General features: G+C 40.8%; 1 protein-coding gene and 1 pseudogene across 1 annotated transcript; one reads left to right on the top strand and one right to left on the bottom strand.

Annotated features, from left to right (window-relative positions):
* Nucleotides 1–5,825: 5,825 nt before the first annotated feature.
* LOC127160801 (uncharacterized) lies at nt 5,826–9,703 on the bottom strand. The gene is made up of 4 exons (XM_051103464.1): nt 9,614–9,703; nt 6,939–8,901; nt 6,029–6,095; nt 5,826–5,911 (listed from the first exon to the last, which is right to left on the bottom strand). The coding sequence occupies exon 2, from the start codon at nt 8,888–8,890 to the stop codon at nt 7,292–7,294; it is 1,599 nt and encodes a 532-aa protein (XP_050959421.1). The 5' UTR covers nt 8,891–8,901; nt 9,614–9,703; the 3' UTR covers nt 5,826–5,911; nt 6,029–6,095; nt 6,939–7,291.
* A 23,132-nt stretch (nt 9,704–32,835) lies between these two features.
* On the top strand, nt 32,836–44,292 carry LOC127160807 (GTPase IMAP family member 8-like; annotated as a pseudogene).
* Nucleotides 44,293–64,213: the final 19,921 nt, after the last annotated feature.

The raw sequence follows: 64,213 nt of genomic DNA, 5'->3' as shown, positions 1-64,213 counted from the left end.
GTGCGTATTGACCCAAGGATCGCAGCGATGTAAAGTTTTTGAGTCTACGACAAAAAATGTACGAGCTAGGGCCAAAAATGTAAAAAAAGTTAGTTTTTTGCGCTGTAGCGCCACCTTTAGGCCGATTGGGGCGGTTCTTTGCGCCTGAGTAGCGAGGAGGACTACTACCTTCTGACCAAGTTTCAGCTCTCTAGGCCTTACGGTTTGGGCTGCACAATCAGTTTTAGCGCGGAATAATAATAATAATAATAATAAAAAAAATCCTAACAATTACAATAGGGTTTCAGCGCTACGCGCTCGAACCCCTAAAAATCCTAACAATTACAATAGGGTTTCAGTGCTACGCACTCGAACCCCTAAAAATGTCTCTATATACACAATATGCAACGTGAGCAATAGTAAAAGCGGGCTTCTTTTATCGGAAGTGTATGATCAGGTGTTTTTGATGACGTCAGGGGATTCCCTGGCGTAGCGTGGCAGAACTCTCGCGAGACGAGAAAAGGGAAAACAACATTTTGCAGGGCAATACAAACAAGGGGATAAAATTAAAACAGCTGAGAGAACTAAATAAGCAAATTAGCAGTTTATCAACAGCTTATAAATATCCCTCTTATGTGGCTTTGCTACATAGATTCCCTCCCCCCAGCCAACGGCGTCTGAGGTGAGCGTCCATTTTAGGTGGGTTGCCCCAGCACACAGTGTAATTTATTGGCCCTGTTTTACTTTTTATTTCAGCTGGACCCTCCCACTTGGGCGCTAGCTTGGCGGAGAATTTGTTAGAGGTACTGGAAAGAGGATGGGTTTTTAACCAGACTAGGTCACCCGGTTGAAACTGCGCATTTTTTCTACGGTAATTATAATACCTAGCTTGTTTGGCTTGGCTCATCCTCATCCTGTTTTTTACCTCCTCTGCCATAACGTTCTGTCGTTCTACCAGGGTGTATGCAGCTTGATCAGGTGAAGGTGGTCGGTGGATTAGACGTTCCAGCGGTCCCAGCAGTTGCCTGCCCAACATGAGCTCCGCAGGTGTCTTTCCGGTGCTTTCCTGCTGGGCGGTGTTGATGGCATATCGGAATTCTGGTAGCCATTGGTCCCAGGTTTGGTGTAATTTTCCAACATAGGCAGCAATCATTGTTTTTTTACAGTCCTGTTTATTCTTTCAGTTAAGTTTGCTTGTGGGTGGTAGCTTGTGGTTAGTTTTTGGACACAACCCCATGCCTTACACAGATCACCCAAAAGGCTGGAAGTGAACTGGGGCCTCTGTCGGACACTAGGTGTTTTGGGACCCCCCAACGAGTAAAAATCTCCTCCCGGAGAATTTTCACTATTTTCTGAGTCTTAGCATCCCGAAGTGGAAACATCTCCACCCACTTTGTGAAATAGTCCACAATGACAAGAAGGTAGGTGTTCCGTTTTTTACTGGTGGGGAAGGGACCCATTAGATCCACTCCTAGGGTGTGTCCAGGCTCCGTTATTTGTGAACTTTGGAGAAGTCCAGATGGTTTTGTGTTACTGGGTTTGTATTTCTGGCATACCTCACAGCTCTTTACGTATTCCCAGACATCTTTCCTGACAGAAGGCCACCATGCTACCTCCAAGATTTTCAGCAGGGTTTTTAACTGCCCCAGATGGCCTCCTAGAGGATTGTCGTGGTAGTAATACAGGAAATCTGTTTTTAGGGCTTGAGGTACTACCAGCTGATATTTTTCTCTGTTTTTTTTCAAAGGTACTTTACGGTAATACACCCCTTGATGTTCTTCAAAGGTGATGGAGTGTTCTTTCACCGCACGGGGTTGGATGCTTGACTGAAAGTGAGTGCTGACATTCTCTGACCGTTGAGCTTTAGCTATTTCTTCCAAAGAGTGAGGTAAGGTCCTCATATGATGAGACGAAATTGAGAGGCAAGGGACAGCCTTATTAGAAGGTGGCTCATATACCCTGGATAACGCATCTGGACCTGTATTGAGGCAGCCTTTCCTGTGATGCACTTGAAAGCTGAATTGTTGCAGCCGGAGAGTCCAGCGTGTGAGACGTGAGGAGGTTTTGGGGCAATTGAAGGCCCAGGCGAGTGCAGCATGATCTGTAAAGACATCAAATGGCCTCCCCTCCAGGTAATACCTCCACTTTTCCACCGCCCACACCACAGCCAGACATTCTTTTTCAGATGTGCTATAATTTTTTTCCGCCCCTGTTAGGGTCCTTGAGGCATACGCCACCACTTTTTCTCCTTACTCAGATTGTTGAGTGAGGATAGCCCTTAGTCCTAGATCGCTTGCGTCTGTGTGAACTTGGAAGGCTTTGTTGAGGTCCGGTTGAATAAGTACAGGTGAGTTTTGTAATGCTTGTTTAAGTGTCTGCATGCTATGTTGACATTCCTGTGTCCAGTCCCACTTAACTCCTTTCTTTTTAAGATGGTTCAGTGGAGCAGTGATGTCAGCAAAGTGTGGTATGAACTTATGATACCAGCCTGCCAAGCCCAGAAATCTTTGCAGAGCTTTGAGATCTTGTGGAGGAGGGAACTCTGCGACAGCCTTAGTCTTCTCCGGGTCGATCTCCACCCCCCTACCAGAGACAATATGGCTGAGAAACTTGAGCTGGCGTTTGAAGAAGTGGCATTTCTTCATATTAAGAGTTAGGTTAGCTTGGGTGAGTTTCTGAAAGACAGTATTGAGATGTTGAATGTGCTGCTCTAAGGTTTTCGAATAGATGATAATATCGTCAATGTAGACTAAACAAATCTTCCCCCTTAAGTCAGTCAAAACTCTCTCCATCAAACGTTGAAAGGTAGCTGCAGAGTTCCTGAGTCCATAAGGCATAGACTTGAATTGAAATAGCCCTTTGGTGGTGATAAAAGCAGTCTTCGCTTTACTCGTTTCCTCCATCTCCACCTGACAGTACCCCGACTGCAGATCCAGTGCACTGAACCAGGAGGCGCCTTCCATGGATTCTAGGATGTCATGAATAAAAGGCATTGGGTAAGCATCGGGTACGGTCTTGCTGTTCAACCTCCTGTAATCCACACAGAACCTGTATGAGCCATCAGGTTTGGGGACCAGGACCACAGGTGATGACCAAGGCGAGAAGGATGGCTCAATGATGTCGTCTTGAAGCATTTGGTCAACTTGTTCCTCAATTATCTGTTTCTTGATGGGAGAAACTCTGTAGGCCCGGGATTTAAAAGGTATGTCATCTGTCAAAGTGATCTTGTGCTGTACGACTGATGTTCTACCCAGGATGTTCGAAGTGGTTCGCGGCCAGGTGGTGATCAACTTCAACAGTTCTTCCTGATTGTCAGAGTCCCATTGTGAGATCTCTGGGGTGAAGGACATAAGTTCAGGAACTCTGCCAGTTGGTGGTAAGGCGTAGTATAAATTCAATTTAGCAGCTGTAATGAAATGAACTTGGCTAGACTGGGTCGTCGGACCTGCAGGAATCTGCGATGGCAAGAAAGGGTAATATGTGTATCCTTTATTAGATCTCACGCCATACCTGCCCTGTCCCACTTCCAAAACTGCTCCAGTAGCAGTAAGGAAGTCCAGCCCTGCAATTAAAGGAAAGGCAAGGTGAGTGTTCTTCAGGATATAGGTATCCAATGTGCAGTCTTGATCATGCCATTGGTAGTGTAACTTCTGCAGGTCTCGAGACTGGTGAATGGTTCCATCTGCCATAATGAATCTCTGAGGGGTAGAGGGAATGACTGATGGAGTCTCCATCTTCAGCTGCTTCCACAAGTTCTCCTGCATCAAGGTGTAAGAGCTTCCTGTGTCTATCACTGCTTTTACCTCCTGTCCATTCACCCTTACAGGAACGATGAGGAGAGATGTGACCGAATGGGGCTGAGCCAGGGTCACGCCTGCCAGGTTTTTGGTGTTGGTACGCTCCGCAGACTTTTTGGTCTTTTCTTTGCTACCCTGTGTACTGACTTTTTGCCAGTAATCTTTCGCTCCCATGCAGTTCTTTTCTACCAAGGACCCCACCTTCACCAGCTGCTCCACGGTGTTCACTGTCCCCCTTAGACATCCTGCAACTCTGGGGTTGATGTTATTTAGGATGCGGTTCACCAACTCCTCCTCGGAGATCTCAGGTTTCCACTTCAAACAGAGGGCCCGGTAGTCATAAGCAAAGTCCCTCAGGCGTTGTCGCGGCTGCTGGACCAACGTTCTCAGCTTCTCCTCCACTTCTGAGAGGTAATCGTCTGAAAGAAAAGCCGCCATAAATGCCTTTTTGAAGGATTGCCAGTCTGTTACCTTAGCCTTCTCTGCCTTCCACCAGCTCTGAGTGGGTCCCTTCATGACGGTACTCAATTTTCCGATGAGCTCAAGGCTGGGGAGTGGCCTGATCTCCAGGAAATTTTCACACTGCTCGATGAAGTTGAGCACTTCTGCCATCTCGCAGGAGTCACCGAAAGTGGGGAACTCTAGGCGAATGGGAGGCCGAGCACAGAATGAGGATGAACCAGCCAAAACTGAGGAGGGAAGCACACTAGGTGGATGAGTATGCACAGGAAAATTAACGTCATAAGTAATATTTGAAGCTTTATGAGTTGAACCTTTATCTTTAGCAACTGGCATTGGGGTCTGTGGACAATGGACAGGAGAAATGTGGGAGGGAGGTGGTGAGTAGGCCTGCAATCTGGAGAGTGTGGGAGTACTGGTAAGTCTTAATTTTTTCATTTGACTTTCCAATTTTGCATCTCTCCGCAGAAAACAATCAATTACAGCCCTTTCTAATTTTTCCAGTGACTTTTGGAAATAATCCTCTAACCCTGCCAAGCTAGCATCCACGGCCTGCCTGAAACTGGCCTCCCGATTTAATGTACTGTCCACTGATTGTTTGAAATCATGCTCTAGAGTTTCTATTTTTTGATTGAGAGCCAATAAATCCACTTTTACCTGTGCTACATCTGCTTGTATAGTTTGTACCATACCAACATTAAAAAGACAGCTCCCTTCATCATCATCGTTATCAGATTGTTCAGTATCAGATATATACAATGAGCTAAGCATAGATGTTATCTCGGCAGTAGGATTACGCCTTGTAACAAAGGGGCCTGCAGTGAAATCCACATCAAGCTGTTCCACATTTTCTTGGTCATTTACAGGGGTAGTAGGGTTATTTGTATTTACAACAGTATCAACTGCTACATCATCAACATTTGGTACCTCCATCCTGATAAATCAAAAAAAAAAAAAAAACAACAACCAAGAGATCCCTGTACGGGCCACCAATATGTAACACTCAGCCGAATACGGCAGGCTACGCTAATAAAGATCGTTCGTTAATCTCTCCTTTTTGAATGGATGTAGGCAAAATAAACAGTGTCAAGATTGGATACCACCCAAAGTGTATTTACAAAACCAACACAAATACAAATATAGAAAAATGTCTCTATATACACAATATGCAACGTGAGCAATAGTAATGTCCAGAATAGTCCAGTGTTTGTGTATGTGTGTGCGTATGGATGATTTGCATCGGCCTCACCGGTGGGCATTTGAGTCCGTGAGCACGATGAAGAACAGCGCTGTCCTGTAACGGAATCGCCAAGAAACAAAGTCCCACAAGTGTGTAATCCCAAACGAGATTTTTGTATGGAAGTGTATGATCAGGTGTTTTTGATGACGTCAGGGGATTCCCTGGCGTAGCGTGGCAGAACTCTCGCGAGATGAGAACAGGGAAAACGACATTTTGCAGGGCAATACAAACAAGGGGATAAAATTAAAACAGCTGAGAGAACTAAATAAGCAAATTAGCAGTTTATCAACAGCTTATAAATATCCCTCTTATGTGGATGTGCTACAATTTGAAAAAGTAAAAGTAGGCAACTTACGTTTTTTGTATGGCAGAGGACTCTGACTGAGCTGTGTAATGTCAATATCAGTCATTTCACTGTTATTTTCAAGGTCCAAGTCTATATAGAATAAAGCAGATTTAAGTTAGTGACAGTTTGAGGTTGACATTTGAACAATGGTGCATGACTGCAGTAACATGATAATCTGACGCTGCTTTGAAGCACATAACAATGTACCGTTAACAAAGTCACGGAAGACTTTCCTCTTTCTGGTCCTTTTTGCTTCTCCCCTATTGTCCATTACCTAATAATTAAAACAAGAGGACAGAGTTTCAGTTTCAGGATAGCACATTCTCTCCTTCATTACAAAACTTGTAAAGCAACTTGACACCATGCATGTTAGTAGTTGTATATACAAAATTATAATTATTGTATGAACTTTTTTTTTTGGATGAATTAGTCCCAAGTCATAGCATGCTGACCACTGTCAACCACAAAATTAAAAGCACGAGGCTGATTTTTTTTTATATAAATACTGTTACATGTGTAGGATTACAAATTTAAGAATCTGTTGAAAATATGCTGATCCTATGTTCTGACATAGCATCACAATAAAACTAAGGTAAAGTACATTGTATTTAACATTTAAGGTAAATATGAGGTTATCAGACAAATGATTCTCTCAAGCAAAGTTTGTAGCAAGATGTCCCTGCCAGTTCCTGTTCTTTTATTGTAAGTCAAATGAGCCAGATTACTGAGATGTTCACCTTTTGTTTGTAATGGCTCTCAGTGCCTCTGCCCAGTCTTTGAGTAGTTATGATGATTGGATTAGGACTGGTGTAAATGGGGCACTTGGCTACACTTGAGTACTTCATTTGCATGCTTTGTTTAGGATCGTCACCCAGGTGCTTTGTCTACATTTTAGGGGACTGCCCCCTAAATGTATATAAACTACAATGTATCATTGCCTTAGTCAGACTTTTGAGGACTGCAGAGCTACGCAGCGCATTCTCAATAAAGAATTCTGCTGAAGATACCCAAGAGTCTCCTGGTCTTCACTTCTGAGTTTCCAACACATGCCTTTCCAATCCCAACAGAAACACCAGTGTAAATATTATAATAAACAATTCAATAGTTAATAGATTACCAAATCAAGTCATTCTGGTTTGTGCAGCTGAGGGAATATAGCGTAACCCTGTTTGTACGAGACACACAGCCTTTTTGTAGACACTTCCTTTGTTTACCAACATTCGCTTTGCCATTGTCGAGTCACTGCTAACAAACATGATGTTTAAGAGCTTTGAGTTGCATGGCTTTTCAAAGACACTGTCACAGTCAGTTTCCCTGAAGACATCTATGCTTAGTGTTCCATTATTTCTTTTCTCTCGAATAAATCCCACTGCATTGTCCATCAAGAGTACACAGTTGTCAGGCATCTTTGCTGTTATCTTGGTTGGCCTTTCAGATTGACTTGTGGCATGTGTTTCAGTACACTGTCTTTCAGCAAGTCTTTTCGTGACTTGCACTAGAGGTTGTTTGCCACTTCTCACCAGTTTTTTTGATGACCTGTAAGTGGTTCTCGAATGGAAAACATGAAATATGGTTCAAAGAGCTGCAGAAGTTTGTAGCATCATCTGACAAGTGTTTGATGGAATGAATGTTATATGTTGGAAAGGTGGGCCCATAAAAACCCACAGAGTTATCCACAAAGTGCTCCAGAATGTTGTGTGCGTAACCTAGATAGGACTCTCTCTTCCCATCCGCTTCCTCCAAAAGAATGTTCATACCAACACTAAGACAAAGAAAGTGATGATACTGGTCTTCAGGAAGCACATCCTTTAAGACTACTGGTCCTGTGTAGAGCATGAACTGACGAAGCTCTGTAGCTTTCCACCTGTCTAATTCTTCCATACTTCTTGGCTGCCTTGTAAACTCTGCAGGCAAAGCTCCCTTCAGTTGACTTATGTTCCTTTCTACTTGCTCTCTCTGAGCCTTACTCAATCTGCATGTGACTGGCCCACGCCACAAGTAGATCAGCATCCTTTTCATGGCTCCAAGACATAACAGATGCATGTAGTCTAGGGGGAACTGCTTAACACACAAAATACCAGCTTTAGTAAGAGGTGATATCTGTTTTTGATGGTCAGGGTATCCAGCATGGCTGAACACATCATCTCTTCTTTCTTCAGAAGGCCCCTTTGTCAAGTAAACTACCCTTCCCTCGATCTTTTGTGCTACTGCAACACATCGCTCACATCCATGCAGACTATTGTGACTTTTAATACATTTGAGAAATGACCTGGCTTGTGCATCACAGATGATGGCCTTCAGTGTAACTGTGTGAATCAAATTCTGGCAGGAAACACCATTTTGGATAAGTTGTTGCAACTCCTCCAAGAAATCGTGTAAGAAGTCTTCAACAGAGCTAAGCTTGCTGGATCCATAATACAGTGCTACAATGAATGGCTGTCTGTTTTGAATTTGGCCAGGAATGGGCCAAAAGCACATTTTACTACTTTTAAATAATGGAACGCCATCTACATTAAAGGAAAGTGCAACTTGTCCTGGTAGTGTCTCTTTCGCTAAATGTTCAAGAAGGTAACGTTTAATGCCATAGTAAATGTATTGCCTATTGCATTTATTTTCAATTGGCACTCCTTGTGGAGTATCTAGAAGGGTTCTAGCAACTTTGGGAAGGGTATGGCCATGACATCTGAGCACATGAAGAAGATCATTTATTGCCTTGTGTGTCTGATTTGTTGCAGTAGCCCAACTAGCCAAGTCATTGTGAAGAGATGGTGTTTCAACAATGGGCTGTGAAGTCTCATCCAACTGTTCACACTCCGTATCTGAAGAACTGATGTCATAATGGTATTCTTCATCAACACTGCTCATGTTCTCTGCGGCTGTGACAATGGAAGAACTACAGCCCGCCACAGCATGTAATTCGTCAAGTGTTGGGTCCTCCATGACGGGGTTCTCCTCCCCCACCAAGGCAGGCTCCACTGTCCCCTCGGATTCTGAGCTGCTGTCCTTTTCCGCTAAGGCATCAACTCTTGCCCTTCGACGTCTCCACTTTCTTTGATAGTCAGAGGACATGTTTAGCAAATCTAAAATGACAAAATACTTTTAAAGCACTTATTGAAGTCAGCCATGTTCTAATTAATTAACAGATTTCAGTGAATTATTCTTGAGCTCCTCCTACAGTTTTAACATTATTGTGCCTTTCATTTCATTTATTTTCAGAAATAAACTGTCAGAATGCTACATCTGAGTAGCACGTTTTATTTTAAGCTTTAAACATGTTTAATTAACCAATGTGCTCTTATGTGCTGCATTTTATTGATATCAAAGTACATATCCATTTAACTACTGTTTTTTTTCCTTTTATGCAAATTTTTGCTTTTACTGAATCAATTTACCACCAAGAGGTTTGCTTAAGCAAAGTAATCCCACATTTTTCTCAAGAAGTTTTCCTAATAATAAAGAAAAAAAAAAAAAAAAAAAAATATATATATATATATATATATATATATATATATATATATATATACGTGTGTGTGTGTGTGTGTGCAGTATACTGAATATATAATTTTTTATGTATCTCATAACACAAACACACTTTAACATTCTGTTAAAATATTCGAAAGGTGGTTACTTCAATTTTTAAGTTCCATAAATGTTTTATTTTGCCACAGATGAGTTTGTTTTTAGGGTTAAAAAAGGCCCTAGCATTAAACATTACCTAAACATTACATTTTTGCTCCGAGTAAAACAAGTAAGAATAAAATGCATTAATAAAATACCTCAAAATGTACTTACCCACCAGTGAATTTTTAATGATTCGTAAACGCAAAAAACTCTCCTCGTGTTGTAGAAATACGTTACCGCTCACTCCTCTTCTTCTGGTGTTTTTGGCGGTTTTGCCAAACCAGCATAAAAAGATGCATTACCGCCACCTACTGATCTGGAATGTTGAGTATACAAACTGTCATATCGCAAGATTATCTGCTATAGCAATATCATATCGCGAGATTTGTTACAACATCTTGGCAGCAGTTTTTGCATCCAGCTCAGACTTTAAATTGTGACTTTATGAATAACGTATGAATAACTTATGTATATAGCCTATATATATTTAATAATTATATAAACAAAATAATGAAATCATATTGTAATGTATGGGAAACTGGTGGAATAATGAGTAAATGCAGTGATTTCACAATTACTTAACTACAGGGGCACTTTGTGAATAGAATTTGACATAAAGCACAATGGCTTTTGCATATTTCATAAGGATTTTAAAGAGGTTGACGATGGACTATAAATGCACGTGTAGAAGACGTCACCTGCTGGACGTCCTTTCACAACTGAATCACAACAGGGTATATTTTGAACTACACGCAGCTAAAAGTCAAAGTAACAACTTTACATGCAACCACAGAGAATTGTAGACATGTACAAACGTATCTGAATGCATTTTTAAGAAATATTTTGTTACAATTTTTTGCATATTTTGTCGTCCTACCGCGACTATTTTTGGCCAGGGACAGGACGTCGCCGTCGGACCAATGTTTGCTGGGATATAATCATGAATTTACGGTTGAAATTCGGCCTGAAAAAGACGTCTTTTTAACTTTCACTTTACAACCACATTTAGACGTAATTTGGACGTGTTTTTATAGACGTCTTTTCGACGACTTGAAAAACACGTCTTTTCGTCTTTCACTTTTCGACCAAATTTTCACGTTGTTTAGACGTCTGGCATTGTCGTCTTTTCGACGAGTTTTTGCTGGGTGGGATGGCTTTCTCAAGCCAGATTAAAATTTGTCTACAAACTTTTCTATCACATTCTACATTAACACTTCAACTAACACTATAAACTACTAAGGAAACAAGATTAACTAACCATAAATTAGCATTCCATTTAGCATTTAACTAGTTTCTTAGGTAATTAATAATTAATACATAAGGTTTCATAAATTGGCAAGTACTTGGTATCACAACTTAAACATTTCACAACCTCAACAAGAGACAAGTGTGCATTACATTTTTTACTGTGAATCTGGCCACATATAGCACCTGCTACTTACTTAGGCCTATTTAAGTCAGTCTGCATGGATCTAGTATTGGTCTACTAGCAGTAAACATTGTTTTTCAAATCATTAGTAGCTCCTTAAAAGTTACTAAGTAACATCTGAGTATCTACCAATTCATTTTATGGCTTTGGAAAGAGTTAAAAAGAGAACTGCTCACAACTCAGACACATTATTGTTGTAAGTAAGTACATAATAATTTAGTAGTTCTTTATTATTTGTTATTGTTAATTTGTAGTTCTTAAGACTAATTTCATTCTGTAATTATTGGTTACCTAATAAGCAGTCCTACATAGACTTTTACTTTCATATTTGTTGTTTCCATATTTGTTAATTATGGTAGCTGAAATGTTAATGTAGGACTACTAATTTTTCCTGCACTACATTCTGTACGTTTATGTATTAACAATGGACCATTATTTTATAGAACATCCATATATGTATAATTTTTAGCTACAGGTTTATAGTTCTGAAAAGTAACTTGAGGTTATATAACTACATTTTAACTAGAAAGAAATGTATGCTGTACCTCGCCAGTTAGCCACTGGTGTGGCCAAAGTGTACGCAGCTCACTGTGACGAATGACAATTGTTTTTCCTTTGGTTTGTGTAGGGATCACAGAAACCACAACCTCTGTGTCTCCTCTTTTCCACAAAGAGGTGAGCTACAAATTTCAACCAAACATGACAGATAGTTGAACAGAAATGTAATGTGTTTCAGTTTCTTCTTTCATTTTAACTACTGTATTCATTCTTTACACTGTTAAAACAAACAAGAACCTTTAATAGGTACTACTATAAGTTTGAACATTTGATAAAAGAAAGCATTCTTACTTGATTATGTGAGGTTGCTGTTGTCTGTACTTTTTTCTGAGGTTTGTTTGAGATCTCCCTATGTTTAGTCTTTTCATCCAACAAGTTTTTACGGTCCCCCTCCAGGGATGACCTTGGCTGTGGTGGCGACCTTTGTTTTTTAACGGGACCCTCAGGCACTGAGGACTGAACCTATCAGCAGTGTGTTTAAAAACAGATCAAATTGTTAAGGAGCCACATGTAACATTGCTTCTGTTTGTCTTTTAATTCAATTTTGTTTATTTTTTTCACTACATCATTCCTCTTTTTTTTCAAGACTCCAGTTGTTTGCAGATGTTTTAGTTGTAATTTATATATTTGTTTCTAACAAAAAAGTTGGAATCAAGATGGAAAAGGGATTTTAGTGTTTCATATGTTAGAGCACTACCAATTTTTGGACTGTCTGCAATTTCAGTGGGTGAATTAGAATTAAGATTGTAGATGATGACTGTAATATACTTCTGTAGAACGGAAGACAGCATTACACTGACACTATACCTTCTTGTTTGGTGTTTTAAAAAAGAAAGGCCTGCCGATTGGTGTGACATATCTTCCTTTTTTGCTTTTCTTTCCATCTTTCTTGTTCTACTCTGTAAGTCTGCATAAAGTAAAGGATTTGTAAATATGGTTTACATAAAAAAGCATAGAATGGAATGAGAAACAACATGTAATTCTCCTAATATATTGTTTTCCTTAAAAAAAAACTAGTACCCATCACATCTTCAATGACACATAACTTAAAATATTCTAACCTTCCTTCGGAAAAGTCTTTCAGAGTCCTCATACTCCTTCAAGAGACCAGTGTGGCTAATTTGGTAACAAAATCATCAAGTCTGGTGAGCCAGAAGTAAAACGAATATGTTTCAGGTCCCACTGGCTCTTCTCCATAATTCCTTGAGTTTATTGTCCTGTGTAATGTTTTGAGAAAGGAAACAGACACATGTGAATTCCTAAAATAATTTAGCAGTACAACACATTAACAGTTCTGACACAAAGTTACTGTTAAAACTATATAATTACATGTCTCATCAGCTTGCTCAGGGCATTGTATTTTCTAGAGCACTGTTTATACAGTGGTCCCATCCCATGTCGTCCAAGGTCACCTTTGTATTTAAAGAAAATTACACTGTCAGAAAACACACAGTATGATTTTTCTGTCCAAAAAGGGAAATGTTTTTTGTAGTTAAGACAAACCTAGCATTATCCCGGTCCATAGTCCAGCAAATGGTAAGACATGTTTGCTTAGGTGATTGATAAGCCCTTTGCATTGGTACACGTTGGGCTCTCCATGCTTGTCCAGTGGTGCATTTAAAATGACTGCATTGCAACGTTTTGCAAATCTGTTGCTTCCTGTAATGTCCTAAAAATAATACAACAATGTGTTATTAGAGGTGTGTTTTACAGTTTTTCTCAGGTGCTTTGGAGCATTTTTCAGATCAAAAATGAAATTATCAAAACTACTTGTTCAACCCCCACATCATGTAGCATCTTGTGCACATCATAAAAGCAGTCTCTCACTGGTTTAAAAAATACTTTGGTACAATCATTTCATTGACTGTGTACAATTGTGTGCTGTTTCCTACATTATTTTTTGTGTAATGCTGATCAAAATATATTATACTGGTTCTCAATTACTTATAAAAATAAAAAATGAAAATGGATGAACAAACATGGTCAAGAGCCAGGAACAAGAATAATAATATGTGTTGAAAGTGTAGGGATGCAAAATAGAGGAAGAGGAAGAAGATGCCAGAGACACAGACACATTTCAGATGAAATTAGAGTCTCACAGTGGCCGAGGCAAGATGGAGAGTACAGCCAAATATTGGGGTTTATAGACAGATTGCACTGTATAGTTCTGCATGCACAGTTCTGGATGCACAAGTGGTTTTTCAGCCTTGTGCATTTATAATGTAATCAAAACCATAGAAATACTGAAAACATGCACTGACAGACTGACAACAGGACTTAAACATTTTGACTGTATTGTTTGTGAACAATGACAAAAGGATTTGTAATTCTCATGGGAATGATCTGTATCTTGACAAAAATACTTTTGAGAGATGTACTATGGATTTTTAGCAAAGTACAGAATTTTCCAAGTAATCCATTGAGTAATGCTGTTTGTACAAATTGTTTTGAGAAATTAACTTACAATATTAGTTCCAATATTAAGAATGATTTGAGAAATGCTCCAAACCAACTGAGAATAACTGTAAATTGTAGGACTTATGCCACATTTCAAGAGAAGACAATGGTCTTTGTGGTTACCAGTATGTCCGTCTTTAATACAATGACAAAAAAATGCACTTCAGTATCACATAGATAGACAGATATACGGACGGACAGACAGACAGACAGACAGACAGATAGATAGATAGAAATTGCCAGATGATACATTTGACATTTACCTTCATGTCTTCTGCATCACTTTTGGACTCAGTAGTCATATCCAACGCAGTCCCTTTTTCTGTAGCCACGATTGCAGATTTTTGAAGTGCCTCTCAACATTTGCATCACAGGATGGACTGCTGAAGACAACTGCAGCATGAACCATGTCATCCAGTTCTTTCAAAGTGCTTGCAGTTGTGAGGGCCCCAAACACATGCATTGCCAAGTGGTAGTGGTTAGTTGCACTGTGGAAAGTTGAATTGAAATGAATTGAATTCAAATGTGAAATGATGTACTGCAAGTTAATTTATAAGACTAATATGACAGCATTAATGGAAATTACTTAACTTGTTTGTACTAAAAAACAATTTTGTCCTGCATCTAAGACTTGCTGCTATATTAGAAATGTACTTAATGCATCATCATCATTCTATACATTTTGCAGGGAGAACTGAAGGAGTGGAATCCTAATGGTACAATGCTAATAGTCTTTTAAAACTTACTTTTTTTTTTACTTTTGAAAATTACAGTTTACACTTTTAAAAACAGTAGACTGATGTGCTTTACAGACATCTGTTATTATTTTTGGGTATGAGGAAAAGACATGTTGCTGTTTTGTTCTTGCGTTTTAATAAAACTATTCGTCAGATAGAATCGTAGTGAAGTTCGGAACTTAGCAACTGTCAGTAAAACACAAATATCATTTGTCATATCGTTTTTTTAAATGTATGCTACAGGGATTTTGCAGTAGTAATAGGTTTTGCTTACTACTTTTTGCACATTTCCTTGGCATTCTTCATCACATGGCTGAGGCATCTATGAAGAATCGGCACCTCAAAGTCTTCCCATTTTCCTTTTCCACTTGCAATTTTCTAATAGTGCTTAATGGTGTCAGTGAGGTTTTTTTTGGCAAATGACAGGCATATAGCCTGCATTAATACAATTGACCCATCACAAAGGAACATGATAGGTGACCGCATACCCTTCTTTCCAAAGTACCTAGCCACATCTGTTTGAAATGCCTCAAGAAAATATGTGACTGAGGCTGTGGTGTGGTCACAGGTAAGTGGCAACAGGTAATGGAGATTTTTGTTGTGGTAATGGAGGTTTTGTGTGGATTTCTAACCACCAGCTCATAGACATAAAAAGGAAGAGAGCCTGTCTCTTTCCGCATGATGCTGCCAGTCACATCGAGATAAATGATGTCCTCCTGGCATCGTTCCTGATATATCTGTATACTCCTTTGTGACCAAAGTAGCAGCCCTTTTGGGTGTAACATCACTTTCTGGAGCACCTCATCAGGACTGTTTGTTTTGTTTTGCAGCATTATTTGAAGGCTGATTATTTCATTGTTGTGTTGGCGGCTTGCCTTACGTGCTTCCCAAGAAATGTTTTTCAAGACATTGGGGTTTGGAGCAACATCCCTGCAGCCAGACTCCATTACATCCTCAGATGTTCCTTCTATTTTTTCTAGAAACATTGCTCGTGGGAGCTGTTTTTGTAATTCCTGCCCTAATGTTTCTCTGTCATGTGCTCTGACAGGTCGTCTTTTCAATTCAGTGTGATTATGTATGCACTGTCCTCCCTGAAATTCTACTGTCGCTTTAAGGTCCTTGTCACTATGCACAGTCACTGTAACGGTGACTGGACAATCTTCAAATCGGCAGTAGGCAAGGCATGAGAATTCTGGGCTGCCTTGTTTCAAACCCAATCCCTTCAGTCTATGCCTTTTAAAAGCAAATGAACAGTAAGGGTGTATGGTCATCAGCCCTTTGGAAATTACATTTGTCCACTGAAGTCCTGCAAAGCCTCTTTTTTTTCCCTGTTTTTTCAGGTTATCCCACTCATTCTTCTCAATGAAAAAGAAGGAGGGGTTCTTCGGTAAACAGATTCTGACAAACCCATCTTCACCTGATTCATTGCTCATGGAGCCCTAATGAAAAAGTACAATGTTAATGCTTTGCCATGAAGAAAAATTTGTTTTTAAAAACTATCATCTACATCTACATGTGAAAGTTTAATCTGTAGATTTTAATTAAAAATTTCAATTACAGATTTCTAATTTACGAATTTGTATTTGGGGGACAATTTACAGTACCAATCTATATTCCATACAAAACTGTGTAAAGTAATTCTAAAACTGTTTTTGTGTTGGTTTAAAACACAATATAACAACTATCACTGTTGACTGTCTTCAACCAGAGAAATTTATATGTACATACACATTTGCACACATAAGTGTGTGTGTTGTAATCATATTTTAATTGTTATTTTTATAATAATTTGTGTTAGGATTCTGGTTTTGAAAGCCTGTTACTGAAACAAAGATGTTCTCACCTTACGAAATGCTCTTAGCAGTCAATAGCGATTGTTTTTGGTTAATGGAATAACAAGTGCATTGCACACCTTTCCCCAAAAGCTGTCTTTAAGTGTGATATTATCATCACAGTTGATGCCATTTTTGTCACAAAAGCAACGACTAGGATCCAAATGCAAGTGAAGATATAGTTTATTTGCCACAGTGAAACAAACAGATGATCAGCGATCCTAAATAGTCCGTGCTCGTCAAAGGTCCGAAAGACCGTAATCCGGACAGCCGGGGAACACGAGTCCGAACAGGGCCAAAGCACAGCACAGCATAAATCACTAGGAGTCAAGGAGAGGACAGGCAGAGGTGAGCGAGAACAAAACGAACTGACAAAGGAACGTGAACGAGCAACCCAGATATAGGCAACGTAATGAGCAACAGGTGAACACCTGATTAGGAAGCGGGTTGCCAGACGCAGCAGACAAGCCTGCAAAAACACACACATGCACATACACAGACACAGGAATAAGCACCCGGACCCATGAACCGTGACAGTACCCCTCCTCCTAAGAGCGCCTCTCGGCGCTCCCAGGAGAACTTACCTAAGGATTGTAAACATCGATAAGAGTGATCTAATATGTCTCTTGCACCCAACTTCTCTCCTCCGGTCCGTAACCTTCCCAGTCCACCAAGTACTGAAACCCTCGTCCCCTCCGTCTCGAGTCCAAAAAACGCTTTACCGAATAAACAGGTTCCCCATCTACGAGGTGCGGCGGTGGGGGAACCGGGACAGGCGGATTAATAGCAGAATGAAAAACGGGCTTTAATTTAGAAACATGAAAGACGGGATGAATTCTCCTGTACGCTGGAGGAAGTTTGAGGCGGACTGCCACCGGACTAATGATCTTGGTGACAGTAAACGGGCCAGTGAATTTGGGAGCAAGTTTACTACAAACAGTGCGGAGAGGAATGTTCTTAGAAGAAAGCCACACTTTTTGACCAATGACGTAGACGGGAGGCTTTGACCAGTGGCGATCGGCCTGAGCCTTGGTGCGCGCCCCCACCTGGAGGAGAGTCTGTCTGGCTCTGTTCCAGGTGCGACGGCACCTCTGGACAAAAGCGTGAGCGGAGGGAACCGCAACTTCGGATTCCGTACTGGGAAAAACAGGTGGCTGGTACCCTAAACTACATTCAAACAGAGACAAGCCCGTAGCCGATACTGGTAAAGAGTTATGTGCGTACTCAACCCATGACAGCTGCTGGCTCCATGAGGACGGATTCTGTGAAACCAAACATCGTTACATACGTTCTAAATCCTGGTTGGCTCTCTCTGTCTGACCATTACTCTGGGGATGGAATCCAGAAGAAAGACTAACAGTCGCCCCTAATAGGTGACAAAATTCCTTCCAGAATTTGGAAACAAACTGAGGCCCCCTGTCAGAGACTACGTCCGTCGGGAGCAGAGTATGTGAGCGGAGTGGAGTGGGAGCGGAGCGCGGAGTGGAGCGGTGTGATTTTTAATAGAGTGAGGAGCGGAAATTTTAAAAGTCGGAGCGTTGTGGTTTTTACTCGATCCAAGAGCGCTCCACTACCGCTCCATCACGAGTACAATTCATGACAACAACCCAAAATATAACTGAATATATAGCAAGAATTCATGTGTTAAACATAGCCTATTTAGCTAGCTTGATAGAGATGGATAACTCAAATCAGAAAGAATGTGAAAACTAGGATGACGTCAATGGACGAGCATAAAGTTATAGTTTTCAATGAATTAGTTTGTTCTTTCAAGATATTTAATATTTTCAAGTGAAAGCGTGATTTAAACAAGTACAACACTTATTCACGCAATTGCTCTCTCAATAATGCATTCAAACAAATGTAAACTTACTGTGGTACTTCATCTGTATATCCGATTTTGAATGAGAAGAAATCTATAAGAAATGCAGCGATCTGTACATAAAATAACTGACGAAACGTATTGTTATTATTATTATTATTTTTTTTTTTTATCACAAACATTTGCACTGCAAAAAGCAGCAATTATACCTTTTAATGCTGACTGACAACAATGTTAGCTTGGCATGAGGAAAAAAGTTTGCGCACTAGTGTTCCAATAAGCCACTTTAAAACTACACTTTCGTTTTATTTCTGTTATTTTCTTCTTTTAATATACGTTATGAACAGAACTGTGGTATTTCAAACATACTGATATAGTTTAGACGCGGAGCGAAGGCGGAGCGGTGTTTCTGGTATCAGTGAGCGAGGAGTGGAGCGGGAGCGGGAAACGGTGAACCCGGAGCGGAGCTGGAGCGGAGCGGTTATAAAATGCACGGAGCGCGGAGGGGAAATTGTTGTCGCTCCACTCCGCTCACATACTCTGGTCGGGAGGCCATGAATGCGAAAAATGTGGTCAATGACAGCAACCGCCTTTTCTCTAGCAGATGGTAATTTGGGCAGATGAATGAAATGAGTCACCTTCGAGAACCGGTCCACCACGGTCAAAACCACCGTGTTGCCCTGAGAGGGCGGAAGCCCTGTAACAAAATGTAGCGAGATATGGGACCAGGGTCTCGAAGGAACTAACAGCGGCTGGAGGAGTCCAGCAGGGGGTCGATTGGCAGTCTTAGAAACAGCGCAGACAGAGCAAGCCAAAACAAAAAGCTGTATGTCACAAGCCATAGACGGCCACTAGAATCGCTGTCTTATGAGAAAAGTAGAGCAACTCACGCCAGGATGACAAGCCAGCTTGGAAGAATGACCCCATCGAGTGATGTCGTGCTGAACATGTTCCTGGAGAAAGTGAGAAAAAATATGTCATCCAGGTAGACATGAATGAACTGATCAAGCATATCTCTCAACACGTCATTAATGAGGGCCTGAAAGACCGCGGGGGCGTTGGAGAGGCCGAACGGAAGGACAAGATATTCAAAGTGCCCCCGGGGGGTATTAAAAGCGGTCTTCCATTCATCCCCCTCTCTTATGCGGACCAAATGATAAGCGTTACGGAGATCCAATTTCGTGAAAAACGACGCCCCCTGCAGACGCTCGAAGGCAGAAGACATCAGCAGCAAAGGATAGGTATTCTTAACCGTGATGCTGTTCAGCCCCCGATAGTCGATGCAAGGACGCAGGGAACCGTCTTTCTTTTTCACGAAAAAAAACCCCGCACCCGCCAGGAAGGAAGAGGGGCGGATGATCTTGGCAGCTAGAGAATCAGAAATGTATTTCTCCATGGCCTCCCTCTCCGGGGTGGAAAGCAAGTATAACCTGCCCTTAGGCGGAGACGTACCTGGCAAAAAATCTATAGCACAGTCGTAGGGGCGATGCGGAGGAAGAGAAGCAGCTCAAAACTTACTAAACACTCCTTTCAGGTCGAGGTACTCAACGGGCACGTTTGACACGTCCAAATGCTTATCCTGAAAAACAGAATAAGAGACGGAAGAACAGGCAGATAATAGACAAGAAGCGTGACACTCATCACTCCAGGCAAGGACTGAATCATGACTCCAGCTAATGTGAGGCTTGTGTAGGGTCAGCCAAGGATGACCGAGAACTACAGGAACAGAAGGAGAGTTAGTCAGAAGAAACGTAACATTCTCCGTGTGATTGCCCGAGGTGACCAGTCTTATCGATCCTGTGGTGTGAGTGACAGGAGATAATGACTGACCGCCGAGAGCAATGACTGAAATAGAATTCTTAAGGACAAATACAGGCACCTTAAGTTTACGAGCCAGATTATTAACCAAAAAATTACTCTCAGCTCCCGAGTCGATGAGGGCTTCGCAGCTGTATGTGTCCGAGTCCCACAGAATTTTAATCGGGAGGTGGGTAGCATCGCGGGAGGTTTTCTCCATAGCGAACCCACCCGCCAGTAAGCTCCTACTTACCGGCGGGCTCCGGGTTTTACTGAACACTGGGCCACCATATGTCCAGCCTCCCTGCAATACAGACACAATCCACGGCTTCTGCGTCTCTCCCTCTCTCTCAGAGAGAGACTGGATCGGCCCATCTGCATAGGCTCCGAATCCGAAATCTCAACAGGCGCTTCAGTGGGGTTAAAAGTAGAATGGTCCAGGTGATCCGTAGCCGAAAGAAAAGGTGTGTGCCGACTCCTCCGCCATAACCTAGCATCCACGCGGACAGCCAAATCGATAAGCTCATCCAAAGAGGTGGGTAAATCTAGGGCGTAGATTTCGTTCTGTATGTGGGGCACCAGTCCGTGCAAGAACATGTCCCACTGCGCCTCAGTGTTCCATTTGCACTCCGCTGCCAGAGTGCGGAACTCAATAGAATAGTCAGTAACTGTCCGGTGAGCCTGGCGTAACTCTGCCAAAATACGTGCCGCCTCTGTCCCCGAGGCCGCTCGATCAAAAACTTCTCAGTTCATCTGAAAAAGCCTGGAATGACGAAACACATTGGTGCTTGTTGTCCCAGACCGTAGTGCCCCAGAGGGCGGCCCGTCCAGAAAGTAACGTGATAGCGAAGGCTATTTTAGATTCCTTGGTGGGAAATGAAGAGGGCTGAAGAGAAAAGTACAGAGAGCATTTAGTCAAAAAGGCACAGCACAATTGAGGCTCACCGGGGAAAACAGTGGGAGAGGGCAACCGAGGCTCCGCGGAGTGGATGGTAGATGTCTCTGGAACAACAGGTGGACTGGGCGCAGTGGGCTGTTAAGTAGGCTCCATCTGGAGGCGCTGAAGCTGGGAGGTCAAATCAGAGACCTGCGACACTAGTGCTTGAACGGTGCGGCCCGTGCCGACTATCTGTTCCTCTTGTTGAGTCAATCTTGCGTTACTATTTTCTAAAAATTCTCTTAACTCAGCGGCACTCGCTGGATCCATCCTTTGGTCAGTTCGTTCTGTCACAAAAGCAATGACTAGGATCCAAATGCAAGTGAAGATATAGTTTATTTGCCACAGTGAAACAAACAGATGATCAGCGATCCTAAATAGTCCGTGCTCGTCAAAGGTCCGAAAGACCGTAATCCGGACAGCTGGGGAACACGAGTCCGAACAGGGCCGAAGCACAGCACAGCATAAATCACTAGGAGTCAAGGAGAGGACAGGCAGAGGTAAGCGAGAACAAAACGAACTGATATAGGCAACCCAGATATAGGCAACGCAATGAGCAACAGGTGAACACCTGATTAGGAAGCGGGTTGCCAGACGCAGCAGACAACCCTGCAAAAACACACACATGCACATACACAGACATAGGAATGAGCACCTGGACCCATGAACCCATGACAATTTTGTTCCAGAATTTGGACTGACTCCACAATTTCCTCGACTAATATATGTTTGGTTTTGTTCTATTAAGAAAAAAAATCATTAATACAAATTAATAACGTAGTTGTTAGACATAGTTATAGCACTGAATTTTCATGGATGGATGGTATGCTAAAATTACCCCAAATACCTTGAACGACCGCACTCTGGGGAAAAAAATCCAAAAGGTAAGTCATTACGATTAAAACATACATGTTCTTGCTTTAGGTCTATAAATTGCTTTACATTAAATAATCAATAAATCAGTTTTCAAAGTTATCGTCACTGTTATTAGTTTTACATAATGGCGTCAACGAGCATCATGACTTTCAGTTCTGAATACAATTGGTTGATCTGATGGCTTAAAACAGTATATAATTATATATAAATGGTTGAATAACTACTTAGTTGTTCATACATTTAGCTAATGCTATGTAGCAAACACTCATCATTGTCGCCATAAGTAATGCTGGTAAAATGCCCAACCAAAATATAGCTATTTTATACAGAGTTGCTATAAAATGTTATAAAAGTTGCGATCACCCTTGCTCTTTTTTCGACATCTTTCCATTCCTCATACAAACCTACAATTTTTAGGTGTTTAACCTGATGCAACAATTTTGACGTGAAATTTTAATCGTACTGCAGTGGGCGTTGATCCCCTCCTAATGGATGGCTGTTTAGGTCTCACAAGTGCCTGACAGGACTTATTGACGCAACATTTTTGGACACTTGGCACTATGTTTCACACTATAGTCAGCATGAATATTTCATAATATTGTTTATTTTCAAACACTTAGTAATTAATAACCATCAATTTGAAATACAACGTTAGCTGCAAGATCCGGTTTCGCTTCAAGAAAACAATGCACCATGGGCACATGTATATATATTTATAGACTACTGCTCAAAGATTTGTAATTAGTAAGACTTGTAATGCTTTTTTTTTAAGACTCTTATGCTTATCAAGACTGCATTTATTTGATCATGTAACAGGACTTGTGGGAAGCGTGTAAGATCCAGATGCGAGCTTTATTAAACAGATGATCGTAGTCAAGACAGGCAGGGTCAATCTCCAAACAAACAGTGATACGTAGGAAAGGCAAAAGCGTAATCCAGTAAAAACAGGCAATGGGTCAAAATACAAGTGAGCAATCCAAAAGTAACAAATAAACAAGGCTAAGAAACTAGGCAAAAACTATGGCAATGAACGAGGCAAAACTATGGTGAAAAACGAGACAAAAACTATGACTATAAAACAAAACCGTGGAAATAACAAAACAGTGGCAATGAAACAGGGAAAACGCTTAGTAGAGTCCGCACAGGCAAAACAATACTTTGCGAGGCCTGTTTGGTGTAGGCCTCCTTAAATGGCCACCAAACAGGAAGTTACCCATGAAGCAGCAGAGGGAGCGGTAACAGAGTCAGTGGGTGAGGGCTCCCTCTGCTGGCGTGGCGTGGCGTGGCGTTACAGAATTCCCCCCCCTAGGAGCGACTCCTGGTGCTCAAAACAACAACAGTCCAGAAGGGTGGGGGAACAGAGGCAAAACAGGGGGTGGGACGGGGGGCCAGGTCCGTGCAGAGGAGGTGGGCCTGGATCGTGGAGCAGGGACAGACAGTGAAGCACTGGAGGACCTGGGCCATGGAGCAGTGGCAGACAGTGAAGCACTGGAGGACCTGGACCATGGAGCTGTGGCAGACAGTGGAACCCTGGAGGACCTGGGCCATGGGACAGTGGTAGACAGTGAAACCTTGAAGGACCTGGGCCGTGGAGCAATGGCAGACAGTGTAACACTAAAGGGCCTGGGCCGTGGAACAGAAGCAGACAGTGGAAACTTGGAGGACCTGGGCCGTGGAGAAATGGCAGACAGTGTAACACTGGAGTAGAAGCCCACCATGTTTGATTCAGAGGAGCCTGGAGCCATGGTGGAGCAGGCAGAGCAGGAAGCAATTGCGGGGCAGGCAGAGCAGGAAGCCATGGCGGGGCAGGCAGAGCAGGTAGAGCACGGAGCCATGGCGGGGCAGGCAGAGCAGACAGGATGACAGATATCCACAGTGGAACAAATGATATCCATACCAGAGCAGTGAGTTCATGATTAGCCTTCTTGGCCGTGACATGGCAGGCAGAGTGTTCATGATAGGCCTTCTTCGCTGTGACATGATGGGCAGAGAATTCATAGGAGGACGCCGACCCCATAGGAGGTTCTGCAGCCGGAGCCACCACCTCCGGGGGCATTGGCGCAGACTCGTGGTCAGATGTGGCAGTGAGTTCATGAGTGGTCGCTGCCTCCTTTGGAGAATCTACAGCATAAGCTGACACCTCTGGAGGCATAGGCGTGGATTCATGGTCAGACGTGGCAGTGAGTTAATTAATGGACGCCGCCTTCTTAGGAGGTTCTACAGTGCATACTGACACCTTGGGAGGTACTGGCATAAATTCTTGGACAGACGAGGCCTCTGGAGCAGATTCGTGGACAGACGAGGCCTCTAGAGCGCAGTGTGTGGCCCACACACTCAAAATGGCAACAGCCATTACAGGCAGCACAGTAGATAGTGGGATGCCTGCTGGTCTTGAGGGTGTGGATACTGCGGACATGTGGCTTGGGATCACAGGCTTTGCGTGGCTTGGGATGTCAGCTGATATGTGACTAAGCTCTAGGATGTCAGCTGAGACGTGACGAGGCTCTAGGAGGTCGGCTGAGACACGACGAGGCTCTGGAAGATCAGCTGAGACACAACGAGGCTCTGGATGATCAACTGAGACATGACGAGACTCTAGAGGATCAGCTGAGATGTGACATGGCTTTGGAAGGTCAGAGGGGACTTGGTAAGGTTCTGGCAGGATGGCCGTGGCTTGGCGAGGCCCTGTACTAATAGCCATGTCGTGAAAAGACTCTGTTAGGAGCTCAGCAGTTACTTGACTTGATTCAGGGAGGTCTGCCGTGACTTGACTAGACTCAGGGAGGTCTGCCGTGACTTGACTCGACTCAGGGAGGTCTGCCGTGACTTGACTTGACTTGACTCAGGGAGGTCTGCCGTGACTTGACTAGACTCATGAAGAACAGCTGTGTCTTGACCTGGCTCATGAAGACCAGCTGTGACTTGACTTGTCTCAGGAACAACAGCAGTAACTTGACTTGGCTCATGAAGATCTGCTGTAACTTGGCTTGGCTCATGAAGATCTGCTGTAACTTGGCTTGGCTCATGAAGATCAACTGTGGCTTGGCTTGGTTCATGGTAATCAGCTGTGGTTTGACATAACAGACAACCCAGCTGTAACATGACTTGACTCAGGAACCACAGCTGTAACTTGACTCATGGGGAACAGCTGTGACTTGGCTTGACTCATGGAGAACAGCTGTGAATCGGCTTGACTCATGGATCATGGAGAACAGCAGCTGTGTCTTGGCTTGACTCATGGAGAACAACAGCTGTGTCTTGGCTTGACTCATGGAGAACAGCTGTGACTTGACTTGATTCAGAAGTAACAGCTGTCACTTGACTTGGCACTAAAAGTGCAGCCCTGACTTGACTTGATACCGGAGGATCAGGCATCACTTGATTTGCCTTGGGTGTGGCAGACATGGGATGAGATTCAAATGAGATGATTTTGGACTGATGAGGCTCAGGCGTGGCAGCCATCTTGGCCGGGGACTCAGACGGGGCGGCCATCTTGTGAACAGGCTTGGGGATGGCGGCCATCTTGTGGACTGGCTCTGGGATGGTGGCCATCTTGTGGAATGGCTCTGGGATGGCGGCCATCTTGTGGAATGGCTCTGGGATGGCGGCCATCTTGTGGACTGGCTTGGAGATGGTAGCCATCTTGTGAGCTGGCTGTGGGATGGCGGCCATGACAGATGCAGACTCTGGACGGGCAGGCATGGCGTGAGCAGGTCCTGGAGTGGCAGGCATGGCGTGAGCAAACTGTGACTTAGATGTGACATGAGCAGGCTTTGGCTTGGTAGACATGACTTGAGCAGGCTTTGGCTTGGAGGACATGACGTGAACAGGCTCTGGCTTGGTAGGCTTGGCATGAGAGGGCTCTGGTGTAGCAGACATGACATGAGCAGGTTGTGGTATGGGGGTTACTGCAGGATTGCAGGGTCCCTCATCCACAATTCCAACAGTAAAAGGTGATTCACTTAACAGCAAGGCATAATCAATATATTGTTCTAGAGACCAGTGAATTTTACCTTCGGACAGGCCAGAACGAATGGGGTCATTTAGTCCATGACGAAATATGTCCTTTAGGGCCATATCATTAAAAGCCACAAGGTGAAACAGCTCACAAAACGTCACAACATAGTCTTCAATACAGCGGTTACCTTGCCAGAGGCGGAAGAGATGTGATGCTGGGTCCATGGTTTGATCTGTGTCTCTGAAAGCCACTGGATCTTTGGGAGGCGAAGTATTCTGTAACAGGACTCGTGGGAAGCGTGTAAGACGCAGATGTGAGCTTTATTAAACAGATTGTAGTCAAGACAGGCAGGGTCAATCTCCAAACAAACAGTGATACGTAGGAAAGGCAAAAGCGTAATCCAGTAAAAACAGGCAATAAGTCAAAATACAAGTGAGCAATCCAAAAGTAACAAATAAACAAGTCTAAGAAACTAGGCAAAAACTATGGCAATGAACGAGGCAAAACTATGGCGAAAAACAAGACAAAAACTATGACTATAAAACAAAAACGTGGAAATAACAAAAACGTGGCAATGAAACAGGGAAAACGCTTAGTAGAGTCCGCACAGGCAAAACAATACCTGTTTGGTGTAGGCCTCAGGAAGTTACCCATGAAGCAGCAGAGGGAGAGGTAACAGAGTCAGTGGGTAAGGACTCCCTCTGCTGGCGTGGCATTACAAATCAAAAATAGAGAAAAAAAAACAATATTACCGCAAAATGTTATTACAATATATAATACTTTTTATATGTGAAAATACCCTAAAATATAATTTGTTCCTGTGATGCAAAGGTGAATTTTCATCAGTTGTTACTCTAGTCAGTGTCATGTGACATGATCCTTCAGAAATAATTCTAATATGCCAATTTATTGCTAGAATTATCCGTGCTGGAAACAGTTGTGCTGCCAAATATTTTTTTGGAAACCTGCGATTCATTTTTTCAGGATTCTTTGATGAATAAGAATTCTTTGATGAATAGTTAAAAAGAACAGCATTTATTCAAAATATAAATATTTTCTAACAATGTAAATCCATGCTATTATTTTTTATTCATTTAACACATTCTTGGTGAATAAAAGTACTACTTTCTTTCCAAAAAGGAAGAATAATAGGAAGAATGTACTGACCCCAGACTTTTGAACAGTAGTGTAAATTGTTAGAAAATATTTCTGTTTTAAATAAATGCTGATCTTTTAACTTTTTAACTTGTATTCATCAAAAAGGCTTGAAAAGTTAAAAAAAAAAGTTCCAAAAAATAGTAAGCAACACAACTGTTTCCAGCACTGATAATGAATCAGTATATTAGAATGAGTTCTGAAGGATAATTTGCCAGTAAATACCGGAGGAATGAAGCAAAAGCTTTGATCACAGAAATAACATTTTCAATGTATATTAAAATAGAACATTGTTTTACATCACAATAATATTTCACAATCTACTTTTTTCTGTATTTTTGCAGCCTTTATGAGAATCAAATTCTTTTTTAAAATACATTTTTCAAAAATCTTACCGATCCCAAACATTTGACTCTGCAATGTGTGCGTGTGCGCGCGCATATATAGATTTACACATAAGGCATGGTCAAGGTTGAAAATATATGTTTAACATATTTGATTTTATGGGAGTACAGGTCAGAGAGAAGAAAGCTTTCAATGTGTGCATGAACTTAATGTGCTTAAGAAAGAAACACTGATGAGAAGTGACAGACACACATTTCTTGAGGCAACATCAGCAATAATAGCAGTATTACATTATGTATGCAAAAGATATAAATGTATTTACATATAAAAAGAACATATCTCAGTGACATCTAAATTACACAAAATAATGTCCACCAAAAATAAATCTGTGTCCAAAAACATGCTTGATGGACAGGCATACGTAAAAAGGGAATAGAAATGGAAGTCTCTTCTGGGCATTGCCATGAGTGCAACTAACTGTATAACTTCAGTTCAAGAAAGATGTTTGCACCATTTTGCAACTTCTGTCATCTCTTCTGCCATGGGCATTATTGTGTCTGAAACAGAGAAACAGGTAAGCATTTTTATTATTAATAAATAAAAGAAAATATAGCATATGGACTGAAGTCTTCAAAGGATGTTTATTTTGTAATGAAACATGGGACTTTCGTGACATGGAATGTGTTACATTTCGATAAAATCTGTGCAATTTAGAACTTTTATTTTTAAAAGTATAGAGAAAAAGATTTGGGTGGGCTCTTATTTTGTAATTCCACATCAGGATGTGGAATTATTTTGTAATTCCACATCCTGAAACTCTGCTGCCAGCACTGTGGCAAGGTGCACTTTCAATCAGAGGGGAAAGTGATCTGTGCAATCTAGAACTTTTTTTATAGCTTCTTAAAGTAGAAACAAAACAACAAATAAATCAGATTTGGGTGGGTTCTTATTTTGTAATTCCACATCAGATAATCCTGAAACTCTGCTGCTAGCACTGTGGCAAGGTGCACTCTCAATCTGAAGTGAAAGTGGTCTGTGCAATCTAGAACTTTTATTTTTATAGCTTTTTGAAAGTAGAGACAGAGAATATATATATATATATATATATATATATGTATGTATGTATGTATATACACATACATACATGCATACATATATGAGAGCTATGGTAAAAATCACGTTCTAGACGAGCACTGCCATTTGGATCAGTTCTCTGACGCTTTTACGGTAATACGCAGTTTATGCTGATTGGCTACGGTTGGTTTGAATACCACATTTCTAAAGAGTTTATTCAAAGCTCACAATTATAGCCTAATTTATATCCATGTTTTTGCTCCTTTTCTGCTTCTAATGACAATGATACTTCAAATGATAAATGAAATGTGAAAATGTAATGAATGTCATGTGCCATTCAATGACATGAAAAAAAAATTAAATTATGTATGAGCTGTTTTGGGGGTTAAGATACATGCTTTCAAAACGGGCCTATATATTATAATCAGAATCAGAATCAGAATCAGAAAGAGCTTTATTGCCAAGTATGCTTGCGCATACAAGGAATTTGTTTCAGTGTTATTAGCTTCCAGTACACAGAGACAACAACGCACAGACAATAAAAATAAGAGAATAAGAAAAATACACATAGAACATAAACAGAATATAAATAGACCAAAATAAAATAGAATATAATAATTATAATTTGTAAAAAATAAATTGACAAATTACTAGGTGGTATGTACAGTTGTGCTATATGTGATAGGATGGAATGCAGGGATGTGTTAGGGGAGTATTAGGGTGGAGGTGGTAGCAGTAGATGTCAGATTATTCTACAAATTTTTATTGCACAATGGGAGGAACATTTTAACTGTTCATAAGGTGGATTGCCTGGGGGAAAAAACTGTTCATGCGTCTGGTAGTCCTGATATTTGGGGCTCTGTAGCGCCGGCCGGATGGTAAGAGTTCAAAGAGGGGATGGCTTGGGTGCGAGGGGTCCAGAGTGATTTTCTGTGCTCTTTTCCTCACTCTGGATGTATATAGTTCCTGAAGGGTGGGCAGGGGAGCACCAATAATCCTCTCAGCAGTCCGGACCGTTCTCCGCAATCTCCTGATGTCTGATTTTGTAGCTGAGCCAAACCAGACAGTTATTGATGTGCACAGAACAGACTCGATGACGGCTGAGTAGAACTGTCTCAGCAACTCCTGTGGTAGGTTAAACTTCTTCAGCTGGCGAAGGAAGTACAACCTTTGTTGGGCATTTTTAACAATGGAGTCGATGTGAGTGACCCACTTCAGGTCCTGGGAGATGAAACATCCCAGGAACTTGAATTTCTCCACTGTAGCCACAGTGCTGTCCATGATGGTGAGTGAGGAAAGTGCAGGGGGGTTCCTCCTGAAGTCCACTATCATCTCTACAGTTTTAAGCTTGTTCAGCTCCAGGTTGTTGTGACTGCACCAGACAGCCAGCTCTTTTACCTCCTGTCTGTAGGCAGACTCGTCACCGTCCCGAATGAGGCCGATAACCGTGGTGTCGTCAGCAAACTTCAGGAGCTTGACAGAGGGGTCTTTAGAGGTGCAGTCATTGGTGTAGAGGGAGAAGAGCAGTGGAGAGAGAACACAACCCTGAGAGCCAGAACCAGTTTTTCAAACGACTTCATGACGACAGATGTTAGCGCCACAGGTCTGTAGTCGTTAAGTCCTGTTATCTTGGATTTCTTTGGAACAGGAATAATGGTTGAGCGTTTTAGGCAGTCAGGGACTTCACACAGCTCCAGAGACCTGTTGAAGATCTGTGAAAAGATCGGGGCCAATTCGTCAGCGCAGGTTTTCAGACAGGCTGGTGTCACACCGTCTGGGCCTGGTGCCTTTCTTCTTTTGTTCTTCCTGAAGACCTGGCGCACCTCATCTTCGCTGATTTGAAGTGAAGGAGGGGGGGAGAGGGGGGTTGCTGAAGGTGGTAATGGTTGTGTGAAGAGATCATCAGAGCGAGTGTGGGGGGTTTCAAATCTACAATAAAACTCATTCAGGTCTTCAGCAAGTCGTTGAGTCGCCTCAGTGCTTGGGGGTGGTGTCCTGTAGTTTGTGATGGTTTTCAGGCCTTTCCACACTGAACTTGGATCATTCGAAGTGAACTGATCTTCTAACCTTTTTGCATAGGTCCTTTTAGCCACTCTAATCTCTTTATTCAGTGTGTTCCTGGTCTGGTTGTACAAGACTCTATCCCCTTTTCTGTAGGCATCCTCTTTGGCCTGACGAAGATGTCTGAGTTTTTCTGTAAACCATGGCTTGTCATTGTTGTATGTTAGATAAGTTCTGGTAGGAATGCATAAATCCTCACAGAAACTGATATATGAAGTAACAGTCTCTGTGAGCTCGTCCAGATCGGTGGCAACAGCTTCAAAAACACTCCAATCAGTCAAATAGAAACAGGATTGTAAGACCTGTTCTGTTTCGTTGGTCCATCTTTTTACAGTCTTAACTACAGGTTTAGCAGATTTAAGTTTTTGCCTGTAGGTTGGTATAAGATGGACCAGACAGTGATCAGAGAGTCCCAAAGCTGCCTCTGGGACAGAGTGATATGCTCCTTTAATTGTGGTGTAACAGTGGTCCAATATATTACTGTCTCTGGTACCACATGTAACGTGCTGTCTGTATTTTGGCAGTTCACGTGAGAGATTTGCTTTATTAAAATCCCCAAGAATGATTAAAACAGAGTCCGGGTGTTGTTGTTCTGTCTCTGTGATTTGATCGGCGAGTTTCTGCAACGCCAGGCTTACGTTCGCTTGCGGTGGAATGTACACGCTCACGAGAATAAACGAGCAAAACTCTCGCGGCGAATAGAACGGCTTACAGTTTATGAAAAGCGCTTCTAGATCAGAACAGCACATCTTCTTTATCACTGTTACATCTGTACACCACCTCTCATTGATGTAAAAGCACGTCCCTCCACCACGCGATTTCCCCGTTGATTCCGTGTCGCGGTCTCCTCTGAACAGCTGATATCCCGGTAGATGAATCGCGCTGTCCGGTATAGCCGCGTTCAGCCAGGTTTCCGTGAAACACAGAGCAGCAGAATGTGAAAAATCCTTATTTGTCCGGGAGAGCAGAAGGAGTTCGTCCGTTATGTTGGGTAGAGAGCGGAGATTCGCAAGATGTATGCCCGGCAGCGACATCCTAAATCCACGCTGACGAAGCTTCACGAGCGCGCCGGCGCGTTTTCCCCTTCTGCGCGTCCGAAAGCGTCTGATCAGCGCTGCTGCTCCGCCAACTAAAATGTTCAGCAAAACGTCCGAATAATCAAAAACCGGTAGGAGATTTTGTGGTTGTTCTGCCGAATGTTCAGCAGTTCATCCCTGGTAAAACTGATCGTGTTTGCAAAACAAAAAACAGGAAAAACGAACAAAAACACTAAAACAACTGGAGAGCTAAGCACAGAGGCAGCCATCCGCGGCGCCATCTTGGATCAACCTAAATAAATAAAATATAGCCTATAATATACACTACCATCAAAAAAAGTCAGTATGATTTGTTAATGGGTTCATAAAAAAGGTTGAATTTGTTTGTTTAAAAAGAAACAGCCTACAGTAAAAACAGTAAATTTGAAAAAAAGGCTTCTATTTGAATATATTGTAAAATGTGTTTTCTTCTCGTGCTAAGCTACAGTATGTTACTACAGCTTTCAGTGTCACATGATCTTTCAGAAATTATGCTGATTGTTGCTTAAGAAACATTACTTACTATTATTATAGCTGACACAACACACTGACAAAAAAAAAAAAAAAAAGCAAGATTTGAAATTTAATTGACTATAACAAATATATAAACCAGGACGGCACTAAAACAGTATCTATTTTGAAAATGCAGAGCATATGTTTTCCATCTTTCTACAACCCCAATTGAAAGTTGGGGTGTTTTGTGAAATGCCATAAAATTAACAATGTCATTTGTTCTCTTTAGCCTTATTTTAATTGATTTAAGTACAAAGAAAAAAATCTGTTTTCACTGGTGTAAAGAGGACTCGTAGAAAGCGTATAAGATCCAAGTGCGAGCTTTAATAACCAGATCGTAGTCAACAGGCAGGGTCAATATCCAACAAACAGTGTGACGAAGACAAAACAATAGCGTAATCCACAAAACAGGCATAGTCCAATAACCAGAGAGAGCAGTCCAAAAAGTATCAAATAAACAAGGCAAGGAATGATGGCAAAACTAGACAGAACTATGGCGTGAAACAAAAAGTAAAACTATGATAATAAAACAAAACCGTGGCAATGACAAAACAGAGCATTGAAAACAGGGAAAAACGCTTGGTAGAGTCCGCAAGAGCAAAACAATACTTCGCAGCTTCCTGTTTGGTGTAGGCCTCCTTTTATGGCCACCAAACAGGAAGTTACCAACGAGGCAGCAGAGGGAGCAGCAACAGTAGTTCATGGGTCAGGGGTCCCTCTGCTGGCTTGGCGTTACAGAATAGCAGAGCAGGTAGAACAGGGAGCCATGGCGAGGTAGGCAGAGCAGGCATAACAGGGAGCCATTGCAGGGTAGGCAGAGCAGGCATAACAGGAAGCCATGGCGAGGCAGGCAGAGCAGGCATAACAGGGAGCCATTGGAGGGCCAGCAGAGCAGGCAGAGCAGACAGGACCAGAGATATCCAAACTCATGGACAGTCGAGGCCGCTGGAGCAGACTCGTGGACAGTCGAGGCCTCTGGAGCAGACTCGTGGACAGACGAGGCCTCTGGAGCAGACTCGTGGACAGACGAGGCCTCTGGAGCACAGTGTGCAGCCCACACGCTGAAAATGGCAACGGCCATTACCGGCAGCACAGTAGATAGTGGGATGTCTGTTGGCCTTGAGGGTGTGGATACTGTGAACTTGTGGCTTGGGAATGTGGGTTCTGCGTGGCTTGGGAGCGTGGGCTCTGCGTGGCTTGGGTCAGTATATACATGATGAGGCTCTAGGGGATCAGCTGAAACGTGATGAGGGTCTTGGTGGTCAGCTGAGATGTGAAGTGATTTGGGAAGGTCAGAGGGGACCTGGTTAGGTTCTGGCAGGACAGCAGTTTCTTGACTTGATTCAGGGAGGTCTGCTGTGACTTAACTTGACTCGACTCAGGGAGTCCTGCTGTGACTTGACTTGACTCGACGAGGCCTGCCGTGACTTGACTTGACTCGTGAAGAACAGCGGTGACTTGACCTGGCTCATGCAGTCCAGCTGTGACTTGACTTGGTTTGTGAAGGTCAGCTGTGGCTTGACTTGGCTCATGAAGATCAGCTGAAGCTTGACTTGGTTCATGAAGGTCAGCTGTGGCTTGACTTGGCTCGGGAATAACAGCAGCAACTTGACTTGGTTAATGAAGATTTGCTGTAACTTGGCTTGGCTCATGGAAATCAGCTGTGGTTGGGCTTAACATAGACAACCCAGCTGTAACGTGACTTGACTCAGGAACAACATGGCTTGACTCAGGAACAACAGCTGTGACATGACTTGATTCATGGGGAACAGCTGTGACTTGGCTTGACTCATGGGGAACAGCTGTATCTTGGCTTGACTCGTGGGGAACAGCTGTATCTTGGCTTGACTCATGGAGAACAACAGCTGTATCTTGGCTTGACTCATGGAGAACAGCTGTATCTTAGCTTGGCTCATAAAGGACAGCTGTGTCTTGGCTCAACTCATGGAGAACAACAACTGTATCTTGGCTTGACTCATGGAGAACAGCTGTGTCTTGGCTTGACTCGTGGAGAACAGCTGTATCTTGACTGGACTCGGAAACTTGACTCAGGAAACAGCTGCAACTTGACTTGGAAAACTGACTTAACTCAGGGAACGCAGCTGCAACTTGACTTGACTTTGAAGCTTGACTTGATACTGGAGGATCAGGCATCACTTGATTTGCCTTGGGTGTGGCAGAGATGATGGGATGAGATGCGGATGAGATGATTTTGGCTTGATGAGTCATAGGCGTAGCAGCCATCTTAGCCAGGGACTCAGACGGGGCAGCCATCTTGTGAACAGGCTTGGGGATGGCGGCCATCTTGTGAACAGGCTCGGGGATGGCGGACATCTTGTGAACAGGCTTGGGGATGGCGGCCATCTTGTGAACAGGCTCGGGGATGGCGGACATCTTGTGAACAGGCTTGGGGATGGCGGACATCTTGTGGGCTGGCTCTGGGATAGCGGCCATCTTGTGGACTGGCTCTGGGATGGCGGCCATCTTGTGAGCTGGTTGTAGGAGGGCGGCCATGACAGATGCAGACTCTGGACGGGCAGGCATGGCGTGAGCAGGCCCTGGAGCGGCAGACGTGACGTGAGCAGGCTTTGAATTGGCAGGCATGGTGTGAACTGGCTTTGGCGGGTTGGAAGTTACTGTAGGATTGCGGGGTCCCTCATCCGCAATCCTGACAGTAAAAGACGATCCCGCAAGCAATAATGCAAAGTCAATATATTGTTCTAAAGACCAGTGGATTTTACCTCCAGGCAGACCAGAACAAATGGGGTGGGACAGTCCTGCTCTAAAAATGTCCTTGAGTGCCACATCATTGAAGTTTACTAAGTGACACAGTTTGCAAAAGTCCACAACATAATCCTCAATGGGCTGGTTACCTTGGCGGAGACAGAAGAGGTGTGATGCTGGATCCATAGTTTGATCTGTGTCCAAAAGCCGCTGGATCTTTGGGTGGTGAAGTGTTCTGTAAAGAGGACTTGTAGGAAGCGTATAAAATCCAAGTGCAAGCTTTAATAACCAGATCGTAGTCAACAGGCAGGGTCAATATCCAACAAACAGTGTGACGAAGACAAAACAATAGCGTAATCCACAAAACAGGCACAGTCCAATAACCAGAGAGAGCAGTCCGAAAAGTAACAAATAAACAAGGCAAGGAACGATGGCAAAACTAGACAGAACTATGGTGTGAAACAAAAAACAAAACTATGATAATAAAACAAAACCGTGGCAATGACAAAACAGAGCAATGAAAACAGGGAAAACCGCTTGGTAGAGTCCGCAAGAGCAAAACAATACTTCACAGCTTCCTGTTTGGTGTAGGCCTCCTTTTATGGCCACCAAACAGGAAGTTACCAACGAGGCAGCAGAGGGAGCAGTAACAGTAGTTCATGGGTCAGGGCTCCCTCTGCTGGCTTGGCGTTACAACTGGCCAACTTAGTTTTATTTTGTTAACATAAACAAATTTTGAGCCACGATCCAGCTTTGCTTGCGAAGACTGAGAAGCTCCATTTATACCTAAACATGACTCCCTCACCTATTACCAGTTCACCTGCTTGCTGTGTTTCAAAGCAGTTTATTTGGTTATTCTATAACCTTTTGACTTATTTTGCCCCTGTCCCAACTTTTTTTTGCAGTGGGATGCATACTTCAAATAAATAAATAAATATTTTATAAATAAATATGTTTATATTCACAAAATACATTTAAGTTGGTCAGTGAAAACTTTGGAAATCTTTTGTTTGTACTTTTGTCAATGAAATAAAAGTTAAATGGAATGAACAAATCACAGATTTCATAATTTTACTAAATGTCTCAGCTTTTCTAGAATTAGGATTGTACTTCGTTTTTTTAAGTAAACTTTGAATTATTCTCACAAAATCTATGAAATATAGTAAAGTAGGGTTTACATTTCTTCCATTTGCATGTGTAAATGTGGGATTTACTCACTAAAATAACAATGTCCACTATGTCATTTTTATTTTTGGGGCAACAAGATATACGTAACAGTCGTCGTGTGCAGGAATGAGGAGTTGGAACGAGGAGATCAGGAACATAGAGTTTATTATATAACCCAAACATAGGAACAGGAACGAACAGGAACAGCAGGGAATCCACACGCAACACAACGAAACAGGCTTAGAATGACTACAGTTGGCTTTAAGGACCGACAAACAAACAGGGAACAGAACCAAACTTAAATACACAGGCTAATCAGACGAGGACAGGTGTGATCAATTAGACAATGACATCATAATTGAAAACAGAACAGGAAGGACCAAATAAGGGCATACACAGGGAAAAACCAAAGAAACAGTCCACAGGGGTGTGACAACATATCTGCATCTCAACAATACTGCAGCTATAGCAATGAAAACCACCAACATGCTTAAAAACACTGTAAACTAATGTTATTACACTTATTTTAAAATAATTTACTGTAAAAAAGTACTTCACTGTCTTTTTTATCAATTTAATGCATCCTTGAAATAAAGTAATTTCCTAAAAATCATAATGACCCCATACATTTGAATTGCTGTATATAAGCAATATATAATAACAGTCCTCATTTTAAACACAAAATAATAATAATCAATTTAATATTCAGTGAGGACAACTACGATTTATTTGATGGAGGGTGAGGGACCTGGAGAGGAGTCTAATAATAGTGTTAATTGTGACATTACAAAATTCAATAAATTCTAAATGATTAAAAACTGTATGGACTAGCTAACAAAATGTATCAAATTAATGTGTTTATGTTATTTGAATATTAAGTTAATATTATTATTCACATGAAGTGGAGGTTTGCAACTATGTTTCATTATATTCTAAACAAACAGGAAGTGCTGTACTGACTGAATTAGGAAGATCAGTTGACAGGGACATAAATACACACATGCACAAAAACGTTTGTCTTATACCATGTTGATGTTATTTATTTCTAGGTTGTGGAATAAAAATGCAGGGCACACACTTATTGCCGAAAATGTGCTTGCAGTTGGTCATGCTGGGAAGAACAGGAGCTGGGAAAAGTTCAACAGGAAACACAATACTGGGACGACAAGCTTTTAGTTTAATGAAATGCTACAAATCTGTCAGTCGAGATATTGCTGCAGAAGTTGGTGATGTTTGTGGATTCACAGTCATTGTTTATGACACACCAGGACTTTCTGGTACAGAGAGAGAGGAAGAACTTGGGCAATATGAACAGGTCCTCCAGAAATGTGGATCAGGCCTGTTTGTGTTTCTGCTGGTTCTCCAAGGAGACAGATTCACTCAAGAAGACCAGAAAACTGTGGAGAAGTTTGAGGAGCTGCTGGAAGAAAAACGCATTGAAAACACCTGGATTCTGTTCACCAGAGGAGATAAACTGGATGAAGAAGGCAAGACCATAAATGAAGTCATTCATGAGACTGAATTCTTGAAGAAACTCACTCAGAAATATGAGGGCAGATTGCATGTGTTCAACAACATGACAAAAGGACAGAGTGACCAAGTGAAATCTCTGATATCTAAAGTTTTCCAGAGGACCTTACAGAGATGTAAGTCTATTATAACTAGATCTGAGATAAGGATCACATTACACATAGAGGGATTAGGCTGTGTTCATTCAAAATAAAATAATGTTTAATTTACTTTCTTACAGTATTCACAGGTTACCCAGTGTTAGTGTTTAAGAAATGTTTTTAGCATAACTAAGAAGAGTGGCCTAAACATAAGAATATATGTGAAGATACAACAAACCAACATTGTTTAAACATTAGTGGTAGTCTCTTTTATCTGCATACACAATTATTTACCATATGGAAACTGTTAGTATATGTTTGTCACACCCCTGTGTACTGTTTTCTTTGGTTTTCCCCATGTATGCCCTTATTTGGTCTTTCCTGTTCCGTCTCTTCAATTATTATGTCATTGTTTTATCGTTCACACCTGTCTCCCTCTGATTAGTCTGTGTATATAAGTTTGGTTCTGTTCCCTGTGTCTTGGTCGGTTCTTGTATTGTCTTTACATTGTGTATGCGTGTGGATTCCCTGCTGTTCCTGTTCGTTCCTTTGTGGATTATTTAATAAAAGTATATATTCCTGATCTCCTGGTCCCTACTGTTACGAATCTGGTCGGTGTTCTACGGACCGCTCACCACCAGATGTTGCTCTCACCTTATCATTACACACTGACTGTTGTACTACACCCTGGACCACTACTCCCATCACCCATCACGCTGATTGCGTCAACACATGTGACCAATCAGCGGCACTATAAAAGCCCTGGTCTTTCCCCATGCAAGCACGGAGTATTGTGATTAGTATTGTTGTTGTGATTCCCATTGTTCCTAGTTCCCTGTGTTTTCTATTCTCACCTGGCTTCCCCCGTTTCGACTGTCTCGCCGCCTGCCTATTGGACTCTTGCTCGTTTCTCGGATTTATCCCTACGTCTTGCCTTCGACATACCTGTTTGCTGTTGTTTTGACCCTGCCTGTTTTTCGACTATGTCTCTGTCTCGTCCTCTTAATAAAAGCTCACAATTGGATCTACTCGCCTCTCGCCTCTCACTCAACGTTACAGAATACTCTGTCAAAACAGGATCCAGCAGCTTCACCCCTGGACATTCAGCAGATATGGACACAGACAGGATTTTATTCAGGATTAAACAAGGACCACGCACACTTGAACAATACACATGTGAGTTTCTGGCCATTGCTAACCACTCTACCCTCCCGGAATGTATCATTATTGAAATTTTTTGTGATGGCTTAAATGAACCATTAAAGGCAAGGCTGAGACGTGAGGTTCCACGGTCATCATTAGCTGCTTTTATGGACTTTGCCCTATTGTGTGTGGGCTCGTCGTTTACTGTGGGTGTCGCGGAGGAGCAACGCGACATCGCGGTAACGCCGGCTGTGCAACCCGCCCATGTAATGGCGGCTACAACAGACCCCGTTCGCAAAATGGCGGCCGCACCGGAGCGCGTTCACACCACGGCGGCGACAGCGGAGCCCGTGCACAGAATGGCAGCAACAGCGGTGCCCGTTCGCAAGATGGCGGCCGCACCAGTGCGTGCTCGCAAGACGGCGGCGATGGCGGAGCCCGTTCACAAGATGGCAGAGAAAGCGGAGCTCCATCACGTCACAGCTGCCATACCAGAGTCAAGTCAAGTTGCAGTTGGGCTTCCTGAGTCAAGTTAAGTTGCAGCTGCAGTTACTGAATCCAGTCAAGTTGCAGCTGTGTTTCCAGAGGCAAGTCAAGTTCCCGAGTCCAGTCAAGTTGCAGCTGTGTTTCCCGAGTCAAGTCAAGTTTCCGAGTCAAGCCAAGTTGCAGCTGCGTTTCCTGAGTCAAGTCAAGTTTCCGAGTCAAGCCAAGTTGCAGCTGCATTTCCTGAGTCAAGTTTCCAAGTCAAGTCAAGTTGCAGCTGCATTCCCTGAGTCAAGTCAAGTTTCCAAGTCTAGTCAAGTTGCAGCTGCATTCCCTGAATCAAGTCAAGTTTCCAAGTCTAGTCAAGTCGCAGCTGCGTTTCCTGAGTCAAGTCAAGTTTCCAAGTCTAGTCAAGCTACAGCTGCGTTCCCTGAGTCAAGTCAAGTTTCCAAGTCCAGTCAAGTTGCAGCTGCATTTCCTGAGTCCAGTCAAGTTGCAGCTGTGTTTCCTGAGTTAAGTCAAGTTACAGCTGCATTTCCTGAGTCAAGTCAAGTTTCCAAGTCAAGCCAAGCTACGGCCGCTGTTCCAGTGTCAAGTGAAGCTACGGCTGTTGTTCCTGTGTCAAGTCAAGTCAGGGCTGCTCTTCCAAAGTCAAGCAAAGTCACAGCCGTGGTTCCTGAGTCAAGCCAAGTCAGAGCTGTCGTTCCTGAGTCAAGTAAAGTCATTGTTGATCTTCACAAGCCAAGTCAAGTCACCGCTGGTCTTCACGTGTCAGATCAAGTCACTGCTGATCTCCATGAGTCAAGTCAAGTCACTGCTGATCACCATGAATCAGGTCAAGTCACTACTGATCTTCATAAGCCAAGTCAGGTCACTGCAGATCTCCATGAACCAAGTCAAGTTACCGCTGACCTCCATGTGCCAGGTCAAGTCACCACTGATCTTCACAAGCCAAGTCAAGTCACAGCCAATCTCCACGAACCAAGCAAAACCACAGCTGATCTTCATGAGCCAAGTGAAGTGATTGCTGCTGTTCCATAGTCAAGTCACGTCCCGCCTGACGGCCCAGAGTCAAGTCACGTCCCACCTGACGGCCCAGAGTCAAGTCACGTCCCGCCTGATGGCCCAGAGCCTCGTCACGTCTCGTCTGTCTGTCCAGAGCCAAGTCACGTCTCGTCTGACCTTCCAGAGCCTCGTCTATCTGTCCAGAGCCTCGCCATGTCTCGTTTGTCTGCCCAGAGCCTCACAATGTCTCGTCTGACCGCCCAGAGTCAAGTCACGTCTCGTCTGATCGCCCAGAGCTTCGCCATGTCTCGTCTGACCTCCTAGAGCCTTGTCACGTCATGTCTGCCAGTGTGTTGGTGATCACCATTCTCAGTATGTGAACTACACTCCAAAGGTCTCGTCTGTTCACAAGTCTGCTCCTGAGGTCACATCTGTTCGCAAGTCCGCCCCTGAGGTCACGTCTGTTCGCAAGTCCGCCCCGGAGGTCACGTCTGTTCACAAGTCTGCTCCCGAGGTCACGTCTGTTCACAAGTCCGCTCCTGAGGTCACGTCTGTTCACAAGTCTGCCCCGGAGGTCACGTCTGTTCACAAGTCTGCTCCAGAGATCCCGTTTGTCCTCAGGTCTGCTCCAGAGGTCCCGTCTGGTCTCAAGTCTGCTCCGGAGGTCCCGTCTGGTTTCAAGTCTGCTCCAGTGCTCCCGTCTGTTCACAAGCTTGCTCTAAAGGGTCCCGTCTGACTACGAGTCAGCTCCAAAGGCCTCTCCAGTCAGAGAAGCTGCGCCAATGCCTCCTGAGGTGTCAGCGGCTGCTGTAGAACCTCATAGGGAGGCGGCATTAACTTTTGAACATAAGCCAAGTCAGGTCACTGCAGATCTCCATGAACCAAGTCAAGTTATAACTTGACTTGGTTCATGGAGATCTGCAGCTTCGCATTGGCGCAGCTTCTCTGACTGGAGAGGCCTTTGGAGCTGACTCGTAGTCAGACGGGACCCTTTAGAGAATAAAGAGCTTCTCTCTTTATTCTGCCTGCCTCCTCTGTCCCTGCTCTCCCCAGGTCCCAGTCCATGACGCGGGTTCCTGCCCTGCCCTGGAGGGCCCCTGCACCTCCTGCTCCGCCCTTGGACTCTTGCTCGTTTCTCGGATTTATCCCTACGTCTTGCCTTTGACATACCTGTTTGCTGTTGTTTTGACCCCTGCCTGTTTTTTGACTATGTCTCTGTCTTGTCCTCTTAATAAAAGTTTGCAATTGGACCCGCTGCCTCTCGCCTCTCACTCAACGTTACACCTACTCCTCATTCCCTGCACACGACGTGCATGACAGAAGAACCGACCACAAACATGAGGGCTGAGGAAGCTTTGTGGCATTTGCGGCAAGGCGGTCGGAAGTTGGAGCGGTATGTGGAGGAATTCCTCGAGCTAGCTAACCAGCTGAGCTGGCACGACGCTGCCTTAGGTGCGTGTTTCCAGCTGGGGTTGGACGTAGAGACAATCCGTTGCGATCTTCCCGTTTGTGAGTATCCCCTGATCGAACTGACTAATGTAGTTCTTTATTTGAATGGATCTGATTTCGAAGTTGAGGAGGATTACGTCTCGTCCGACCCCCTCTAAAACACGCCGCGTCGTTTCAGCTCACACCATGCCAGGAGCCCCCACATGCCACATGGCAAGCTACATATGCCATAAGGACGCAATGGACCTATATGGATTATTTTCCCCTTCGTCCCTCTTGTCCAGCTCTCCTTCGCCTCCGCTGGTCCCGTCCAGCCCTCCCAAGTCTCCACTGGTCCCGTCCAGTCGTCCAGATCCAGAGCGCCCTCCAGAGCCCGAGCTTGCTCCAGAACGCCCTCCAGAGCCTGAGCTTCCTCCCGAGCGCCCTCCTGTGTCAACGCCTCCTAAGCCCCTGTGTACTGTTCTCTTTGGTTTTCCCCATGTATGCCCTTATTTGGTCTTTCCTGTTCCGTCTTCAATTATTACATCATTGTTTTATCGTTCACACCTGTCTCCCTCTGATTAGTCTGCGTATATAAGTTTGGTTCTGTTTCCCGTGTCTTGGTCGGTTCTTGTATTGTCTTTACATTGTGTATGCGTGTGGATTCCCTGCTGTTCCTGTTCCTAGTGTGGATTATTTAATAAAAGTATTTGTTCCTGATCTCCTGGTCCCTACTCCTCATTCCCCGCACATGACATGCATGACAATGTTAGTATAGTAATAATCCTTTATTACTCTTCCAAGTTCAAATAGTCGCATAAAAAAGAACTTGCACTGCAGCCTGTATCAATGACTGTGTCCATAGAAGGGGACTGTGGTCATTTATTTTTGTAAAATTCAGCATATACAGTACTGTGCAAAAGTCTTAGGCCACTAGTATTTTCATCAGCTAAAAAATGGTTTAAAGTCAGTTAAAGTCGGTCTTTTGCTGTTGTGTTAGTAGGAAATATCAGTTTACATTTCTAAACATTCATTTTGCCATTAATCGTAATAATCCAGTGAGATTTTTGTTTGCACAAGCAGTCTGACAACAGTGAGTGCTCTGCACAGAGATCTGATCTCATCATCCAGTCTGTCTGGAATGACATGAAGAAACAGAATAAGACAGACTAAATCCAGAAGAACTGTGACGAAGTCACCAGGATGCTTCAAGAAACCTACCTGCAAAGCTGCAGCACTGTTAAAAGTTTTAGGAATTTGTGTAAAAATGCTGTAAAATGAGGATGCTGTCATAAATAGATTTTCTTTATCAATTACCTTCTATTAACTAAATGAAATCAACATTTGGCTTTGCAGGTAGGTCTCTTGAAGCATCTTGGAGACACTGCCACAGTTCTTCTGGATTTACTCTGTTTCAGTTTGTTCTGTGTCTTCATGTCATTCCAGAGACAGACTGGATGATGATGAGATCAGATGTCAGTGTGGAGCACTGGCTGTTGTCAGACTCCTTGTGCAAACAAAAATCTCACTGGATTATTACAATTAATGGCAAACAGAATGTTTGGAAATGTAAACCGATATTTTTTACTGAAACACTACAGCAAAAGATAGAAATAATTTACTTCAAACCATTTTTTAGCTGGTGAAAATACTAGTGGCCTAAAACTTTTGCACAGTACTGTACATCTTCTAAAGACACGAAACTCAGTTTAGAATCATTAATTGAGTATTGTGAAATAAAGGAAGATGGTGTCATGATATTCTGAAGTGTATAAAATATTGATGTTTGTGAAATTCAACTAAACTAGTTAATTTCCTGGCGTCTGTCCATACTGCACGCAGAAATTCCTTTATGCTACTAATCAGAGCCAAATGTGACGACATGCAGACTGTGATAAAGGTCTATTTAACAAAGATGTACATGCCTAAGTGAATGTTTGTAATCTTTCTTTTGTCAGTTTCCAAAAATCCTTGGCAAAGTTTTCACATCAATGTCCAAGACATCTCTGAGGACAGTCGCTCATTCAGAAGGATTGTGCTGCTGGGTAGGAGAGGTGTCGGCAAGAGCGCAGCTAGAAACAAAATACTGGGACAGAATGCATTTAAATCTACAGATGGCTCAAATGCAGTAACCTCTGAATGTACAGAGAAACGTGACACAGTTTCAGGCAGGAAAGTGTCTGTAGTTGACACTCCTCCATTCTTTGACACAGAGATGAATCCAGAGCAGTTAATGACAGAGATAGCCAAAAGTGTGTATTTATCAAGTCCCGGACCACACGCTTTTCTCATTGTGTTATGTGAATATGAAAATCAGTGAACATGACCAGAAGATTCTTCAGATGATTGAGACAATGTTTGGAGAGGAAGTGTTAAAATACTCCATCATTCTCTTCACTCATGGAGATCTGCTGAGAGGAGAACCCATGGAGAAACTCATTGAGAAAAACAATGCATTACAATGTCTAGTTGATCAGTGTGGAGGCAGATACCACGTCTTCAACAATAAAGATCAGAATAACAGAAAACAGAATTATGATCTGCAGCAGAAGTCTAACACAATGATAGAGCAGAATGGAGGAGGACACTACAGTAACCAGATGTACGAAGATGCTCACAGATTTAAACAAGAGGAAAGAGGACACTGGGAGAAGAGGAACTGAGACAGAGAGAGGAAGAGAGGAAAAAACCACAAGTGAATTATTTTCGCAGTGTTTTAATTGTTACTGCTGTGTGCGCTGGAGCTGTTGTTGCTGCCCTTTTTGGTGCTGCTCTTGCTGGAGCTCCTGGTGTTACAGCTGCTGTCGGAGCTGTTGTTGGAGCTGCTGCTGCTGGAGCTTTTGATGATATAGCTGCTTGGACACAGAGGAGGCAGAGAGAGGAAGAGGAGAGAAAACAACTGAAGGAAAATGAAGAGCGGAACTTGAGTGATTAAAAAAGAGACATGATTATGAAGAAGTTAAAAAGTCAATTGTGAAGAATGAAAGAGAGACAGAAACAAGGAACAGAGTAACTGAGCTGCTACCAACTGTTAATAAAATCAGCCTGTGAGAAACACGTCTTAGTTTATCTTTATAATCTTCATCATCGTCATCACTAGCCAGGTTTCCATCCAGGAACTTGTCTGATTTTTTTGCAAAAAAGGCTTAGCATTTCAAAATGTTTAACGATATTGCTGATGAAATGGTATTTGTTGATAAATTTCACAAATGTTTACACAATCTTTTTACATTCTATGATACAAAAAAAAAACTTTGGAAATATTTTTTGTCAAGAAAAAGCAAATGCTAAATTAATGTGGTGTCACATCCCACATCCCACAAAACAATAATGAGGGGTCTTTTCTCAAACACTACCAGTGTGCAGCATCCACCTGGATGATGTGATGGCAGCCACAGTACAATGGTATGCTCACCACACACCAGCTACAGGTGGAGAGGAGAGAGAGTGATCGAGCCAATTCAATGAATGGGGATTATTAAGAGGCCACGATTGATAAGGGCTCTAGTGGAGGAACTTTGGCCAGGACACCAGCGATACACCCCTACTCTTTACCATAAGTGCCATGGGATTTTTAATGACCACAGAGGGTCAGGACCTCAGTCTAAGATCTCATCTGAAGGATGGTGTCCGCATGCAGTGTCTGCGCCTTTGTGTCGTATTCTTTTCAAGTTTTATTCCCAGTGGATGAGGAAAATTTAGTGTCATTAAAATCTCAGCAGCTTCCCAAAATTATGAGGGGCATCTGTCAAATTAAGGAAGACTGTTGGAGTTTCCAAGACTGACAAAAAGAAAAGTCAAATAAAGCAAAAATAATAGGGTTACTTCTGCATCTGATGTTATAAACATGTTTGTTTTAATTTCATGAAGCTGTTCTAGGCTACATGACAAATGAAAATCATAGACATGACACCTGTAAAAAAAAAAAAAAAAAAAAAAAAAAAAAAATCTATAAATACAGCTTATATATATATATTTTATCTCAAATAACTTAGGAAAGTAAAGCGCTTAACTCCAAAAAGCTCTAATAGAACTTTAGAAATGTTTTTAAAAATAAGCATCGGTTAAGCTAATTTAGACCTTTAAAGAAGTTTAAATACACATTTAAATAAAATGTTTAAGTTGGTGTTTAGCTGTCTATGAAACAAATTCTGTTATTAAGCTCTGTGACCAAAACAGAACAAACAACCCTTTCGCTTAGAATGATCCATATACATTCTTGGCCGTGTCAAATCACGACTGGCTTGACTGCATGTTTAAGGCATTAAAGTCTGCTGAAATATGCAAAGATGGAACATTTCACTAAGGCATTTTCAGTATATAGTGCTTTAATATGTAAGCTACTGCTGTACACCCAAAGTGCTTTTCTCCTCACCGCCACCAGTGTGCAGTAGCTGAATGATGTGACAGCAGTTAATGGTACCAGTATTAAGGTTGAGAGGAGAGTGATACTCTGTGTCCTAATGTTCATACTATACATCGTAAATAGTGTGTGAGATTAAAGCAAGAATGGCCCAAAGTTTAGTATTTTTAAAAGAATATGCCGGGACTTCCGGTTATGTGGCGTGCAGAGTAGTCGCATGTTTAGATCGCTCCTGCAGTTTAATTCGTAAGCTACTTATTGAACATTTCTATTTTCAGTTAAAGAGTGTCCAATAGCTTCTTAAATTAGTTGCATTTATTCGGATTGCTCTGTCATGTCCAAGGCTAAAGGAAAGCACGCAGAAAAAGATAAGGAGCTTTCGCCAGCGGCTAGCATAACTATGTCCAACATTAGCTCACTTCTGGATGAACATAGAGCTGCCCTTTCGGCTGATTTGAAGTCATCATTAGAGTCTCTTACTTCAACACTGGATAGCATCCATTCTACCATAACCGACCACCGACAGCGCATTGACTTTCTAGTAACTAACGCCATTTCAGCTGATGAACGTCTTCAGTATCTTGAGGACACATGTTCTGCTTTGCAGAAAGACGAGTCACTCAAACTGAAGGTAGTGGATTTGGAGGGACGCAGCAGACGCCAAAATGTTCGGATCATTGGCTTACCTGAATCGACTGAGGGTACCCGTCCAACAGTGTTTTTCTCCCAGCTATTTTTCGTACTGAGATTCTTGCTTCGCCCCTCGAGTTGGATAGGGCGCATCACAGTCTCGCGCCTAAGCCATCTCCGGGTGAAAAGCCGCAGCCAGTCATCTTGCGCTTCCATCGGTTCCAAGTTAAGGACTTGGTAATTTGCGAGGCTTGTAAACGTGGACCCCTGGTCTACAAAGGCCGTACGATTCGCCTGTTTGACGACTACAGCCCGGACATGTTGAAGCAGCGCGTCGAGTACAGAGGACCCATGGCCGAGTTATACAAGCGTGAATACAAGACTGCGCATTACTCTACCGAATGGGGAGAAGACATGAATCCGGTCCACTTCAGAGGCGATTAAATTTGTCCAGGGCTTAAACACGAATTCGTAAGCAAACAAATTGACACACCTCTTGTTCACTGATGTCTCGTTGACTCTACTATTGAAGAGCAGGCCTCATTTTTGTTTTAATTTACTCACTCTTTTCTGGTAGGCCTATATTTTGTTTTTTACGGACTTCAAGTATCTTTGTATTTCTTTTTTTTATATATACAAATGTAGGCCTATATTACAGGGTACTGTACTGGTGACCTATTAAAAGGAGCAACCAATAGTATCTCTTCAGTAGCCCAGTCTGATAGATCTGTTTAGCTAATATAAGTCTTAGGCATTGCCCTTTTCTTCCGGTTTCTCTAAAAGGGAAAAAAACTGATGTTTAATAAGGTTTGAACTGTAAAGTTTAGCTGTGTAATGCTGTGGGAGTGGTGCTATAGGTATAGGGAAGTGTTAATCTTTGCTGATCATTGTAACAGAATTTTCTTTGTTGCTGTAACAGTTCTTTACAGCAACTGGGTTGGAGTTTGTTTGTTCTTTCCTAAAATCGCATTTTTGCAGGAGACCCATCTTAAACCATCGGACCATCTTAAACTTTGTAGAGGATGGGTAGGCCAACTCTATCATTCTTATTTTTCTAGTAAGGCTTGTGGAACTGCTATCCTTGTGCACAAGTCAAAACCCTTTTCCGTATCCAAAGTCATATCGGACCCCAATGGTTGTTTTATTATTGTTACAGGGAAAGTCTGTGGCACTTCTCTGATCCTGGCTAATGTATATGGCCCAAACTGGGATAATGAGGATTTCTTTAAAAGATTTCTCTTTTCTCTTCCAGATATAGACTGTTCTCAGCTTATTCTCGGTGGTGACTTTAATCGTTGTCTCGATCCAATGCTAGATCACTCGTCTAATAAGCCCCCTCTCTCCATCTAAGTCTTCCAAAGTTATCCAATTGTTTATGGAGCAGTATGCAGTCTCGGATGTATGGCGCTTTTTCAACCCCGGCAATAAGCAATTTTCTTTCTTCTTTCCCGTGTACGGTACTTTTTCACAAATCAGTCTCTTTCTTATTGCTCCCGTCTGTTAGTTCCTGTTTTTATAATCCTATTGTTATTTCAGATCATGCTGCTGTCATAATGGATATCTATTTTCCTGGTAGATCTTTATTGCGATCCTCATGGAGCTTTAACTCGTCATTGCTTTCTGACCCTGATTTCATTACAACCATTGACAGCCGCATTGATCTATTCATCTCCACCAATGTTACTCCAGATGTGTCAGCATCTACAATTTGGGAGACATGCAAAGCTTATTTGCATGGAGAGATAATATCTTATTCTGCTTTTCGTAGGAAGTCCACTGTTGAAAGGAGCATCTCTATTTCTAAGGAACTGGCAGATTTACAGTCCAAATGTGCAGATACAAATGATCCTGAACTTATAAAGAATTTCTTACGAAAAAAGGCTGAATTTGATATTTTGACTGTGGATAGGTCAACTGAAGCGTTATTAAAGTCTCATTATAAGTATTATGAGTTTGGAGATAAACTAGATTCAACCGTCTACTTCAGCGCAACATATTACACAAATTAGTACTGTGGATGGCACAACTATTGATCCTCAAACTATCAATGATCAATTTAGAAATTTTTATGCCTCATTATACAGGTCTGAGTGTTGATCTGATGAAGCTCAACTGGACAACTTTTTTAGGCCCTTAAACATTCCTTCCACTGATGGTGATGCATCTTCCAGGCTGGTGGAGGCTTTTACAGTGGAAGAAGTCAGAGGGACATTATTTGCAATGCAGAATGGGAAGTGTCCAGGGCCTGATGGCCTTCCCACTGAATTTTTTAAGACTTTCGCTGACAAGCTCTCCCCATTAATGCTAAATGTTTAATAATTCTTTAAAATCCAACATACTTCCCCCTACTTTAAAACAGGCCACTATTTAATAATTCCCTACGAAGGATAAAGACCCCCTTTTTTGTAGTAATTATCACCCTATTTCATTGCTATGTGCAGACATTAAAATATTAGCCAAAATGCTGGCAAGGCGTTTGGAAACTGTTTTGACTTCAATTGTCTCTACAGACCAAACAGGGTTGGTGAAGGGTAGACATTCTTTCTACAGTGTCAGGCGTTTATTTGATATTTTACTCTCCCTCAACTTCAGCCTCCCCAGAGTTGGTTATCTCAATGGACGCGAAGAAGGCATTTGACCGAGTCGAGTGGCCTTATTTGTTTTATTCATTAAAAAGTTTTGGATTTGGCAGTAAATTCATCTCATGAATTAAACTTCTTTATGCCTCTCCCTTGTCCAGTGTCAGCACCAACAATTATTATTCTGATTATTTTCCTTTTGGACGGGGTACTTGGCAGTGCTGCCCACTCTCACCCTTACTGTTTGTCATTGCTATTGAACCACTCGCGGTGGCTCTCAGGTCGAGTCAGATGATGGGTATCATAAGAGGGGACTCTGGGCACAAACTGTCTTTGTATGCTGACGACCTTTTACTTTTTGTTTCAGATACAGATAGATCCATACCTCTGGTATTAAAGGAATTTGGGTACAAACTGAATCTCAGTAAGAGTGAACTTTTGCCTGTAAACTCAGCAGCTGCAGCCTATCCTCTTTCCAAATGGCCATTCAAGGTATCACTGGACAATTTTAATTATTTAGGCATTTCTGTTACCAAGAATTATTCTGATTTATTTAATTGTAATTTCTCTCCTCCGCTGAATCGATTGACTGAAGATTTTCACCGTTGGTCTGTGCTGCCACTTTCTCTTGCAGGCAGGATAAATTGTATTAAAATTAACATACTGCCCAAATTCCTTTATCTTTTTCAGTGTATCCCAGTTTTCATTCCAAAGCATGTCTTTAATCCTCTGGATAGTTCTGTTTCTCAGTTTATATGGAACGAGAAAACTCCCAGGATTCGTAAGGGCATATTGCAAAAAACTAAAGAGTTGGGTGGCTTAGCACTGCCTAACTTCTTGTTTTATTACTGGGCTGCAAATGTTCGAAATATGTTATTCTGGTGTTGCTCTAATGATCAGCCTCCACCCTGGCTGAGGATTGAGGAGACTGCAATCTGCTTAGTAATGAGTGAAGCTGGTCATGCTGTTTGTGGAGTTGTTTAATCATCCTTTGCTGGGATCTTGAAAGATTCATTGTGTTTGACTTGCAGTTGATTTTACAGTAATCCAAATCGTCTGAAGATACCAAGGATGGAGAATTTAATTTTTACTGTACTGTATATAATAGCCATGGGAATGTTTCATTTTGCCAGAATTTAAGTTATAAGTGTGCACAGCCGCTTATGTGAAATGTTGATAAATAGCTAAATAACGCTTAGGCTTCTGAAAAATCTGTGTTTTACGGTGTTTGGCCATACACCAATTGAATTACCTGCCCACCGTCCCACCGTCTTTTAGCATTTTTATGGACATAATATCAATGTAGTTCAGCTGGACAGCAGACAATCGCCCGCTTCATACAGCACGAGCAACGGCGGACAAGGTGAGTGGGCCAGTGACATGATTGACAGAATGACAGCGGAGGCACAAGCACAAGAGAACTTTTGTTAATAAAAATATTTATATAGCGTATAGCGCAGCTTCACAACTCTGACTTAAATCCATACAGCAAAATATAACAGGCTTGGTGCAGATTAATATTTCTGAAATAAATATTTCTATGAAATGCGTTAGGTTGCACCAAAGAAAGCCCAGTCAGAGGACTATCATTTTGTTAAAAAAACAAAACTCAAATTTTACTCATTTTAAAATAGAAATAGGTCATTATATGTTAATAGAAACAAGTAAGAACAACGCAACAAAAGCTGTAAAACATTTTAAAGCCTTAATCTATTGTTTGAATAATTGTAACTATTTGTATTTGTTATGGACATGTAATTTTCTTATGGCTTTTCCTATTATTTTACTACTAAAATAGGAAAAGCACATAATATTTTATATATATAAATAGTTTATATATATATATATATATATATATATATATATATATATACACATATATATATTTAATTGCCTTTGTTTATTATATTTTAATGTAATTTGTTATTGTCCTTGTATGTTCGTTGTTCTAAAGATTAAAAATTTAAAAAAGAATGAAAATAAATAAATAAATAAATAAATAAAGGACTATTATTTTGTTAAACGGAACAGAGGAACGTCACCAGTCCAGATTAGTTTGACCAAACTGGCAGAAAGGGGCGTCTCGTGACCGCCCACATGTGGAAAACAAGTCATTTATCCATTTTCTACCTGTGAAACAAAAAACAAAACAAAAAAAGAGCCAAAATCTTGATTTTTTTCATTTTTCTGAACAAAAAAAACAAAACAAATAAAGAAGCCATTTTCCCGTTTCCATTTATTTAATTTCAAATTGAAAAACAAATGATCAAAACATACACAGACCCAACTAAAGCAAACACATGAAGGTTGTGATTTTCATCATTGGTGATTCTGCTTGTTAACATCAGGTGTCTTCAATAATGATCAACCATCTCTCTCTAAATTATCTCATTAACTTTAACTCTGCTTCAGTGTTAATTTAACACTCTGATTTTAACACTTTCACACTCTTGAGTGTGGTCTCACATGTACTCTCAGGGAGTTAATTTCACAGTTTTTTTTTGTTTTTTTTTTTTTTTTAATAATTTTGTGAATCTCTTTCCAGTACATGTTGATTTTATCACAGTCCCAAAATACATGCATCACTGTGCTTATGTCTACCTTACATTTAAAACATCCCATATGGCAAAAAATATATATGCCAGCTTCCTTAAAGGTTATACCAGTAAGATCATAATTCTTCCGCTGTGCAGTGTTCCTTGTGAACTCTAAGAAGTTTTCCTGATTGCTGAATTGCAATCATTGTTCACAACTTGCTAACTCATGTGTACGTGCCGTTTGACTTGTGACAGAGAGATTAGGTGGATTAGGTACAAGCAAAACAAGTTTTATTTGAAATATAGCATAAAGTGGATCTCCAAGAAATGAACAAAATAGTTAAGCAGTAGACTTAAAATACTAGCTAAATACATCAAACAATGAGTATTCTTATGTATATTACACAACAGTACATTATATTAAACTGTATACAGTGGAATCAGACAGTAAAATGAGGGATTATGTCCAGTCACCTTTGATTATGAACAGAAGGCTGTAGGTGGTGTTGTAGTTTCCAGATGTTAGGACCAAAATTTTTGAAAATACTTTAATAAAACCTAAACAAACCTAAATCTGTGAAATACAGAGGAAAATCTAGGGGGGGAAATGATGCTGCAAACATGAAGGACTGTACGTCTAATATACTTTTTACTGTAGAAAGTCCAAAGTTCAGTGTTTTGTTCAGATCAAAGTTGCCATTAAAAACATAAACAGCCGTTGGTCAGTACTGCATTTATAATCATTTTGTAAATCATTAAAATAGCATAAAGATAGAAATGCCATATACTCTGAACAACAGTCATATAAATCTACTGTATGCTGCCTGTCACAAGCTAAACTGTCCATCACGTGTGAATTACTGAAGATGTAAGAATGGTATAAAAGCATCAGGTTTGTAACATTTTGATAAATACATCCACATACAGCAGACACATCTCTAACACGCTTTAGCTAAAGCCTTAAGAATGAGGGTAATAATAGCAGTTCTGCTTCTGCACAAATGTCTTATATCCGCTCCGAATGCTGCAACAGAACCGGTCGCCTCTGAATTGAGTACTAAAGATGACACCTTTCTTCACAATGAAACTAAAGAGTTGACTTGTCCTTTGAAAATATTCACAGATCTACTGCAGGAACTTGGAGCAACAAAAGAGAAATTACAAGCCACAGAGACACGACTCAAAGCTCTGGAAACCAGTCAGCAGGAGCTCATGTCTAGACTTGCTAACAGTGAAGCTTTGTTTCCAAGAAATGGTAAGTTTCAAATGAAATTAAAACAGCCCCTACAGCAAAAAAATATATTTTCAAGTATATTTTCAAATAAATTTCAAAATATACAAAGAACGGCCAAAAGATATATTTGTTAAATATTTTTCAAAATATATTTATAGACATATATTTTCTACCAATTAATTTTTGGCCATTTTTAAATACACTTTAAAAAAAAAAATTTGGTAAAAACAAACGAACAAAAACTATATTAAAAAAGTAAAATATTCTAATTGAAATAATATGCAAAAAAAAAAAACTTTTGCGAAAATGTTCATTAAATGTTTTACAAAACAGATATTGCTTCAATTATTCTGATGGGATACCTTAAAATAAAATGGTAAAAAGTAAGGTTATATGACAGGCAGGGGATTATTAAACAACTCCATAAACAAGATTAACCTGATTTCTTTCATACTAAAGTTCTTAATGAGAATTAACAGGTTTAGATTTTTACTGAAAGTAACAAAGTTTATTATTATTATTATTATTATTATTATTATTAAATAAGGTCAGTGTTTGCTTTAGTTCGTCTCTCTTGACTCTGTATGATAAGTTTTATCTTTAGCAGTTGTAACTGTTTCTGAAACACATTTGTTCTGGCAAAATAGCAAAAGAAACTCTCATTGGAAAAAGGTGTCACCATGTACTGTTTTTTTCATAGTCTGGTCTCTGATTACTTAATATTTGTTATTATTTTTACACAGCTGTGATGTTTTGAAAGATTTCATAAAGACATGTAGAAAATATATTTTGGCAGGAATTTGAGTCACACACAGACATCAAGAATCAGTGTGTGAATCTCAACAATGGTGACAAAATATTCAGATAAACAGATCAACTCTGAACATCACAAAACAACCTATAGATTCACCAAAAAAGTTGTTTAGATTCATACGCTGATTCTTGATGTATCTGTGCATCTCAGTATATTTTCTTTACACTCACCTCACCTTTTCTTTACAATCTGAACCTCATGGTGGTACAATATTTCTACCACAAAAATGCAGCCTTCAATTTTATACAGTATTAATAGTTAACAAAGATAGCCTCTTAATTATTCATTCTTAACAGCTGCCTGCTGATGACTACAGCACCAGCAATAAATAGCCAACATCGTCTGACATCAGTTTTCCCCTGCATTTCTTACTTTAACAAAAGCGGTTTAGAAACACAAAGTTAAAGCAGCCAGAGAAAAACCAACCTTTTAATCAAGGCTCAAGAGCCCAACATCAGACCTAACTGTTTTCAATAAAACATCAACATCTCAAACTCGTTAATTCTTAAAATGAAATGAATCTTGAGAGATCTGATAAAGTCGAGATTTGTAGATATATGACAGGAATCAAGTCAAGCTGTAATGTTGTTTGTGGAGTTGTTTAATCAGAGATTTAATGTCTCCATTGTGACCAGTCGGCTGCCTCCTCCCTAATTATCATCGTCACCCCGTCTGTAATCGCCGCCCTTCACCAGGCTCCTGACGGGAGTGGGCGTGCGAGAGAGGCGCTGAAACAGCCAGGTCTGGCGGCGTGTGATGAGACACACCTGATGTGAATGAAGCCTCATCACCGCCGCTGTTAAAATGCAGAGCACGCCTCTCCTCGGGAGACCGGTCTCTTCCCCGTGCATGCACGCTGGTGTCCTTGTGGGTCCAGGAAGGGAGTGTAGAGGGATCAAACGCCACCGAAATGATGGACGAGCTGCCGGATCCGCGGTCCGGGCGTGAAGCCGCACCCAGACGGCTGTGGGCTAGGATGCCGGGCCGATTTACCCGCCTCAGGAAGTGCCGTGATGAATGGTGGATGAAGCCGCTACCCCTGGTGCCGCGGACCTCGGCGGGGAGCGAGTGCGGCTGCCGGACTCCGTCCCTTACCTGGACCCTTCTCTTCTGAACGCTGCCCCTCCTTCATGGAACCCTTGCACGTCGAGGACACCAGATCCCCTATTTATTTTGGACACTTTTATTCCCTCTTTTGGACACTTTTGTTTATATTGTTTTATAAAAATCTCTCCGAGGCCTGACGTCACGCCCACTGTGTCTGTCGTTTTGCTCCTCCCGTCACACCATTTATTTAAGTTCATTTTATCTTTGGCTGTGGCTGATTTTTGTGTTTCTCTTTCCTTCTGTGATTCTGCTTGTAAACAGCAGGTGTTGATCATTATTGGTCAATCATGACATAATGATCTCCTTAACTCCAACACTGTGTCAATGCTACTTGAACACTCTGTAGTTCAAGTGTTAGTAGTGTTAGTAGTTCAAGTAGTCTAACAACAGCAGCGAAAAACGTTTTCCGGAAAACGCCGGCCAATTCTATATATGTCACATATATTAAAAGCCTATATCAAAACCTATATTAAAACATATAGGTTTATATAGGTTATTTCCGTGTGGGTAAATTCCATAACATGCCAATTACATGTGATACCAATTTCACGTGTTCGCACATAAGTTTTTTGCATTTTTTTTTTTCTTAGTTCTTAGTTATTGCCTTGATAATAGAAAATATGAGCTAGGCATCATGTATGACAGTTGCCAAAGTGAGATATGAGCTAAAATGACCAGATCCTGCCATGAGCTATATAGGAGACATATCTTGTATGTACATATAGGACTTTTTTTGTGGATATAAAGAAGCAATACAGGAGACCTATATGGCCTGTATATGCACATATATGCACCTCAATTTTGCCTATATGTGGCATATATACGCATATATGCAGCATATATATTATCATATATGTGCATATATACTGCATATAGGTTTCATATATGCGCATATATCCTCATATAGGTTTTTTCCATGTGGGCAATGCTAGGGCTGGGTTAATAATATAGATTTCTTGATTTTAATCAACTCTGATTTTTATGAAATGATTGAAAAAGAAGTCCACTTCCAGAACAACAATATACAGATAATGTACTCATCCCCTTGTCATTCAAGATCTTCATGTCTTTCTTTCTTCAGTCGTAAAGAAATTGTGTTTTTTGAGGAAAACATTTCAGGATTTTTCTCCATATAATGGACTGATATGGTGCCCCGATTTTGAACTTCCAAAATGCAGTTTAAATGCAGCTTCAAACAATCACAAATGCGGTTGTAAATGAAAATAATCAGAAACGCTCATATTGCCTTTCTCTCCCTGAACTCTGTGCATTGTAGCTCAAGACAGTTAGGGTATGTTGAAAAACTTCAACCGTATTTTCTCCCTCAGATTTTCTTGTCTCAGGGGAAACACTGCATCTCAAGGGAATATAGGTGGAAAATACACACATGGGGCCCCATACGGAAATGCAATATATTCACATACATGTGAAACATTGTTGAATATATTGAAATATATTTAAAAAATATATTTTCCAAATGCATAAAATTCCTAACTAAAACATTTATCTTCATGTTGCATGTATAATTACATGTACATATATGTGACAATATATTTCACGTTTCATGTCATTTAAGCCTATAAAATATTATACATGTTATGAAATTTGTCACAAATGCATTTTTTTACTCTTAGACAAAAAAAAAAAAAAAAAAAAAAATTATAAGGCATTATTCTTATTATTATTTTTTTTTTGTCTAAGAGTAAAAAAAGTTTTTGTAGATGAGCCAGAGACATTATGTAGAAAGCCAGAGACAGGTAAGCGCTTGATTCTTTTGAGATTGATGCAAGTTATTTGTAGAAAATAAATGTTTCTGTTGTCTCCTGCCTGTTTACTTCACATTTTTATGCAACAACAGTATGATGACTTGTTCACATTTTAATTAAACCACTGATGTCTGTGTTTTTCATTGCAAAACCTAAAACAACTTTGGAGTTAACGACACAGAAGCCCACTTGAGTGAGGAGGTGATCTTCTCAGCTGCTTCATAAGAGAGGGAAAGATGGTTTAAGGCAAGTAAAGGTCAAAGATTCATGTTTTTTTCATCATATTTATTTTTTTATTTTTTATTTTTTTTGACTAAGTGTAAAAGAATGTTTAATGTAGATGTTAAAAGGTCAGAGACATAAGAGAGCTTCATTCTTTTAAGATTGATGGGAGTTATTTTTTAGAAAACAGATGTACCTGCGATGCACATGCGTAGTCTGTGTAATCCAGGTCTATATAGTTAGGGTTTGTCGAAAAACTCCCATCTCGTTTTCGTCTTCAACTTCAAAATCATCCTACAATGCAGTTTTACCTTTTTTTGTACAGGGCATTTGAGCTTCTTTGTATGTTCACCTTGTAAACACTCTGCGGTGTTCTGCATTCTGTAGAAGACGAGATGGGAGTTTTTCGACATATCTTAACTGTATTGACCCAGATCACACCACAGACTACGTTTCTGTAGAGACAGGAGTGCAATGTCTGAGTAGATTCACTTTGCCTCATCACTGCGCAAAAGCCAGTGACATATGGGTTTACACATGCTCACTGACTGACTTCTGGATCAAAACTCAAGCCAATTCTCTCTTATCTTCATAAACAACAAAATACAAAAAAGATGCAAGTAAGAGATAGATTTTGCAGAATTTACAAGTTTCAGAGATTTTTGTGAAAGAACATAACTCACATTAGACTGAAGTCACAGACTGTTCAGTGTTCTTTGACCGCTTTCTTAAAGTAATATTCCCAGTTTGAATAGCTGTTTTCCTTTTCATTCTACTGAAGTGTTCAACAAATTCAAAACGGTTCTTATAGCTTGTTTTGTAGTCAGCGTATGATGTGCTTTATTTCCACCAAAAAACGTTGTCAACTTAAAAGTCATGTATTACATTATTAAATTTATTGTAATCATTTTTAGCTATATTTTTCTTATTTTCTTTCTTTTGTTTATTAATTGTTACTATTATTTCTTTCTCTATTTTCTTCATATTATATATTTTTTCTTATTATTTTCTTTCTTTCTTACTATTATTTATTTTTGTAAAGTATTAATTATGAAAAATGTTTGAATAAAATTAAAAAGATTAATAGCACAAGTTACTGTTATTTAACTATAGAATCCATCAACTGATCAGAAAGTAAATAGGTTAATTAAAAAAAAAAAAAAAAAAACAATAGATTAGTTGACTAATCGAAAAAATGATTGTTAGATTAGTCGAAATAAAAATAATCGTTAGTAGCAGCCCTAGAAGCATTCAGGTAAGAAAATCAATGTAGAAACTACAAAAACAGTTTAGTCAAGAGCAGTCAGTGATTGTGTAATATTAATGTGACATATGGCCTATAGTATACATTAAGACCTACTGTAATGCACGGATCTAATAATGTTACACATCAGATGTTTTTTCCCAACAGTTAACCAAACATTCTTTTAAAACATAACAGATTATGTTTGCATTAATTTTGCCCGTAGATCAAAATTTGCCTGTGCGCAAATTTGGCTTGAGCTGGGCAAAAGGAGTTAGAACTCCTTTTGCCCAGCACAAGCCACATCCGTGAAGTCTGAGAGCTTTCTGTCCCTCCAATAGCGTAAGCAACTACTACCTTCTAACAGCAAGGTAGGAAAGACATCAGTTCTTAGTGCAAAAAACTTTATTAATGTCTGATCTGACGTCAACACAACATGCATGCATCTTGGTGCTTTAGTAGAGATTCATATTTTGCAAATAAAGTGGTCAATTATTGTCTTTGTGCAAACAAAGCAGTAACATGACTTCATAATATTGAGGTAAAACCACTGGAGTCTCATGGACTACTTTAACTATGTCTTTACTATCTTTCTGAGTCTTTACTATCTTTTTTGAGTAGGCTGTCTACTAATCCAAATTCATCTTCTTTTTTTGTTTTGTTTTGCAGATGCTGTCAAAAAACGTCATGAAAAGTCAACTTCTGGACAGTTGGGCCAGGCCATTAATTCTAAGTTAGCAGAACTGAGGTTTCAGAACAAGAAAAAAGAGATATAGGCCTGTAATTTTGTTTTATTGTTTTATAGTGAGGTTGTTAATTTGAGTAATATTAATCCTGTGGTAAACAACTTGATACTTGAATGTTTTGTTCTACAACTTAAACTACACACACTCGCACCCCAAACTGCCTAGATATCAAATATTTATTAAAAATACAGTACAAACAAATAAAATAACTGCCTCAAAATTTCCATTTTTGATATGGGTGTGTGTAGTTTGTTGTAGAACAAAGTACTATCAAGCTGTTTTTAGCACAGGCTTTATTTTATTCATAAATTAATAAAATAAAACCCCATTAGAAAATCTTGAAGGAAGCTGTGATAATTAATCTTCCAGGTTCTGATGTCATCCCTGCACCACTCTATATTTGTTGTAAGATTGAGTAATGTATTCATGTGCCGTTAATTTTGACCATTTTCACTTTGTAGTAGTTTTTTTCTGTAAAACTAATAAAACCATAAATATTTTTGTGTAAAATGTGTTTCTCTCCTGAATATATTTCTCAGTTGCAAGCAAATTTATATCATGTCCACAAGATTGACATTTTTAAGTTTTTAATAGAACGGGAAGAACATGTTAAGGTTAATTTACTTACGTTTTTTTGGTCCAGGGTCACATATGTTTAAAATAGATGTACATATACAGAAGTATAATATATTTACACATACAGAAATTAATATATTAACATATATTTCAAATTAATATATTTACATACACTATTTACATATATAGGAAATATATATGTAAATATAAAGGAAATAAATATATGTAAATATTTATAATAAAAATATATTTAAATATTTATAATAAAAATGTTTACATATATGTAATATATGTGAAAAATATTAAAAAGGGGCCAAAATCAAATATTTAAATATGTTTTTGACATATTTTTAAAAATATACTTACATAGAAGTATAAGGTCTATTTTCTTCTATTTAGTTTTAATACATTTAAATACGTGGAAATGTATTTATTACTTATATATTTCAATCTATGTGACTTCCGTATGGGGCTGCATGAGGAACCACTACATATGGACAACCTACCCTGTACTGTATGGTATTGTATGTATTGTATGGTTTACATGTGGCAACCTACCCTGTATTGGGTTCTAATAGTTCCTCCGCCGAACTTGGCTACGTGTAATGTGCTAGAATGATGGAAGGAGTAATTCAGGGTTCACCTGGGGAGATCTAATGAACTGAAGAAGCATAATTGCCCTAAGGGGGAAGTGCTATAGCAAGCTCTACACCATACCGGTCTCCTGAGCCCAAGAGCTTGCGTTTAGGACTCTAGAGTACAATGGCTCCATTCGCAGGCTACAGAATCCGACGAATTAGGTGTAGCCCAACCTACAGCTCTACAAAGGTCTGTTAGAGAGGGCCCTGTTTACCTCAGCTGCTGAGGCAGCAGCATCCCTGCTCGAGTGGCTGTGTCTCCCATTGGGCAGGGTAGACCTCTGACTTGGTAGGCTGTTCGGCTCGTGTCCACAAACCAGTAGGAGATCCTGTTTAGGAGACAGCCCTTCTGCTGTCCACCAAAACAGACGAAGAGCTGTTCAGAACGTCTGACCTCTGGGTTTTTCCCTTGCATAAGGGTGCTTACCATTGTGGGTGGAAAGTTTCTGGAGTCCTCTTGGGTGCATCCAGGGACCATAGATGGAAGTTTCAGAGATCTAGGCACAGGTGCCACATTGTGCCCTTCCCTTGAGGAAGGAGGTTCTTTCTCAGAGGAATGTGCCAAGGAGGGATTGATGATAGGAGCACGAACTCCGAGAACCAGGTTCTGTTGGGCCAAAATAGGGCTACCAGAAGAATCTGTTTTCTCTGCGGCAATCAAACCAAAAATCACATCTTTTCCTTATCAAGTTCCTTTTTTGGTGGGTCACCTGGCCGAGACTTTCCCGTGAGAGTAGATTCTTGTAGAGTTGTTTCTTTTGAGAATACTAAAACGGCAAGCTCCTGAGCAAAGATGCTCATTCTTGCCCTGTTGAGCCTCTGGCAGGCTTTTGGGGAACCAAAACTTTACTATCAGCTAGGGGAATCTGAAAAAACAAAACAAACACAAACGAACAAAAAAATCTATCACTGAAGACATTTAAGAACTCAAGAAACAAATGCTTCTATACTATGTAACATGCAGATGTTTTGAAACACACCATTTCAATCTCACTGTCTGGAAATGAGGTTCTAGGGGTGGAGGATAAACTGTCAGAGCTCCTCTGACACGACCACTCTAGTCAATGCTTGTGTTTATACCCATTAAAGCGGCTCTCTGTGCTCCATCGCTAAAGTTAATCCTCCACCTCCTCCCTACTCACACCCAACAATTTTCGTAGGCGGGATTTATTTTAATGATATTCTAATGGACCACATTGTGACATCATTGTATGTGGAAAACAAACGCTGTAGTCCAAAGGAGCTGTTTGATGTAGTTCTTGGAAAGGGATTTTTTAACCCTCTGGCATCTGAGGGTGTTTTGGCACCTTGGAGAAGTTTTGACATGCCCTGACATTTGTGCTTTTTTCAGTATCTTAAAAACATATTAATGGCTAAAGTCTGATTACACTGTAATCAGCACAAACTAATATGCGAGGGAGTGACAACGGCCATGAATATTTAGTGATTCACACCTGAGAGACAAAAGGCCCTCCTCTAATGGCCCATCAATGACACTGTGACTGTCAGGTAGAAACAATGAGAGAAGATTCAAAGAATTTTAGATTATTTTGTATTTTATTTACAACACAATATCATCAAAATATGCATAATAAAGGTCAAAAAACACATTATTGACTACGCTGATGTTACATGTACAGAGACGTGAACAGACTTTGTGTCATTCCTAAAAACTGTTTTCTGAATTCTGTTCAACAAGTAAATTATACCTGATATTTAAATGATTGCTGCTTCTTTCCGTGGATTCAAGAAACAAAACTCATCATCAGTAGTCCAGGAACTTTACCACAAAATATCAGTGTAGTTGAACATCTGATGTTGGTACAGCACTCTTCATGTAGCCTTCATCTGTGGTGCAGGTATCAGATCACTAGAAAAAAAAAACATCTGTGAGCATGTTAATATCAGGAGCATCTGTAATATATACACTCTAAAAAATGTTGGGTTGTTTTTTTAACCCAACTGCTGGGTTAAGCCTGTTGGGTCATTTAGTTGGGTTGTTTTGCTCAGTGTTGGGTTGTTTTTGTGGAACCCAACATTGGGTTACTGATTTTATCCAATCAAGTGACAGTTAACAGAGTAAGCCACTCCCCCTACTCGACGAGCCAAGCGCTACCTTCGCGGCCATTTTGAATCACCTCACACTCAAAAAAATATTTCAGCCCTTAACTTAATTCAATTACGTACAAAAGTTGCATGCATTTGGATTACATAGTTTTAATTTAAACAAATCAATTAAACTTAATGTGATTCAAATGCATCAGTCTTATGTAAATGAAACAGGTAAAGTTGATGTAATAGTTCCCAGTGTTAAACAAACCCTGCTCAGTGTTCATGTGTTTCCACACTACAGAGTGTTCAAGTAGCATTGACACAGTGTTGGAGTTAAGGAGATCATTATGTCATGATTGACCAATAATGATCAACACCTGCTGTTTACAAGCAGAATCACAGAAGGAAAGAGAAACACAAGAATCAGCCACAGCCAAAGAGAAAATGAACTTAAATAAATGAAGATATTAAATCTCTGATTAAACAACTCCACAAACAACATTACAGTTTGAATTGATTTCTGTCATATATCCACAAATATTATTTGAGAACATCTAAACAGAGGTACGTAATTAAATTAAATTAAGGGCTGAAATATTTTTTTGAGTGCACATGTATATTTTAACATTTATTAATGCAAATTGTATTTTTTATTTTGCATTAAAATAGCCTTTTATAAATTCATTTTGTCTCTTTTTTTGTTGTCTTAAGTAATTCTCTTTGATTATTGTTTATTTTCTTTATTACTAAATATTTCAGGTTTGTTTTCAACCAGCAACATAGTATTTTTTTTTGTCAATAGTCTAGGTAAATAAAACAACCCAAAGTGTTGGGTCAAAGATTTAACCCAACAAGTTGGGTTAAAATAACCCAACGCTGGGTTTGTCCATATTTAACCCAATTTGGGTTATTTTAACCCAGCGTTTTTTTAGAGTGTACATATAGTATGATTTTGTAGTCGTAGACTCACACACATGCTTTTTACTATCTTAAAAAAATGACATTCTATATCTGAGAAACTAATTATTATTTTTTTAGCACGTTAAACATCCATTCACAGAGTATTTATAATAAACTAATATTACTATTATATCCTATTGTTATACAGTAAATATGATTTTATAGTCATAAACACAAGCACGCTTTTTCGTATGTCTAGACATGTCAGGCTTTCTATAGATATCTCTCTCATGTCTCTGTGTGGAGTATTCACTGAGTTTTAGTTCATTTTAGTGACTCATTTCTTAATGACAATCACGGAGAACAACGCGGCAGACTGCATACCCTGTTTGTTTGCTTTATTTCACAAAACCACAGAGTGTTGTTGTTATTATGAGTGTAACAACTAAAAGTAGATTCCTTACATATTCGACTGATGTATTGCTCAACCAAAATTTGATAAAAAAATGACGGAGTAATTGAAGTCCTTTTTGGCGTTATCAGAAAAATTGCCACAAACCGCGTCGGCACAGCCATTGATACAGGCTGCAGCAGAAGTTTTTTATGCAACTATTTGAAACTTCTGCTCTTCGAACGTGTAAGCGTGATAAAGGCCTAGTTTATTAGTTAACGGTTAATGTTTGGATAACAAGCAGTGGTTGTTGGTTAGGAAAATTAACCACATTAGCATCCCTACTTGGTATAATTTATTTTAAATTGACATTCAGGGCTGTAGAGGTCGTCTCTAGGTGCTGATCCACCGTCTGGGCTGGGTACGGACTGGATCTGGGGGACTACAGTGACCATCTGATCTGGATACGGACCGGATCTATAGAAATAAAAAAGAAACAGACTAATATTAGCGTAGATGCCATTCTTCTTACAATGCAACAAGTACATCAGGTGTTATGGGAAGTGTTCCCGGTTCCGGTTGACCTAATTAATGCAGCCTAACAATCCTTTAACAGATTTGAATTATAAAAATATGTTGATGTGTTATGTGTAAGCCATGTTAAAGAAATGGGTCTTTAATCTAGATTTATTTATTTATTTATTTATTTATTTATTTTTTTTTTTTTTTATTTTTTTTTTTCCGGCCTGTCAGTAACACAGATAACACATGACAGTGTGTATGTGT

This window comes from Labeo rohita, unplaced genomic scaffold, assembly GCF_022985175.1.
Source record: "Labeo rohita strain BAU-BD-2019 unplaced genomic scaffold, IGBB_LRoh.1.0 scaffold_46, whole genome shotgun sequence".
Taxonomy (NCBI): domain Eukaryota; kingdom Metazoa; phylum Chordata; class Actinopteri; order Cypriniformes; family Cyprinidae; genus Labeo; species Labeo rohita.
Note: the sequence above shows the minus strand (reverse complement) of the source record. Positions and strands in the feature narration are given on the sequence as shown.

Coding starts and splice junctions, on each gene's coding strand:
- LOC127160801 (XM_051103464.1), bottom strand. CDS start 8,890: ATGTCCTCTGACTATCAAAGAAAGTGGAGACGTCGAAGGGCAAGAGTT.